This window comes from Lactuca serriola, chromosome 6, assembly GCF_051521515.1.
Source record: "Lactuca serriola cultivar US96UC23 chromosome 6, Lser_US96UC23_V15, whole genome shotgun sequence".
NCBI classification, from domain to species: domain Eukaryota; kingdom Viridiplantae; phylum Streptophyta; class Magnoliopsida; order Asterales; family Asteraceae; genus Lactuca; species Lactuca serriola.
In genome coordinates this window covers 17,073,359-17,145,447 of record NC_136413.1, presented here as the reverse complement: position 1 = coordinate 17,145,447, position 72,089 = coordinate 17,073,359, and the positions used below count along the sequence as shown (strand labels likewise).

General features: G+C 37.4%; 3 protein-coding genes and 1 long non-coding RNA gene across 8 annotated transcripts; 3 read left to right on the top strand and 1 right to left on the bottom strand.

Moving 5' to 3' along the window:
* Nucleotides 1–45,983: 45,983 nt before the first annotated feature.
* On the top strand, nucleotides 45,984–52,745 carry LOC145060605 (SPOC domain / Transcription elongation factor S-II protein). 2 transcript variants are annotated; one of them, XM_079008251.1, is made up of 6 exons: nucleotides 45,987–46,141; nucleotides 47,219–47,709; nucleotides 48,460–50,155; nucleotides 50,862–50,982; nucleotides 51,553–51,612; nucleotides 51,698–52,745. In XM_079008251.1, exons 3-6 carry the CDS (start codon nucleotides 48,486–48,488, stop codon nucleotides 52,607–52,609), a joined length of 2,763 nt encoding a protein of 920 aa, XP_078864377.1. In that variant the 5' UTR covers nucleotides 45,987–46,141; nucleotides 47,219–47,709; nucleotides 48,460–48,485; the 3' UTR covers nucleotides 52,610–52,745. The 2 variants fall into 2 exon arrangements, with proteins under 2 accessions (XP_078864378.1, XP_078864377.1); XM_079008252.1 differs by lacking the exon at nucleotides 47,219–47,709 and having other exon boundaries at nucleotides 45,984–46,141.
* A 1,760-nt stretch (nucleotides 52,746–54,505) lies between these two features.
* Nucleotides 54,506–57,212, top strand: PPD5 (PsbP domain protein (Mog1/PsbP/DUF1795-like photosystem II reaction center PsbP family protein)). The gene is made up of 11 exons (XM_079008257.1): nucleotides 54,506–54,661; nucleotides 54,768–54,937; nucleotides 55,088–55,196; nucleotides 55,487–55,536; nucleotides 55,652–55,719; nucleotides 55,816–55,914; nucleotides 56,120–56,179; nucleotides 56,249–56,308; nucleotides 56,415–56,469; nucleotides 56,681–56,730; nucleotides 56,893–57,212. The coding sequence occupies exons 1-11, from the start codon at nucleotides 54,594–54,596 to the stop codon at nucleotides 56,989–56,991; spliced, it is 888 nt and encodes a 295-aa protein (XP_078864383.1). The 5' UTR covers nucleotides 54,506–54,593; the 3' UTR covers nucleotides 56,992–57,212.
* LOC145060606 (branched-chain amino acid aminotransferase 2, chloroplastic-like) lies at nucleotides 57,180–59,800 on the bottom strand. Of its 4 annotated transcripts, none has more exons than XM_079008253.1 (10): nucleotides 59,535–59,800; nucleotides 59,226–59,332; nucleotides 58,955–59,132; nucleotides 58,683–58,859; nucleotides 58,443–58,574; nucleotides 58,258–58,356; nucleotides 57,884–58,000; nucleotides 57,706–57,801; nucleotides 57,524–57,636; nucleotides 57,180–57,404 (listed from the first exon to the last, which is right to left on the bottom strand). In XM_079008253.1, the coding sequence occupies exons 1-10, from the start codon at nucleotides 59,667–59,669 to the stop codon at nucleotides 57,287–57,289; spliced, it is 1,272 nt and encodes a 423-aa protein (XP_078864379.1). In that variant the 5' UTR covers nucleotides 59,670–59,800; the 3' UTR covers nucleotides 57,180–57,286. The 4 variants fall into 4 exon arrangements, with proteins under 4 accessions (XP_078864379.1, XP_078864381.1, XP_078864380.1 ...); XM_079008255.1 differs by having other exon boundaries at nucleotides 59,226–59,329; nucleotides 59,535–59,799; XM_079008254.1 differs by having other exon boundaries at nucleotides 58,955–59,129; nucleotides 59,535–59,797.
* A 619-nt stretch (nucleotides 59,801–60,419) lies between these two features.
* On the top strand, nucleotides 60,420–62,043 carry LOC145058499 (uncharacterized). The gene is made up of 4 exons (XR_013686409.1): nucleotides 60,420–60,994; nucleotides 61,086–61,131; nucleotides 61,222–61,315; nucleotides 61,411–62,043. It is a non-coding gene; the product is annotated as an uncharacterized LOC145058499 (long non-coding RNA).
* Nucleotides 62,044–72,089: the final 10,046 nt, after the last annotated feature.

Below are 72,089 nucleotides of genomic sequence, written 5' to 3'. Positions count from 1 at the left end.
ACCCCATTTATTTACTTATTTGTGACTTTTAATAATTGAACTATGCCTAAACCAAGATATGACCATTATGCCCTTATCAAATATATTTAATATTTTTCATTTTTTTGGGACTTATAATAATTAATTTATTTAGTTATTTGGGACTTTTAATAATTGAACTATGCCTAAACCATGATATGACTATTATACCCTTATCAAATTATATATTTCATATTTTATTTATTTGTTTATGACTTCAATTAATTAAATTATTTAGTTATTTGGGACTTTTAATAATTGAATTATGCCTAAACCATGACATGACTATTATGACCTTATCAAATTATATATTACATATTACTGAAATGTAACTTCAATACTCCATATCCCAATCTAGACTTATGCATTTTAGTGGAACTCCCACCAAATCCCAATTTCTAATTATTGTGAACACCCTACAAAAACGGAAAAAGAAAAATAAACATGAAAACATAAAAAATCATATAAGGTATCAAAATATGAACTAAAAGGGAAAAGAATGTGAGGAACAACTACATGTGGTAAGGAAAGCTGGAAGCACAAAGAAAAATCTGAAATGTAACTCCAATTCAGAAAACGCTCGTCAAATTTCAAGAATCAGACTGATGAGGATAATACGCAAACTTCGACAATCAACAAAAAACATAGACTGATGATATACAGACTATGCAAAAATCAGAAGAAATTGCCCCTTCAATTTCACAACTGACCATGTAAAAATTAGAAAGACTGATGATGTACATGTTGGATTAGTGTCTAAGTCCATAACTATTTTGGTATGTACTTGACCCGATGGTGCATGGTCCTTTTGGGTTGCCTTCACCAAAGCAACTTGATAGGATGAATTATGGAGAGAAAGGATTAAATATGATTTATTAATATAGTGTGAGAATAATATATTAAAGGAGAAATCATATTGTTTAATTAATATTAGTCAAGAATTAATTGGTAATTAGTTTTGTGACTAAAAGAGATTAATTAAACTCAAGGGACTGGAATTGTAATTATAAGATAGTTGCAATTTGGGCCATGGATTGCCTTGTATTAAGGAGTGGACGAATTCTATAGGGAAACCCATAAGGAAATCGTCCAAGGCCTTAAGGAAAGGAATCTATGGGTTGCTTAGGGCTTAAGCATCCAAATTAGGGTTTCCTTGTTAGATAACCCTAATAGCCTCCTATATATATGACCCTTATGACCCAAAAACGTGGACAAGACTTCTTCTAGGGTTTCACACGTTTCAGGGCAGCCTCCTTCACCTTTCCTCTTCATCCTCTTGCTCTTGGTGTTTGTGAACCATTAGAGGAGTGGCATTTGTGACTCTAAGCTTTCTAAAGTCAATACAAGGAGGAATTGGGATTGTTATTGCTACATAACAATCAAGGTAATATCTTAAACCTATTCTCATGTTAATATGATTACTTGAATGCTAGAATTAGGGTTTATATTCATGGATAACTTGCATGTACAATAGAGAAACCTAGATCCAAGCATTAGGGTTTGTATGAGCACATAGGATGTTCTTATGGCCAAAACCCATCAGTACAAACCAATCAAAATTCAGAAGTGAGGATTCGAAGTATTTCTTCAGATGAGGAAGAGAGAGCATTGATAAACTGGAGGGTTTGATCAACCTTTTTTCCAACCAATACCCTTTTCTAACACATTGACCAAATTGCAGAAACTGTTGGCAGATCTTGATTAGAAATGTTGTACGATCAAAGAAAATTAGGTCAAGACTGTTACCTTGAACATGAGTAACAGATCTCCATCAATCCTACATAAGAAAGATTGTGTGATAACACTAATTATCAGTGTTGTAAAAATCGGTCTAGGCGGCCGATTAATCGGGGATTAATCGCTAGGCGGTCTTCAACTGAATAGGATTAAGGCTAATCGGTCGGCCTAATCGGTTTTGGTTAAAGGGGGGTCAAAGTTGGAGATAGACGGTTCTAATCGGTCCTAGGCGGTCCTAATCGGTCCTAGGCGGCCTAATCGGCCAAATTTTCAAATTTTCAATAATTTAAATATTAAACCAAATTTTTCAAAATTTCAAAATCTCATAGTATCTCAATGTTCAACTAATATATAAAAAAAATCAAAAATTAAATTTTAAAGTTTTTCTCCAAAATTTTCAAAATTTATATGTTTTGAAATATATAATATCCAAATTTACTTCTTTTCTTAAAATATATTAAAATTTGAATAACTTTTCTTATTAATTGGATGATAAATTGTTGTGTTTGTTAAACTTATTATTAAACTTTTATGCTTATTTATTTATATTCTTACGATTAAAGTTATATTTATTAATTTTCGAATAATTTTCTTAATAATTAATGGTCCCCGATTAATCCCCCGGTTAATCCTCGCCTAGCCGATTAATCCCTAGACTCCAGTCCACCGTCTAGCTAACGTCTAACGTTTTCTGCAACCTTGCTAATTATAAATAGAAACTAATCATCTATAAAAAAAACTTAAGCTATACTTTAATAAAAAGGTCAGCCAAACATCAATAGTAGTTTGAATACAATCCAAATTTTGAGCAACATAATAGAAGAAAGAGATACACATACCTTATATATTCCAAAACCTGATCCTTCTTATTCATATCTTGTTAAGCTTCATCTTGACTTCCCCATATTCACTAATTTTAACATTTTGAAAGTAAAAGAAATGACTTTTGTAAACATGTATGCTCATATATTATCAAAAAACAGTAAAACTTTAAGCCCTAATGAAATATGAACCTCTATTATTAATTTTATAAACTGGCGAAGAATAAACAAAGGGAAAACAAAGGTACGTGGAACCTGCAAAGTTTGTAGACCATGTAACAGAGCCAGACACCACCAACAATTGGGTCTCTATCACCAATAAAAAATGAAAATCAGTTAAATAAACCATAAAAAAAGAACAAAAAAAGTTGATGATAACCAAATCAAATAAATTACAATCGGAATATCTATGAAAACGTTTTGAAATATCGAAGAGCATATGACAAAAATAATTTAAGATCAGGATATTTTGGAACTTGCCTTCAATTTTTCTTGCAGTAGATTCAAGTCATGAAATAAGGAAGTAGTACATTAAATTTCATTCATTGGGGGCTTTTATCAAACACGTAGCATACACATATAAAAAGGAGTTATGCGCGTGGAGATAAGGTGTGTTGTACTTACCTTGTTAATTTGAGAACCCGATATTCCCTCTTGCTTCTCTGCAAGTACACTGTGGTCGAATTTTGGAGAGAAATCGATCGTCTCGCACTGTTGTTGCCCAGAAAGAGTACTGAAGAGCATAAGCTAGATGTCATGGCTGATGATGGTAGATAGGTAACTGGGAATTCAAACGAAAAAGGGTTAAGATGAAGTGAGGAGAGAACATTAAGCATCACTAACTCTCCCATCACATAACCTTCATGACCATAGAAAAAGCCACATAATAAGAGAGGTGAAGTGAATGGTGGTGAGATGAAGTGCGGCGGTGGCTTTTTCTATGGTCAGGAAGGTTATGTGATGGGAGAGTTAGTGATGCTTGTTGGTGATGTTTGAAAGTAGGGTTCTAAAGGACAGAAGCGAAAAGTGGTGGTGTTTAGCCGCGTCGGTGATGGATGCTCAGTGCTCAGGACATGGTGGCATCGGAAATGGGAGGAGTTTTGAGGCTGAAGGTTGGCTTAAAGGGTTTGGGGAGGCTTTAGGGATGTCAAAAGTCCCATGGGACCCCGATCCCGTGGGGGCCCCGTCCTGTATGGGGGCATTTGTTGAAAAAAAAACGGGACGGGGGCGGGGGCCGGGGCAAGGTTAACCCCCGTTTTGATTTCGGGGGCGGGGGCGGGGGTTGGTAGTCCCGTCCCGAAACCCCCGTGGGGGCCCCGTTAATAAATTATATAAATTGACATATATCAATTATATAAATATAATAAACAATAAAATGATTTTTACGTACAAAAATTCAACAAAAAACATGTTTTTAAGTTGTTTGTAACATGTAAAATTATGTTATAAATATCTATTTGTGAATCTAAACTGTAAATATGATTGATCAGTTCAGATTCGCATTGTGAATCTGTAACAAACCGTTATTTCAAACTTATGTAATAGTGTAGGTCAAATTGTACTTCTTTTTAATTAAATAAAGAGAAATTTTGGCATACTATGTATATTTACATAATTGACCCTCAAAAATAAATTATTAAATAATCTCAATTGGGTTGAACCAAGTGATAGAGATTGTAACAAGGTTTCCAAAAATATAAAGAACACTAAAATCTGAGTTATAACGAAGAAGTTATGACCAATCAAAAATCCGCGACAAAACCTGCAAAACACTGTTCATTGTAAAAATTGAATTTTTGATAAAAGGCTTCCTAGCCTTAACAATCTAAATGAAAGTTATAGTTTATGTTAAACCGAGAACTTTCATAAAAAGAACGTCAAAAATCTGACTTCGTATGAGGAAGTTATGATTTTTCTAAGTTTCAGTATAGCAGTGTACAGCTAAAAACTCGAAATAAAGATCGAGTGGTTTTTAGCCGACACAACCTAAACGAGAATTGAAGGTCACGTCATTAGTACTACAACGGTAAAAAGACAGACAAAAACAGACGTTGTATGAAGAAGTTATGAATTTATAACGGATTCACGTCCCGGTCTGTTTAAAATAATAATATTAAAAATAAAGTCAAAATTAGCCGACAAAGTCTAAACGAAAGCCGTACAGTATAATTTTACCTACGCGTGCATATAAAGAACGTCAAAAACGGAGTTCGTATGCAAAAGTTATGAATTTTACAAGTTTTGGCAAAAAAAAATAAATAAAGAAAAATACCAAAAATCGGAATATTCGCATGAACAGTGACTGCCACGTCACCCTTGCATGCGAGGCCTCCACGTGTCGGCTGCTGAGTGGACCGATGTCTCGCGTGTCACTTCCTGATTCGACCAAGTCCGAGGTCCAGTAAGAACCGGACAGCCTCGCATGAGACACACCGGACCTCACCCTCGCATGCTCCTCGCACACCCCTCGCACGCCTCGGACCAGCCCCCTTCGCACGTGTCGTCTTTCCATTGGAGCGAGGGTTAGACCAATCCGAGCCATCCAGCAGCGAGCCTTCGGTCCGAAGAACTTCCTTCGCCTCGCCACCCGTCAGACGCGTGTCACCCTCGCGCAGCCTCGGGTCCGAACCTTCGGACTATATATAGTATGCGAGGTTTCCGAATTATTTCACTTTTTCACCCTAAATTTCACACTCTTTCACATTTTCCACTCCCTTAAGCTCATATACAACCCCTAAAGCCCCAGTATCAAGACTCGAGCCCGAAGTAAGCCGTGAAGCCCCGAAATTCTCGAGAATTCATCCTCTCTCCTGTCAAAACTCTGCCCGATTTGAGCCGGTTTCTCGACAAATAAACTCCTTTTCGTGAAACGAAACTCTGTCCGAATTACCACCTATCAAGTGAGTTCATACCCCTGTATTTTTCATAATTTCTACTGTTTTAAGGGGGGAAATACAAGTATAACACAACAACTTTGTGTTATAAATAAATGATTTCAAATCACGATAAAATAATTTTAAAGCATCAAAAATACTTCAAATATTGAACTCTTTTATAAACTTATATTTTTCCCAAATATACATATTTGTATATATAATTTAATATAAATAAGATTTAAAAGGCTTAGGACTAATAATTCATTCTAGGTCCTTTTCCTTGTTTGGATGCTGACTTATAGTACCGGTTATTTGTCCGAAGGTCGTTTAAATTTTACATATATATAAAATTGTATATGTATATAAATATAAAAGTTATTTCATCAGTTTAATTACCCTTTGTAATATGTTAAGCAAAGGATTACATGCAAAAATAGTTATTTACCAGTTCCTAAAGTTCGTATAAATTATAATAGGTATAATTTATGATACATAGAGCAATAATTCATATGAATACACTGTTTTACATGCAACAAGGGTTTTAATTCAAAACAAATCAAGGGTTTACACTTATCAAATACATGTTCGGGATACTAAGTCAAGAACATACTGTCAATCATTTATTTCAGAATGATTGGGTTTTCATAACTAATATACATGTAACGTTTATATGCTTTTTATGAGACATTCAATTCAGGTTGTTTAATTCATTTTAGACAACCAAAGTAAAGCCCTGACATTATAACCAGAATCTTCAGTCCGGGGATCGAAACAAGTTGTGTGTAGATCTATATCGGGATTGACAACCCCGCACTCAGGCTGCTAGCTACAGTCAGGCATACACGCCAATGAGTGGCAATTGTTATCAACAGTTTAAGCGCTCATCAGGCGTTTGTTTCAGGCGTTCATGTCTTATTATGGTTATAATAACTCATTAAAAAGATATTAACAACACGTTAGTGTATAAACAATTAAACGTAAGTACATCTTCAAAGTACCAGTTTACAAAATGCAAAGTACAATGGTATACTATAGTTTTCAATAACAGCTGGTGAAGCCAGGCACACTCTCAAATACAAGTTTTACAAATACATTGGTTTACAAATAAGACGGTTTTAATTATGGGAATAAAACTACTTTTCACATACACAGAAAATATGGGATTTTCTAGAAGTGTTTTCATATTCAAAATACAAAGACACCCATTCAAACATAAAGACTTATGTACTCACTCAACTTATTGTTGATACTCTCTTTTCAAATTACTTGTATTATCAGGGAAATAATAACAGGTACTCCCCGAGCTTTTAGAGAAGATGGAGCCATTAGGAGTCTTATCTTCTTCTTTTGTATAACTATTTTGGTTTCAATATACAATGAATGAACACATGTAAATATTATACTTTTAAATACAATGGTTGTTTGTGCTTTGATTACTATAATACATGTGTTGTGATACTACAAATGAAGTCCTCCACCCCCGGACGTTTCCGCCGTCTGGTTTGGGGTGTGACAGAATCTGACTTACTATTATGCACACTGTGAATCTAAGAAAGTTCATAATGTGAATCTGAACTGAAATATCGATTTTTTTAACATCAATATGAATCTATGTTTAAAGAGTACCAAAAAGTAAGAATTTTGATATATTTATTAATTTTTTTCAATAAAAAATAGACCTACTTTTTAACAAACAAATAAAATGAAGTGAGATTTTTGAAAAAAAGAATCATTTTTATATATTAATATGGATCTTTATGGAAAGAGAATGAAAAATCAAGAACAACGGTAAATTCGTTTTTTTTTTTTTTGATAAAAAACATGGCCTAAAAAAATTAAACTAAAAAAAGTAAGTGAATTTTGTTATAATCTAGTGCACGTGCATCCATTGTAAAAGTCTACAACCATTTCTTTCGCCATTCGCTTTAAATTTTGATGCTTCGGATTGGTTCTTTGATTCCATTATTAATAATGGTTCTGTGTTGAACTTTTTCATATATATATATATATATATATATATATATATATATATATATATATATATATATATATATAACAAATTGAGAGTTGTTAGCCATTCTATGATATTAATCTTGATAATAACATAAAAATAAAAGGACAAAATGGTTATCTTAGAAATCTTATCAGAACATATTCTAGGACCGGTATCATAATAAAATAAAATCACAAAACAAACCATGTAATCAAATTAAAATTTGGACTAAACCAATGATTTTTATTATTGCATAAGGATTATTCTTGTAATTTACTCTTGTATAAATTAGGCTTGAAAGAGTTCCCAAGCTCCACCTTACCTTAGTTTCCACCTAGGATGGTAATCTTACCATGGAGAGAGAGAGAGAGAGAGAGAGAGAGAGAGAGAGAAAGAACCTAACGTGATGTGAATTCAAATCTGAATTCGGATTTCAATTTAAACATGATGTGAATTGAATTGACATATCATAAGAAATTAACAATATGATGGGTTTTAACCATACGAACATTCCTATGTGCACATGCAAACCCTAATGCTTGGATCTAGGTTTCTCTAATTAAACATGCATTGAATCCAAGACTTCTAATGACTAATAGAGCATAATAACATAAGAATTCAGAATTAGAAGTTTACCTTGAATCACTTGCTTGATCTTCTTGTCCTTGGAGCTTTAGAGTCACAATTGTCACTCCTCTAATGGCTTACAAACACCAACTAGCAAGAGGATGATTTGAGAGAGTGGAGAGGGAAGAGAAAATCGGCTAGGGTTTCTTTTCTAGCAAGAGTACCGATTTCCCTTGACCCCTATGGTCTATTTATACTAGTGAGGCTCCTAGGGTTTCACCCTTAAACCCTAATTGGATAACTTAGGCCCTAAGCAATCCAATACACTAATTGATAAGCCTTTGGACGAATTCTAAGCCTATCCTAAGCCCTAGAAATCGTCCACCATTATCCATAAGGGATTTATAGCCCAAAGTACAACTATCATACAATTGACAATTTATACCCCTTTATTCAATTAAACTCTTTAAGTCACCAAATTAATTCCTAATTAATTTATGACTTATATTAATCAAATAATAATATTATTATTCCTTATATTATTCTCATAATATATTAATAATATTTCTTCTCTCATAATAAATCATCCTGTCAAGTTGCTATGGTGAAGGCAACCCAAAAGGACCATGCACAACCGGGTCAAATACTTGTCTAATATAGTTGCAACCTTAGACACTTTTCCAACAGTCTCCCACTTGGATAAGTCTAGTAACTATATACACAAGTATAATCCGATTAGCAATCGTAGCTCTCAAAGACGCTGTCAAACTCTGATCTAATCAATCTTGTCCTTTAGATAAGGGATCGTACAGTCCTCTGTTTAGATATCATGCTGACAATTCTATGGAACTAATTTGTCTAGCATTTTGGTTTCTCGATCTCCGCTTTATTTGACATAGAACTTAATCGAACACATCAATTCAGTTCTGACCGGGCCCGACACATAAGTCAAATCAAATCAGCGAGCGGCCGAGATATCGCTTTTACCCTCTTAGGATAAAAGTAACAGATAAACTTCGACTTATGTGCATTTACTTATTCATTAATCAACTATACACAACAATGCGTTTTATAACATCAAGTTACTGATGTGGTTTCGCATTATCAATGCACAGCCAATTAACAAATAACAAACCATATATCTTGGTTTTAAGACCATATGATATTATCGTCTTGTGATCATCCTTTTTATCACATTCCATAAGGTGATTCCAGCAAGTGCGGGTTTGTTCCAATGCTCAAAACTAGTTCATAAGCACTCATGAACGTTGCAACAAACTTTTGCTATGTCTAATACCATTTAGACAATCTACACACCAATTCATGACAATCTTCATTCATACCTACTTCCAACATATGAACGATTGTGGACAATTTTGAATAATTCGATTATTCTTAATAAACACAATTATTCTGGAAGTCAAAACATGCAAAGAAAAACAATAGTTAAACAATTAACATAGGACAATAACATTACTCATAAATAATACTCTTTTATTTAATCATCAAATGTTAATTACATTTATCTATTACACGTTTCTAATACTATCTAATCTATACTAATATCATCCTTCAGCCCAATACTCCTAGCATGCTGCAAGTGTTTAACCCTACTCAGTCCCTTCGTAAGCGGATCTGCTGGGTTATCTTCTGAGGATATCCTCTTCACTACGAGTTGTCCTTCTTCTACATGATGTCTAATAAAGTGATATTTTCTGTCGATATGTCGAGATCTACCATGATCCCTCGGTTCCTTGGTCAAGGAAACCGCTCCTTAATTATCACAAAAAATCTCCATGGGCTCCTTTATGGCAGGTACAACTCCAAGATCACCGATGAAGTTCTTCAACCATATTGTCTCCTTCGACGCTTCGCTCGTTGCAATGTACTCTGATTCACACGTTGAATTAGCTACGGTTTCCTGCTTGGAACTTTTCCAAGTTACTGCTCCTCCATTCAGGGTAAAGACCCAGCCCGACTGCGAACGGTAGTTGTGCCTGTCGGTCTGAAAGCTGGCGTCACTATACCCTCGCACCTTCAAGTCATCACTCCCTCCAAGGACTAAGAACCATTCCTTCGTCCTCCGAAGGTACTTAAGGATATTCTTGACCGCAATCCAATGGGCTCTGCCAGGGTTCCCTTGATATCTACTAACCATGCTCAAAGCAAAGGCTACATCAGGGCGAGTACAAGTCATAGCATACATGATTGAGCCAACTGCGGAAGCGTATGGTACTCGGCTCATTTCTGCTATTTCAGCTTCGGTACTCGGGCTTTGAGTCTTACTCAACTTGGCATTACTTTGTATCGGTAATTCTCCCTTCTTCGAGTTTTCCATACTAAAACGTTTTAGTACTTTATCTAAGTAAGTGTTCTGACTAAGTCCAATTAGTCTCTTACTTCGTTCTCTCATTATCCTTATTCCCAAAATATAGGAAGCCTCTCCGAGGTCCTTCATAGCGAAGCACTTCCCGATCCAGGACTTAACTTCCTGCAGAGTCGGGACGTCGTTTCCTATGAGTAGTATGTCATCGACATACAGAACGAGGAAGCTTACTATACTCCCACTGGCTTTGACATATACACATGATTCATCTTCGCTTCGTACAAATCCAAACTCTTTGACTTTCTCATCGAAGCAAAGATTCCATCTGCGAGATGCTTGCTTAAGTCCATAAATGGAGTTCTCAAGCTTACACAATCTATTTAGATGCTTCGGATTGACAAAACCCTCTGGCTGAGCCATGTAAACATCCTCAGCCAACTTCCCATTAAGGAAAGCGGTTTTGACATCCATTTGCCAAATCTCATAATCATGAAATGCGGCAATAGCTAGCATCACTCTAATAGATTTTATCTTCGCAACTGGTGAGAAGGTCTCATCATAGTCAACTCCGGGAGTTTGAGTAAAGCCCTTCGCAACCAATCGTTCCTTATATGTGTGTACGTTTCCATCCACGTCGGTCTTCTTCTTGAAGATCCATTTGCACCCCACGGTCTTTCGTCCGGGCACATTATCAACCAAATTCCAAACTTGGTTGTCATACATGGACTGGATCTCGCTGTCCATTGCCTCTTTCCATTTCGCAGAATCCGGTCCTGTCATGGCTTCCTTATAGCTATTAGGTCCATCTAGATTTATTAGTGTACCATCACTAATATACGTGTCCCCTTCGGTAGTAATATGAAAACCATAAAACTAGGGTTGAACTCTAGCTCTGTCGGAACGTCTAAGAGGTAAGGACTCGTCAATCGGTTCAACCGGAGTTTCCTCCTCGGGTTGAGTGCCAGCGGTAGAGGTTCCTTCATCTATCGACTGTTGAATCTCTTCAAGCTCGATTTGCCTCCCACTGTCTCCTTGGCTTATGAGTTCTCGCTCTCGGAAAACTCCTCTCCTCGCAACAAAGACAACATTGTCCTTCGGTCTATAGAAGAGATATCCAAAGGATTTCTGCGAGTGGCCGATGAAAATACATCGCTCACTACGAGGTTCGAGCTTGTCGTGAGTATCTCGTCTTACGAAAGCCTCGCAACCCCAAACCTTGATATGTGCTAACGAGGGATCTTTCCCTGTCCACATCTCGTGAGGTGTTTTGGCAACCTTTTTAGTAGGGACTCAGTTAAGGATATGGGCGGTAGTCTCTAAGGCATACCCCCAAAAAGAGATAGGTAGTGAAGTATAACTCATCATAGAGCGGACCATGTCTAACAAGGTTCGATTACGCCTTTCTGCCACACCATTCAACTGCGTTGTCCTAGGTGGCGTCAATTGTGAAACTATTCCACACTCCTTGAGATAGTCGTGGAATTCAAGACTTAGGTACTCTCCTCCTCGATCGGATCGAAGCATCTTGATTTTCCTGCCCAATTGATTCTCCACTTCATTCTTGAACTCTTTGAACTTTTCAAACGTTTCTGACTTTTGCTTGATTAAGTAGATATACCCATATCTACTATAGTCATCGGTAAAAGTCACATAGAAGCGGTTCTCATCCTTTGTGGTTGATCTAAACGGTCCACATACATCGGTATGTATGAGGTCCAATAGACCCTCACCCCTTTCACATGTACTAGTGAAGGGTGACTTAGTCATCTTCCCAAGAAAACAAGACTCGCATGTGTCATCTTCCCTAAGGTCGAATGACTCCAACACTCCATCCTTTTGGAGTTGGGCTATGCGCTTCTTGTTGACATGTCCAAGACGACAATGCCACAAGGATGCTCTATCCATACTATTGGAAGAATCCATGCATAAAACATCATTTCCTAAGTTATCTACAATCATAACAGTTTCATAAATTCCAATACACGGTATTGCTTCAAAATATAAGACACCATTTAGATAAGCAAGAATAGAACCATTCTCATTATTAAAAGAAAATCTAAAACCTTGTCTAAACAAACCATGAAATGAAATGATGTTTCTTGCCATTTCTGGCGAATAGAAACAATTGTTCAAATATAAACATAAACCATTCCTAAGCACTAAAGAATACACTCCAATCTTGGTCACAGACGACGATCTTCTGTTCCCCATGATTAGATTTATTCTTCCATGCTCCACATCCCTATTTCTTCTTAGTCCCTGCAATTCAGAACAAATGTGGTAACCACAACCGGTATCAAGGACCCAAGAAATAACATGAGATGAATCGTTAGATTTAATTGTATATATACCTGCGAAAGACGGTTTGATCTTTCCTTCCCTTATGGCTTGCAGGTAGTCTGGGCAGCTTCTCTTCCAATGCCCTATTTTATGGCAATGATGGCACTCTGCCTCCTTTGGGTTAGGGTTAGGCTTAGCGGGATCAACTTTGGTTCCACTAGAGGAGGAACCATCTTGGGACTTTCCCTTGCGGTGGCTCTTAGACGGAGCCTTCCTCTTCTTGCCTCTTCCTTGCCCAATGGCCAAAACAGGAGCAGCAGGCGGATTGGGAGTGGGTGCAACAGACTTGTCCTTGAGGTTACTTTCAGCAACCCTAAGGAGACCTTGGAGCTTACTTAGAGTGACATCATCTTTGTTCATGTGGTAGGTCATCCTAAATTGATTGTAACACGGAGGCAAAGAGTGAAGCACCATGTCGATCGCCAAGTCTTCCCCAAAGTCAACATTCAACTTGCGAAGACGATCGACATACCTTTGTATCTTTTGCAGGTGCACGGTTAGAGATTCTCCATGACCCATTTTGGCGGAAATCATGTTAGTGAAAATCTCGTAACACTCCTGCCTCGCGTTTTGGTGGTATCTCTCCAACAAGTCTTGGTGCATTTCGTACGGATACATGTCCTCATAGGACTTTTGGAATTCGGCGTTCATTGTGGCTATCATGATGCAATGAACCTTCGTTGCATCACGTTCATGAGTCTCAAAAGCAGTCATTTCAGCCGGAGTAGCGATTTCTGGGTTGATTTTCTCGAGCTTCTCATCGAGGACATACTCCTTGTACTCGTAGCGAGCAATTGTGCGAATGTATCTTATCCATTCGCTAAAGTTCGTCCCATCGAAAGTCACCTTTTGACAAAGGCTCATCAATGTGAATGAACTAGCAGCAGCGTTGTTCGCGTTCGACATCTACAAATAGAAAGGACAAAGATAGATTAGAATTTTGAATCCCTAATTATCACCCAATAAGAAAAATTAGGGCTAGGATCCAACAACAAAATTTACATATTAGAAAAGGGATGCCGTAATCTAACATGCAAACAATTTGAAGGTAAGTGAATGACGATTCACTAATTCTCCACCATGAAAACATAACTTTTAGTTCTAAATGTACTGAGAATTCCTAGGTTTGGATGAGAGTCATTGAAACTTTTCAATGGCATGTTTAAATCTCGATATGCCCCTCTCGTTTGTGACTGGGATACCGAGGATCACAAAGTGGGTGTGAATTACCATGCAAATTCACATGGTGCCTTCATTGTAACAATCACCTATTCGATGTGCCGGTAAACCACACACGCTCCATCGAACTATGATAAACAATGAATCACCCTTTGCCACCTTTACTTAGAACCAATTAGTGTGTTGGTAAACCACACACGCTCCACTAACTTCTTAGCAAGGGTGCAAAGTGTAATTTCATGGGATTGCATCAATTCACTTTTCCTAAAGTAACTAGGATTGGGAAATTTTTGAAAAACATGTAGTTACTTTGTATTTCATATTATACTTTTAATGAAGAGATGAGGTTGCCATATCCTACCTGTTCGGCTAACGACCCTCCACCGATCAAGCAAGCGGTGGGTGTGAGTGTACACCCATTAAGCGCCATTTTATAGGCAGCAACCTTATACCCACCTTATAGACCGGCTTCGTGAATGAGGCCTACTATAGATAAGACTAGCATTTTAATTATACATATATATATATATATATATATATATATATATTAATCTTGTAATATTATATTAGTATAGGGTTGAATTTTAAACTTGTAAAATTCTAGGGTTTGAAATTTAAATTGTCTAAATTAAACTTTTAATCACAAAACATAAATTTCAAAACTTGAGGGCAAGTTTTAAACTTTTCAAAACATGGGGGATCAAATAACAAATAATCTAAATTAACATTTAACTACATAATCATTCATATTTGATTTATTTAATAATTTCTTGCAAAACAGTTTACCAATTTAATTAAAATAATTAATCAATTATCACATAAGGAAATAAATATTTTATTAATTGATAAATATCTTCAATTAGAACAAGAATATACTCATATATATCATAAAATCGGGTTTATATTGATCTAATATGATAAAGGCAAGTATCCCAAAGATAAACAGCAAGAAATCCCGATATTTGCTCTTTCTGACGCTTGGACTCGCCGAGTCGAGCCTACTCGCCGAGTCCATCAGACAGAAACATAAAATTCGAATTTAGCAAGCATCAAACAAGCAATCAATGCATAAATTCAATAGAAACCAATCTAGGCTCTGATACCACTGATGGGTTTTAGCCATATGAACATTCCTATGTGCACATGAAAACCCTAATGCTTGGATCTAGGTTTCTCTAATTAAACATGCATTGAATCCAAGACTTCTAATGACTAATAGAGCATAATAACATAAGAATTCAGAATTAGAAGTTTACCTTGAATCACTTGCTTGATCTTCTTGTCCTTGGAGCTTTAGAGTCACAATTGTCACTTCTCTAATGGCTTACAAACACCAACTAGCAAGAGGATGATTTGAGAGAGTGGAGAGGGAAGAGAAAATCGGCCAGGGTTTCTTTTCTAGCAAGAGTACCGATTTCCCTTGACCCCTAGGGTCTATTTATACTAGTGAGGCTCCTAGGGTTTCACCCTTAAACCCTAATTGGATAACTTAGGCCCTAAGCAATCCAATACTCTAATTGATAAGCCTTTGGACGAATTCTAAGCCTATCCTAAGCCCTAGAAATCGTCCACCATTATCCATAAGGGATTTATAGCCCAAAGTACAACTATCATACAATTGACAGTTTATACCCCTTTATTCAATTAAACTCTTTAAGTCACCTAATTAATTTATGACTTATATTAATCAAATAATAATATTATTATTCCTTATATTATTCTCATAATATATTAATAATATTTCTTCTCTCATAATAAATCATCCTGTCAAGTTGCTATGGTGAAGGCAACCCAAAAGGACCATGCACAACCGGGTCAAATACTTGTCTAATATAGTTGCAGCCTTAGACACTATTCCAACACAATAGACGTGGAAAAATTAACAAGAGACGTGTGAATTGACATATCATAATAAATTAGGTGAATCTTCCAAGCACTAGTTTTGGGGAAGAATATAAGAATTTTACACTTTGGTCCCCCAGAGTTTCTAAAATGTGGCAGTTTTGGTTATGTAATTTAAACCATATCCGGTAAAGAGCAACTGCAAAAGAAATTTAAAATATAAGGGTCATTTGTGTAATTTAGAAAACTAGTTAATAGATGAATGGTTAAAAATTAATGAAAATGACCTAATTGACATGCACAGTAACACTTAAATGACCTATTGTAAAATATAAAATTAAAAAAAAATAAAATTGATCAAGTCGGACAAAACACATATGTTAATTGTGCTACAATGATAATTTTTTCTCTAGAAAATAATTATTTTGTTCTTTTTAGTTCACAACCCATGCAAGCTTCGGTCTATAGCATTTCAAATAAAAGTTTTATATCTTACTATCAATCGTCAATTTTAACACTGAAAAAACAACAGAATAAATCATGTGTACTCTTAAATCTAGTTTATATACTATAATATAATGAACCCGATTATAAAAACATAGCAAGAAATAAAAGGGTAGTAGTGTTGAAAGTAATATATTCATGGTCGGATCGTGTAGTTGGTATTGAGTGACTTAGTTATAAGTAGAATGTTGTTAGTGCTAATATTTACGTATATATATATAACTATTTTACAATCAATTAATAACACTCTATTTTACACAACTTCATCAAAAGAAAAGAAAATAACACGTGTTTGGGCTTGGTTGACCAACTGTCAACAGACACCATGAGCAATATATTGTTGTATGTATGTATGTATGTATGTGCAAAACATGGTTTCTATTAGTAGAAAGTATGGTTGATGTAGGTGGCAGTGTCATGGCAGAGCATTGACCTCACAGCAACAATGGATCGTGGCGGTTCAACATCCTTTTCTTGAAGTGTGTTTCAGAGTAATTGTCGCATGTGTGATGCAAATGTTTCATCCAAAATCTGCATATTTATTTATTATGATACAAGTTGTTAAAAGTCGGCAATTCAATCCTTCACAAATTTCAATTATTAGACAAATTGACGGGTGTTTTGTATTTGCATTTTATTGTTTCTATCATTTTGAGTGTTTGACAAATAGAAATTAATTTAGACAAATTGACGAGTGTTTTGACAAGGAGAGCCACTTACGAGAATGACAACTTTTGAAGCTTTATATAACAAAGGATTCTCTTTTCCATCCCCAAGAAGACTCCAAGCATCCTGGAAGAACACACATGTTTGTAGCATGAATGAAGAAGAAGAAGAAGAAGAAGAAGAAGAAGAAGAAGAAAAGATTGTTGATTTTGTTAAGATGGTGTTAATATAACGACTCACTTGTCCCAAACGATCCCAATATCATCGACACGTTGCAATGAAAACATGGGTCTCAAAGACACTGTGGAGATGATTTATGGTATCCGTAAGTTGTTCTATTAGCGGTTGCATTCTAGAACCAATCTCAGATTCTGCCACGTTTCTGTTTCCCCCCTTGCAATATTGAATTAATTCCTTCAGTTTTGTGTTGTTGTGTAATCTTGTCTGCACATGAAAAAAGACGTGAATACCCTCGTCATGAATAAATATACATGCCTAGTAAATAAATAAAGGCGCGCTCACTCACGTTCTCTACAAGCTTCTCAACGACTGCTTGAATGTAGGCCCGGAGTTTGGATCTTAGCATTGAGGTGACTTCACTAAATTGTTCTCCAGCTCCTATGTTTCCCCATGACTTTAGTTGGAGTTCAATCTTAGGGCGCAAAACATCCAACATTCTCCTTATTGAGTTTAATAAAACACCAAGCTGAATAATTCACTCACAAAACTTTAGAATTTAAATCAAAAAATCATTTGTTTATTCATTGTAACATTGCACTTTCATAAACCTACCCAAACAATGTCACTCGAATACAAAACAATTAAGTAAATTTTTAGCTTTAGCATGGTTATGTTATATATTTTATTGGTGACGGGTAAAAAAGTAAAATTATGTGTTACAAACCTCGGGAGAAGGCCTATAAAGATTTGGGGTGAGTTGTGTGAGCTTTTGGACATACTTGACCCCAATGTTCTCTTTCAAAGGTGCTACTACGTTTGCATATCAGTTGTTTAGGGTTTTCATCATCGCCTTCTCAATGCAAACAATGGCCTATTTCATTCAAAACAAATCATAGTATTACAAGACATATATATATATATATATATATATATATATATATATATATATCAAATCATATTTTACCATTTCGTGCAATTTCTCATTATTATAATCATCATACAAGTGCAAAAGAAATAACATACCTTCTCCAAAGCAAAGGTATACTCAGGCCAACGGCTCATAATGACCCCATAATCATTCAAACTCTCTTCAAGATGATTATACATTTCACTTACAAACTCTTGTGTCCTCATTCCCGCCAATTTCACCTGCAAAAAAGCATCACCAATATTATGAATTTATGATTGATATATATATATATATATATATATATATATATATATATATATATATATTTAATTGAATTTTTCGTAAAGGGAAACAATATAAAAAGCAAATACTAGTACCTTATCCAGCTGATTACATGTCTTGAGGAGTGATGAACTTTTATCTTGAATCCAGTTGATGATATGCAAATGAAACAATTCTTTTGCATCCAACCGATCATTCACATTGACAGGACTAACAAAGAAAAGAATTGAATAATTAATATGTACATTGCAAATTCAACTAGGGAATTTGTTACTTTTATGCATTTATAGAATAAGGTTTTGTTGTATCTTATGTTACTTTTATGTATTTCCTGTTTTGGTATTCACTTTGTATATAAATTGAGGGTTACTATCAAATACAAGATATAATTTCCATAAATCTGATTTAATCAATAAAATTACTTGATATTCCAGGAAGCATGATCCTTTTGGAAGTCTGCAGTTGCAATTACAAGCTCTGTAACATGAGGGCAAGGAACGGTTGGAGGGAAGGCAACAAGAAAGGCTCGAAATCTTCTCGACACTTCTGCAATGTATATTTCTACTGAAAGATTTGGTAGGTCTACAAAACTGCAAAACAAAGTCATAAATATTTCACTACCTGTTTTTTTTTTCTTTTCCAAGTTTAATATATATCTGGAGAAATGGGAAAATTTGGAATGCAAAACAAAGACACAACAATTGATTTGATAATGATATTGTTGACAATGGACTCAGTCCAATGATGAGATGAAAATCTTATTTGTACATTAAATTGCTAGAGAGGCTAAACTTGATGGAAAAAAAACAGTGCGAAAAACTACTCATTTCAGCCCCTGTTCTTCCGGAAAGTGCAATTTAGCCCCTGTTTTCAGAAAAATTGCAATTTTTGTCCTGTTTTTCAAAAAAAGTTTGTTTTAGCCCCTTTTTACTTTTGTAAAAGTTCTGTTTTCCCCCTGAAATTCTGAAAAGTTCTTATTGGTCCCCGTAGTTAAAAAAAGATTCAAGGTCGTGTATGCCAAAGTATATGCCAAGAATGACCACACCAACCTTGTCATCTTCTCAACCCGAAGTTGAAAGTATTCAAAGGACTGAGAAAGACGGTAGTGTTAAGTTACACGGTGTGGGCCATAAAAATGCGAGTGAATTTACATGCTAAAAGAGTATGGGATGTAATTAAAAATGCAGAAACGGACTAACGTAAATATCAGATGGCTCTTGCAGCTATTTATCAAGCAATTCCAGAGGACGTGCTTTTGATGTTAGCTAAGAAGGACACAACTAAAGAAGTGTGGGAAACGCTTAAGATGATGCACATGGGAGCCGATCGGGTCAAAGAGGCTAAAGCTCAAACCTTGGGAAGTGACTTCAAGGTGATCCGGATGAAAGATAGTGAATCGGTAGATGATTTTTTCATGAGATTGAATATTATCGTAACTGGTATTCGATCTCTAGGTGAAAAGATTGAAGAAATTACGGTTGTGAAGAAGTTTTTGCGAGCCGTACTGATATGATTTATAAAAATCGTAACATCTATCGTGCAATTCAGAAATTTGAAGAATATGACGGTGGAAGAAGTTTTGGGTCGTCTTAAGACCCATAAAGTGAGACTTCGAAGCTATGGAGAAAAAGAAAGAGGACCTTCTCTATTGCTTACACATGCCGAGTGGGCATCTCGTTCGCAGGAAAATGGCGAGAGAAACTTGTCAAACACTTCAAGAGGACGAGGAGGACACGGTAACCGAGGCTGGGGATGAGGCCGAGGTCATGGAAGTGGCCAAGGAGGTGGTCGCAAGTACAATACAAATCGGAATGACTATAATCCTTCTCAAAAGGATAAAAGTAAAATCAAATGTTTTACTTGTAAACAATTTGGTCATTATGTTTCGAAGTGTCCAAAAAAGAATTGAGGTGGGGAGGAGAACCTCACTCAAGCCAACGAAGAAGAGCCTATTTTGATGATGGTAGCCTCACAAGAATATGAACACAAAAAGGTGTCTCTAAGAGAGAAGATTTGTGTTAATCTTCTTGTATCGGGAGAAAGTCGAGTCCGAGGTATGGTATCTCGACAACGGTGATAGCAATCATATGATCGGAGACCGCTCAAAGTTTCGCGAACTAGATGAGCACGTTACGGGTCACGTACAATTTTGGGGATGGTTTAACCGTCGCTATTTTGGGAAAAGGTTCGATTTTATTCTATAGCAAAAATGGCGACCAAAGACTCCATAATGAGGTATATTTCATTCCAAGTCTAAAAAACAATATTATTAGTCTTGGACAAATGACGGATGATGGGAGTCGGGTCATAATGGATGGGTCGGATATGACATTGTTTGACAGAAACAAAACTCTACTTTTGAGAGTTAAACGATCCCCAAACCGGTTATATAAAACTCATTTAAGGACCGTTAGACTGACTTGTCTTTTAGCAACAAAGACGAACCATCTTGGATATGGAATTCTAGGCTCGGTCATCTTAACTTCCCCGCCTTAAAGAAGTTGTCCGAAAAGAATATGGCAATCGGAGTCCCAAAGATTAAGCACCCAAACCAAGTATGTGAAGGGTGCGTTCTTTCCAAACAAACCCGAATTCCTTTCCCGGATCACGCGGTTTTTCGAGATCAAAAACCTCTACAACTTATTCATGCAGACTTATGTGGTCCGATCACACCTACGTCTATTGGAGGGAGTAAATATTTTCTCCTTTTAGTAGACGATTTTAGCCGGTGGATGTGGGTTTATATGCTATCGGAGAAGTATCAAGCCTTGAGCGCTTTCAAATTGTTTAGGTTGATGGTTGAAAAGAATTTGGGCTATCAAATGAAGACACTTCGAACTGATTGAGGGGGAGAGTTCAATTCAAAAGAATTCTCATTATTTTGTGAAGAAAATAGTATTCAAAGGTATCTTACAACACCATATTCGCCTCAACAGAACGGAGTTGTAGAAAGGCGAGATCGGACCGTTATGGACATGGAAAGAAGTTTGCTCAAAGGAAGAAATGTACCGGGAGAATTTTGGGGAGAAGCGGTTAGACATGCAGTTTATCTTCTTAACCACCTGCCAAAAAAAGCACTTCCCAACAAGACGCCTTATGAAGCATGGTTTGGAAAAAAGCCCAACCTTGAATATCTAAAAGTTTTTGGTTGTGTTGCTTTTGCTAAATTTGTAGGTGGTCACCTGAAGAAGCTTGACGATCGAAGTAAGAAGTTGGTGTATTTAGGTGTGGAAGATGGAACTAAAAGCAACCGTTTATTTGATTTGTGATGTGTGTGAAACTAACTAGTTTTATCCTACTTTTTTAATATAAATTAGACACACAATAGGCAGTGTACCTATCAGTTGGTGGTATAGTTTAAGCAGGAAGGATATCGAACACAGGGAATGGTAATTATAAGACTAACTACTAGGATTATCTAAATAAAAACAAGTAATAAAAATGGGGTTTCTCTAATTTTGCAAGACTAGAAACTTAAATGCTCAACTAACACTTAAAGAAAACAGTTAACAGCTAAGCAAATAAAATGCAACTAAATTCAATGATAAAGAGGACTTCTGTTTAGTTTCGAATCATTTGATATGTCCGAGATTTGTCCCTTGTTAGCTTATTTTGTGTTATAAAGCCATAAAAATATAATATTGGTCAATAAGAGCTGACCATGCATGAGTTATGAGTCTCTTAAGGAAGAAAGTGGTGTGATTTGGGTATTGGTGACCTTTACAGTCATGTAAAGGCTTAAAGTCACCGACTTTATGGCTTAAGAGACAGTAGAGTGCCTGGATCTGAGATATGAGCTTATGTCTCAATCTATTCAGACCAAAAATCATGAAAGTATGAAACTGGGACTTACGCTGGGCGTAATCCCAGTACGCGCCGCGTAGGGGGTTGAGTTCCCCGATTCTGGATGACCAGGGAGTACGCCCCGTGTATAGAGTTGGTACGCGCAGCGTACCTACCTATAGTTGACTTTTAAGGTTTGGTCAACATGTGGACTTTTGGACCATTAGAGGGGTAAAATGGTCTTTTAGCCTTATGAGAGAACATGGTGATGGATTAGTCTAGCCTTGAGTGCCGTTATTGATTTAAGATAATTACTTTATGTGATTAGGCTGAGGCTAGATCGGTATTTTGATTTCGAGACTTTTCGAGATTTCCCGAGGTGAGTCTTCTCACTATACATTACCTAGAGTGGTATCTATGTGCAGACCGGAGGGTCTTACGTGTTATGTTCTTGCTCGAGATTATGTGCCTTGTGATTTATGTATGCTATGTGATATTAGATCGGACCGGAGGGTCCAACGACTTACGAGGCCAGAGGGTCCTCAACCAGACCGAACCGGAGGGTCCAACGATTTAGACCGGGCCAGAGGGTCCAATGAGCTATTGGACTGAAGGGTCCCGCTGAGACACATATACCAGAGGGTCTTACCAAGTTATAGCCTCGAGTGGCTTATGTGTTGTATGTGGTATTTTGGGGAACTCACTAAGCATTTATGCTTACCGTGTTGTGTGATATGTGTTTCAGGTACCAGCGAGGATCGCGGGAAGGCGTGAGCATGATCTGTACACACTGATAGAGTATCATGCATTATGTATTTGAGATTTTCAGATATGTTTCTACTGAGATAACTTTTGATACATTTGATGTTTTGAGTTTACTATATGAGATATGTTATGTTTTAAAAAATGAAAAATGTTTTGAAAATTCACGACGTTACAAGTTCGTATCAGAGTCTTGGTTTGAGGGATTCGGATGCACCTTCGGGCGTATTTGGACTCAAACTGAGGATTTGAGAAAAAAATTTATAAAAGAAACAATTTTTCTAAAAGAGTAAAAGATTTTGAGAGAAGTGGAACGGAGCAGTGTGTAGGATCAGTCAGCGCCCGAACGGTGATTTCCTAAAATACCCTTACATTATGTGTTATGAGATATTATGTGATATGTTATGCTATGCATGCTAGAGTAGGCTAGGTATTCATATCTAGGACTAGAGCGGCCTGATTGTGATGCCTTAGCCTAGGAGATTACTACTACTATGAGTTACTTCGAGAGTGAGTAGGTAGCAGCGAGGAGCTTATGAGTGGTCTACTGGAGGGTAGCTTGTCTTCAGTGATATATAGTGTACTTGTGATCTGGGATACTAGGAGGAGGACTTGGGATGAATACTAATGCGGTGTGGAAGGTAGTATAGGGCCCGTACTACTGGAAACACCGGATCAGGGAGCAGTCCAAGTAAGAATCCTTAGGGTACTAGGGAACAAGTAGCGTTGAGTATCGAGTGCGAGTATACTCGAGCGAGTCTCTGATTTCTTTTATGTTGTGTTTTCAGAGACATCATGGTTGGGACACACCATACACCAAGGAGCAGCGACATTAGCGACAAGGAGATTCGTCGGATGATTCATGACGAGGTGGCCATCCCGGAGATGTTTGGGTCTATCAAGACCATACTAATTGAGACGTTTGACGAGAGATATGCTGCAGTTACTGAGGCGGCTGCTGCTGCAGCCACCGCAGCTGTCGCTGCTGCGAGGCCACAGGGGGGGTGACTCGTTACTATACCGAGAGTTCAGGAACATGAAGCCACCATAGTTTGACGGGACTCAGGATCCGATAGCTGTGATGAGGTGGATCTCTGACATTGAGGGATGCTTCTACACCTGCTCTTGTCCGGAGCATCTGAGGGTACGGTTCGCTCTGAACCAGCTTCGCTTGGGAGCGAAGGACTGGTGGAAGTTTGTGACGACTAATTTTACTCCTGCAGAGATTACAGCGGTGAACTGGGAGAGGTTAACCACCATGTTCAGAGATGATTATGTTCCCCCGGTGGAGAGGGAACGGTTGGCGCAAGAGTTCTTGTCCCTCAAGCAGGGGACGGGGTCTGTGACTGTGATTACACGGATGTTTCATGAGAGGGCGTTGTTTTGCCTTGAGCACGTGTCTACTGAGCAGGCACGTATGAGCCGATATCTGAGCATACTGAGGAGGGACATTCATGAGTTCGTGGTGAACTCGACATACCAGACATTTGCCGAGCTCCAGGAAAATGCTCGTAAGAGGGAGATTACGCTAGAGACTCAGGCTAGGGAGAAAGCCGAGTCTCAGAAGAGGGACAGGCGGTCGGTGCAGTCGCAGCTGGCAGCCAAGCGGGCAAAGACAACTGATTCGAGATATGGGGATAGAAGTGCCGCACTTGTGGGAAGTGTGGCAAGAGCCATGAGGGAGTATGTAGAGCATGGGTGTGCTACAAGTGTGACAAGGAGGGGCATTTCGCGAGGGATTGCCCCAAGGGGTTTGCAGTTTATTTTCACTGCAACCAGACTGGCCATCGGAAGGCCGAGTGCCCACAGCTACTTCAGGGATCTGCACCTGCTGCTAGAGCTACCGAGGTCCGGCCAGCGAAGGCTGAGGCACCGAAGGCTCGAGGGAGAGCCTTCCGGTTGACAGCGGAGGAGGTCCGCGCAGCGCCCGATGTCGTGGCTGGTATGTATTCTTTTATCTTCTATTACTGAGTTTGAGATATTGTGCTTATATTGTGGTATGCTTAGGTACTTTTCTTGTGAATTTTGTACCTGCTTTGGTGTTATTTGACTCGGGTGTGAGTCGATATTTCGTGTCATTAGCATTTAGTCAGTACATCAGTATCCAACGAGAGGCGTTGAGTCGACCTCTGCGAGTTTCTATAGCTGACAAGCGAGCGGTTTTTGCTACTGATGTGATTTGAGGATGTGTACTTGAGATTTTTGGTTTTGATTTCCCGATAGATTTGGTACCGATTGTGATGGGGGATGTCTGTGTCATTGTGGGCATGGACTGGTTGAGCCGATTTGGAGCTGTTATCGACTGCGAGCGTCAGTTGGTGACCATACGAGACCCTAGTGGGGGAGTACTTACGGTGTATAGCGAGGATACCCGATCTGGGTCAGCATTTTGCTCGGCAGCCAGGGCGAGACAGAGCCTATAGCATGTATGTAGAGGGTTTGTAGCCTATGTGCTGGATACACGAGTTGTCGCAGAGAGGACGAGTTCTGTCGATGAGGTTCCGATAGTGCGTGAGTTCCCGGATGTTTTTCCCGAAGAGTTGTCGGGTGTGCCTATGGAGAGGCAGATGGAGTTCCATACTCATTTGGTTCCATGAGCGGCGCCTATTGCCAAGGCACCCTATCGCCTTGCGCCACCAGAGATGTAGGAATTATCCTTGCAGCTTCAGGAGCTGCTCGGGAAGGGATTCATTTGACCGAGTAGTTCGCCGTGGGGAGCACCGATCCTTTTGTCAAGAAAAAGGATGGTTCACACCGGATGCGCATTGATTACCGGGAGTAGAACAAGTTGATGGTCAAGAACCGTTATCTACTACCGAGGATCGACGATGTGTTCGATCAGTTGCAGGGAGCTTCTTGGTTCTCCAAGATAGACTTGAGGTATGGATATCACCAGATGAGGGTGCGGGATAAGGATATCTAGAAGACGACATTTAGGACTCGTTATGGGAATTACGAGTTCGTGGTGATGCCTTTTGGTCTCACCAATGCACCAACAGCATTCATGGATCTCATGAACCGAGTGTGCAGGCCGATGTTGGATCGATCTGTGATTGTGTTCATTGACGATATTCTAGGGTATTCGAGATCTAGAGAGCAGCATGTAGAGCATCTGAGAGAGATCCTTGGAGTATTGATATCGGAGAGGCTTTCTGCCAAATTATCCAAGTGTGATTTTTGGTTATGAGAGGTCCAGTTTTTAGGGCACCTCGTTAATCAGAATGGGATATTGGTCGATACGACCAAGATTGAGGTTGTTATGAGTTGGGAGGTGTCGAGATCCCCACCAAGATTAGGAGTTTTCTAGGGTTGGCCGGATACTATCGGAGATTTATCAGGGATTTCTCCAAGATTGTCATTCCCCTCACCAGATTGACCCGAAAGGGCGTTGCTTTTACTTGGGGTCCCGAGCAGCAGACCTCGTTTGAGACTCTTCGCCAGAGATCATGCGAAGCTCCGGTGTTAGCCCTTCCGAAGGGAATGGAGGATTTCGTGGTGTATTGTGATGCTTCTATATCGGGGTTGGGTGCGGTGCTTATGCAGAGAGGTCGTGTGATAGCATACGCATCTAGGTAGCTGAAGCCTCATGAAACGAGGTATCCCACTCACGATTTGGAGTTGGGGGCAGTGGTGTTCGTCCTCAAGATATGGCGTCATTATCTGTATGGGGTTCAGTGTACCATATACACGGACCACAAGAGTTTGAAGTATCTGATGGATCATCCCAACCTGAACATGTGTTAGAGGAGATGGTTGGATGTGGTAAAGGATTATAACTGTGAGATCCTGTACCACCCGGGCAAGGCTAACGTAGTAGCTGATGCTCTGAGCCGCAGGGCGGAGAGTCCCCCGATTCAAGATATATGCATGAGGATGATGGTAATGACTCCGGTGATGGATACCATCCGAGAGGCCCATGCATAGGCTGTGAGACCGGAGAACTGCAAGAGAGAGAGGGTGATTAGGAAGGTTTCCGATTTTGTTACCGATAGCCGAGGGCTTATGACCTTTCACGCTCGGATTTGGGTGCCATTTACGGGCGGGGCACGTAGCATATTGATGGAGGAGGCGCACAGATCAAGATTCTTCATCCATCCCGGGGCCTAAGATGTATTTGGACCTGAAGAGAGATTACTGGTGGCCCTGTATAAAGAGGGATGTTGCGTGGGTAGTAGAGAGGTGCTTGACCTGTCGCCGGGTTACGGCCCAGTACCAGCATCCGCATGGCAAGTTGCAGCAACTAGAGGTTCCCCAGTGGAAGTGGGAACAAATTTCTATGGACTTCATCACCAAATTGCCAAGGACCGCGATGGGTGTCGATGCAATTTGGGTGATTGTGGATCGGCTGACGAAGAGCGCGTATTTCCTTGTTACCAGTGATAACTCTTCTGCTGAGAGACTGGCAGAGATATATGTTAGAGAGGTGGTATCGCGGCATGGAGTGCCGATCTTGATTGTATCAGATCGAGATGTAGGTTTCACTTCCAGGTTCTGGAAGAAGTTCCATGAGGAGTTGGGTACGAGATTGCACTTCAGTACTGCTTACCACCCACAAACGGATGGCCAAAGTGAGCGGATGATACAGACGCTTGAGGACATGCTTCGAGCATGCGTCATGGACTTCGGTGGAAGTTGGGATACATACCTAACTTTGGCTGAGTTTTCTTACAACAACAGCCACCATTCGAGTATTGGTATGCCTCCCTTTAAGCTTTTATATGGGAGGAGGTGTCGGACCCCCATCTGTTGGGGAGAGGTAGGGCAATGAGTGATGGGTAGCACTAAGATAGTGCTTAAGACGACTGAGCAGATTAAGCAGGTCAGAAAGATGTTACTGACAGTCCAGAGTCGCCAGAAGAGTTACGCAGATAGGTGACGATCCGAGCTCGAGTTCCGGGTTGGAGACTTTGTACTCCTAAAGGTATCTCCTTGGAAATGAGTGATCCGAGTCAGGAAGAGGGGCAAGCTGGAGCCCAAATACATTGGTCCTTTCAGGTTGATCGCTAGAGTGGGCAAGGTAGCATACCGTTTAGAGCTACCCGAGGAGTTGAGTCAGATCCATGATACCTTCCACGTATCCCAGTTGAGGAAGTGTATAGCCGATGAGACGGCGGTAGTGCCATTAGAGGATATTAAGGTAGACGCGAGCCTGAATTACATCGAGAGGCCGATTGCGATACTGGATAGGAAGATTAAAGTTTTGAGGAACACGGAGGTACCTCTAGTTCATGTCCGGTGGAAACATCGGAGAGGGTCCAAGATGACTTGGGAATCGGAGTCTGTGATGCGGGAGCATCATCTAGAGTTGTTTGCGGAGCATGACTTTGGGGGCAAAGTCTAATTCTATTGGAGGAGAATTGTAACATCCAAAAACTCAGGTATACCTTATGAACCCTAATCATTGAGCAATTGTTGATATTGGTCCTTGTTAAAGATAAGAGTGGTAGACGGGTACGCATGGCGTACTAAAGTGTACGCTCAGCGTACTCGTGCGCATGTTTGATCGCGGAGGGCCGCCTAGTACGCCGGGCATACCAAGGTGTACGCGGGGCGTACCAGGCCCAATATGAAAACCTAATTTTAAGTGAGCCCCCTATTTAAAGAACGTTATGGCCTCCTTGTTGGCCACCATTTCCAGAGACTTATCCTTCTCAAAACCCTAAACCTTGTTCTTATAGCAATAGAGTGCCTTTGAGAGCTTTTTGGTGTGTTCTTGAGCATTAGAAGTGGGAAGGAAGCTTTGGAGAAGAGGAGTGAGAGCCCAAGCACATGGATCTGAGCTTAGCAGTGAGAGAAGCTCCATTTGGAGGTAAAAAGCTTCAAGGTTTCCTACTCTTTTGTTTGTGTTTATGTGTGGGGTGTTTTAGGGTTTTTGTCCCCAAATTTGATGGCTTTATGAGTTGATAAGCCCCTAGAATCCGAGAGCCATAAAAACCTGATCTTGGTCAATAAGAGCTGACCATGCATGAGTTATGAGTCTCTTAAGGAAGAAAGTGGTGTGATTTGGGTGTTGGTGACCTTTACAGCCATGCAAAGGCTTAGAGTCACCAACTTTGTGGCTTAAGAGATAGTACAGTGCCTGGATCTGAGATATGAGCTTATGTCTTAATCTATTCAGAACAAAAATCATGAAAGTATGAAACTGGGACTTACGTTGGGCGTAATCCCAGTACGCGCCACATAAGGGGTCGAGTTCCCCGATTCTGGATGACCATAGAGTACGCCCCACGTACAGAGCTGGTATGCGTAGCGTACCTGTAACATCCCAAGAATACAGGCCAAAATTTTCATTTTTAATTACGTCATTTTAAAACCAACAGTGTAATAAAACATTTGTAATATTATGTCATGTCAAAACCAAAGTATAAATAATCAAACATGTTATCATAAAACAATATCAGAGTGTAATCCCAAAGATCTCTTGTGCGGAAAACCATAGTGTGATGCGCTGCGATCAAGCCGGCTCCTTTCCTTTGAAAACGAAGTACCTGAAACCAAAATTGAAAATCGTAAGCACAAAGCTTAGTGAGTTCCCCCATCATACCACATACCATACAATCACATAACATACATATATTGTCAGGTATATCTGGGTGCCCGACCTACCCCTTCGATCCTCTCGACCGGATACAGACTAGTTTATCTGGGAGCTGGCCTCCCCTTCGGTCTTCTCGACCGGATACAGACTAGTCTATCTGGGAGTTGGCCTCCCCTTCGGTCCTCTCAACCGGATACTGACTAGCATATCTGGGTGTTGGTCTCCCCTTCGGTCCTCTCGACCGGATACTGACTAGCATATCTGGGAGCTAGCCTCCCCTTCGGTCCTCTCGACCGGATACTGGGGACTATTTCACCCCCTACTACTACCACATAACACATATATCACATAATCTATCTAGCATGGCTGGGCATGACCGCCCCTTCGGCCCTATCAACCAGTATTCTGGGGGACTATCTCCCCCCTACTGTCACTAGCACATAGCATCATATCATACTAGCACAATAACATATCACAGGTAGTAGCAAACATAGACAATTATCACAAAGACAATCATCTAACAACAACTCCTACTGGTGGTCCGACATTGTGGCCGTAGACCCACTGCTACTGGAAGGTAACTCACCTCACACTGCTGAAGTCCTATAGACACAATCCCACACTGCTGAAGTCCCGCAGACTCAACCCCAGCTGCTGGATGACAGATTTTCGATCTGTCAATATCAAAACATCACCCAATTAATAATTGGGTCCCAACACATAACCATAAACACTTACTTTGGATAATTACAATACCCCAAGCTTGGCTTATTCAAGCCCAAGGCCCAATCAGTAGGCCCAAAGTCAACTAGGAATCAAAGCCCAACACATGACCCAATTTTCTAAATTGGGCCTAGGCCTATACATGGTCTCATTCTAAGGTCCAACATCATACACTCATTAAGGCCCAAACCTTGGCCCATCAATGGCCCAATTTTCCAAATTAGGCTCAAGCCTCTTACATGGGCCTTACCCTAGGCCCATTAAATTACTCTAGACCATTTCCTTGATCTTGGATAGTCCATTTAATAACCCAAATCATCAAGGCCCAATAGAAAGGCCCAACAATAAACCCAAGTGAAATTAGGGTTTCACATAAAATGATGATTAGGGTTAAGTTTCCTACTTAACCCATTAAGGACTTAATCCATTAAGTCCATTATCGCTTAGATTGATCTTTGCCAAAGTTTATTATTTAATATCTCAAGTTATTAAATAATTCTTGTGTGTGACCCGAATAATTCTTAAAGTTAGTGTTTTATTGGCATTAGGGTTTTCCAATCCAAATATTAGCCCATTTATCAATTTGTTGGCCTTTTATGTCAATTAGGGCTTTATTGGGCCTACTAAGCCCGCTAAAAATATCATTAAGCCCGTTAGGGTTTTATTGGGTCCATTAGAGTCCATTAAGCTTCATTGGGCCCATTACAACTTCTTTGAGCCCATTAGGGTTTCTAGCACCCCAAACGAATCAATCTCACAAGGCAAGCACACCGCCACCCGACACGGCGGCCGGTGGAGGCAGCCACCACCCTATGGTGGTGGTTTTCAGTTTTCTTTTTATTATTCCAGTTTGTAATTACACTTTACAATGCTAAATCTCGAATAAACACACACACAAAAACACGGTGGTCCATGGTGGCAGCCACCACCTCACGGTAGTGGTGGTGGCTATACTCGATTTTCAGCCAAACTAACACCATACACACACATCCACCGAGGAAACAGAAGCACACCCATCCATACTTCTGGTTGAATCACCCAGCCACCCTCTTGGTAACAAACGACGACAGCAGTGGCCATTTCACGGTGACAGCCACCATGGCCGGCTGCCATGGTGGTTCTCGCGACCCTAACACGACATATCTCCCCCACAGCGCGTTCACGTCGCAAACACAAGACCTGAACCATGCCCTTATTCTCCGGTGATAGCAAGAACGCCACGAGCTCCCCCACCCACGAGGCGGCAGACGACGGGGTAAATAGAAAAGAACAAGATGAATAGCGGTCTGGATGGCTACAACAGCCGTGGTGGTCGATTTGAGTCCTCATCCACAGTGGCAACACCGGCTGGACAAGATTGCGACCTCGCCGATCTTCACAGCCACCAGCGGCGGTAGCTTGGCAGGGCTCGCAATTCCGACTATGGCTCGGAGGCGATTTGATGGGTCTTCCGCAAGTCACAGGTTCGTCGGCACTCGTCGGGGAAGCATCTTCAGTGATAGCAGCGGCGTCACGACGGCTAGAAGGTGGCAGTCGAAGATTGAAGGTGGAGAGGGTGACGGCCGACCATAGAGAGAACGAAAAGTGACGGCTGCTCCAATATTTAGGGTTAGGGTTGATTCTCGGTGACGTTGTGGGTATATACCCGGATTTACAAACTTTCTCCCATAACGACATATATAGTCCCTCCTTTCAGAAATATTTTTGAAATAAACCCCATATTTACCTTTTTAGCCCTCAGCTTTAAAATTCCTTACAATTTGAGTATAATACTTACCAAACAGCCCCCTTCTCTTCAAGATCTTTTAAAATAAGGTCCATATGTTACTCTTTTAACCCCCACTCTCTTAAAGCGTGTCAATTAGCTCCTCGAGACCAACCTTTGACATATAATTATTTATTTTAGGGCTTCAATTCGTTCATTAATTTATTTATTTATTAAATAATAAACGGAGTGTTACAACTCTCCCCCACTTAAATTAGATTTCGTCCTCGAAATCATTCCTTACCATCTCTCGTGGCCAAACACTCTAGTAACATGGTCACCAACCTGGCCACGCCCTAGCCTTCCCAGGGTAGCTATGACCAATCCTCATAAAGCCCTAAAATCCGCAGGTGAACGAATTCCTCACAACAAGTTCACATCTACTTCGTCTGAATCTACTATCTCGAGATGGTATAATTCCCTGACAGGCTACTCATATTGATTCATCATCAACGAATCCAATCCGTTTATCCCTCGACCTACTACTCAACTTTCGATAACTCGAGGCTCCTACTATAAAACAGGTTCACAGACCTAATCACCCCTGCAAATCACTTATTATTGGTCGAGGCTCAGCTAATCCCGTTGGGAGTGACTTGTTACTTCCCAATCAACCAGCTATTATGTTCGTACTTGCAACCTGAAACACAAAGGCTAGTACTGCCCAAACACTGAAACTACCTGAACACTGAACTGCCTGAAGCAGTATGCTGCTACATAGATGCTTTCCAAAATCTAATGATACCTCCTTGGCCTCTACTTGTTCGCCAATCATCTGAAATGTCGGGTTCCTCCCCGGCTGTGGAGCCAAAGGACTCACTACTTAGTCGCCTCACATTACTTCTGAACGAAATCCTTCTTTGGATCTAGTTGCCACTAGTTTATCATGACACTGTGACTCTACTACTTTCTGATATAACTGATCGGGTCCATACGTCGAATCCTGTCATCTTCAAATCCAAGGCTGAAAGTGATTGCTACCTGACCAATGGTAGCCTTATCTCACATGTCCTGAAGCATTCCGTTGCTTCCCTGGTCTCATAACTGCAGTGACGCTCCTGCAGTCCTATCACTGGCTCAACCAGATCCAATCCATCTGGGTAATTCCGAAATCCAATCTGTGGATTTCCTTATCCTTACTGCTACACCCGAACTGGTGGGTACTACCATTCCTTCCGCGTCCTAACAACGCGCTCACACTATCTACTAACCTAGTGAATGTTGCGGCTACACCCGTAGTCTCACAACACTCTATCATTATCTGACCGCTAGTGAATGCTATGGCTACCCCCGCAGTCTTACAACACTTTCCATACTATCTGACTACTAGTGAATGCTACGGCTACCCCCGTAGTCTTACAACACTTTCCATACCATCTGACTACTAGTGAATGCTACGGCTGTCCTTGTAGTCTTACAACACCTTCCATACTATCTGACTACTAGTGAATGCTACGGCTACCCTGTAGTCTTACAACACTTTCCATACCATTTGACTACTAGTGAATGCTACGGCTACCCCCGTAGTCTTACAACACTTTCCATATCGGGTCGGACACGCACTCAACCTAACACATCACTGAACTAGAGTCCTAACTGGAACTCTGACATGGTTCTCGAAACCTGCTATCATGTGACCCCACTGTATCAGTACCGTACCCTTGCCCATGATCAACGCGTCACAATAAACCATGAAATCATCTACGCCCTCTTGCAGGGTGAGAATCAGTGCCTGACACAACTACCGTCTGGGAGTCTCGAAGGCTATCTATTGCTCAGGCCCCCAACAAAAGGTCACCGACTTCTTGGTCAGTCGGGTCAAAGGAACCTCAATCTCAGAGAAGTCCCGTATAAATCTCTGGTAATAACCCACTATACCCAGGGAATTCTGAATCTCAGATGGAGACCTCGGAATCTCCCACTGCATCACGGCCTCAATCTTGTTCGGATCAACTAGAATATCCTTCTGGTTGACAAGGTGCCCAAGAGATTGCACCCCACGCAACCAGAACCCACATTTGGAGAACTTTATAAAAAGTCTCTCCCCCACTTAGATTCGACTAAGTCTTCACTGCACGCAAGAATTGAAGGATTTCCAACCCTTCTCGCTTCCTAATATCCCCTTGATGTCAACCTGTACTTACCAGGGATAGCGATTCATCACCAATCAACCCTTAAGATCGCCCATCCTCTGAAATCTAGAGGAGTACTCTTGAAATCTGGTCCAATCTAACGCCTCAATCCATCTCCCATGCTGTCAAGTGAAGACCTTAATCTTCACTCTGGCTGACGAATCCTTATTCCCACTTCCAATCTCACAGCACCACTAAACTCTAATCGAAAATAGCCCACGCGAGAGTACAATTCTCTTGGTCATGCGAAGACCAACCACTTATGTATCTAATACTCGCAACTGACACTACCCTTTTTATGTCACCTGCTCTGTCCTAGCAACGGTAGTGCCTTGAACTCCAAGGTTCATCCATAGACAATTACCGACCATACCTGGACAATGATAGAATCCCTAAACGCTGACTTCATTGGAGAACAATCACTCCAACCATGATCGAGTATCCTTAAAATAATAATCCTGCATAGATCCTGACAAAGATCCGAAATGATAACGGTGTGCGCGAAACCCACTCCGCAAGATGCGTCCCTCTTTGGGTTCATTAAGGACCTTTCGGCATGCAGGATGTCATATATGATCCTTGGTAACCCAAACACTAGCAGAAAACCGACCCGAGATCTGACTTATCCAAACTCACTCACAACTCCAAAGCGATATGTGTTCCGAACATCCACCTAATAGCAATACCCGCAACATCTGGAGGAATACTGATCCCCTTCTGCTGACATGACCAACCCCACTACCCTGTAGCAGCCTAAACCCTTGGAGTGACAAACTCCCTCGTGCACTTTCTCGTACCCGTTGCACCGTCTCCGGCCCTGCTGGCCTTTCACCTGATGATCAGAAGTCATGGGTCTCTTCCCGGGACCCTCTACTATACACACCTGGCATAATGCTCTCTTTCCAGGGTGCTCCGAATCGGCCTCACATCTGCAACTCTTGGAAATCATATCCTTCAGGGTTTGACACCCTGTCACGCTCACTAGCTCGCTTTGCCAATGGCTAAGCTGCAACAATAGAAAGGCACAATAATAGAAAGGCCCAACAATAAACCCAAGTGAAATTAGGGTTTCACATAAAATGATGATTAGGGTTAAGTTTCCTACTTAACCCATTAAGGACTTAATCCATTAAGTCCATTATCGCTTAGATTGATCTTTGCCAAAGTTTATTATTTAATATCTCAAGTTATTAAATAATTCTTGTGTGTGACATGAATAATTCTTAAAGTTAGGGTTTTATTGGCATTAGGGTTTTCCAATCCAAATATTAGCCCATTTATCAATTTGTTGGCCTTTTATGTCAATTAGGGCTTTATTGGGCCTACTAAGCCCGTTAAAATATCATTAAGCCCATTAAGGTTTTATTGGGTCCATTATAGTCCATTAAGCTTCATTGGGCCCATTACAACTCCTTTGAGCCCATTAGGGTTTCTAGCACCCCAAATGAATCAATCTCACAAGGCAAGCACACCGCCACCCGACACGGCGGCCGGTGGCGGCAGGATGCGACAGCTACCACCCTACGGTGGTGGTTTTCAATTTTCTTTTTATTATTCCAGTTTGTAATTACACTTTACAATGCTAAATCTCGAATAAACACACACACACACCTACTAACACACACACAAAAACACGGTGGTCCATGGTGGCAGCCACCACCTCACGGTAGTGGTGGTGGCTATACTCGATTTTTCGGCCAAACTAACACCATACACACACATCCACCGAGGAAACAGAAGCACACCCATCCATACTTCTGGTCGAATCACCCAGCCACCCTCTTGGTAACAAACGACGACAGCAGCGGCCATTTCACGGTGACAGCCACCATGGCCGGCTGCCATGGTGGTTCTCGCGACCCTAACACGACATATCTCCCCCACAGCGCGTTCACGTCGCAAACACAAGACCTGAACCATGCCCTTATTCTCCGGTGATAGCAAGAACGCCACGAGCTCCCCCACCCACGAGGTGGCAGACGACGGGGTAAATAGAAAAGAGCAAGATGAATAGCGATCCGGATGGCTACAATAGCCGTGGTGGTCGATTTGAGTCCTCATCCACAGTGGCGGCACCGGCTGGACAAGATTGCGACCTCGTCGATCTTCACAGCACCAGCGGCGGTAGCTTGGCAGGGCTCGCGATTCCGACTATGGATTGGAGGCGATTTGATGGGTCTTCCGCAAGTCACAGGTTCGTCGACACTCGTCGGGGAAGCATCTTCGGTGATAGCAGCGGCGTCACGACGGCTAGAAGGTGGCAGCTGAAGATTGAAGGTGGAGAGGGTGACGGCCGACCATAGAGAGAACGAAAAGTGACGGTTGCTCTAATAATTAGGGTTAGGGTTGATTCTCGGTGACGTTGGGGGTATATACCCGAATTTACAAACTTTCTCCCATAACGACATATATAGTCCCTCCTTTCAGAAATATTTTTGAAATAAACCCCATATTTACCTTTTTAGCCCTCAGCTTTAAAATTCCTTACAATTTGAGTATAATACTTACCAAACAACCCCCTTCTCTTCAAGATCTTTTAAAATAAGGTCCATATGTTACTCTTTTAACCCCCACTCTCTTAAAGTGTGTCAATTAGCTCCTCGAGACCAACCTTTGACATATAATTATTTATTTTAGGGCTTCAATTCGTTCATTAATTTATTTATTTATTAAATAATAAACGGAGTGTTATAGTACCTCCCTACAATTGACTTTTAAGGTTTGGTCAACATGTGGACTTTTGGACCATTAGAGGGGTAAAATGGTATTTTTAGCCTTCTGAGAGAACATGGGGAGGGATTAGTCTAGCCTTGAGAGCTGTTATTGATTTGAGATAATTACTTTATGTGATTAGGAGGAGGCTAGATCAGTATTTATATTTCGAGACTTTTCGAGATTTCCCGAGGTGAGTCTTTTCACTATACATTACCTAGAGTGGTATCTATGTGCAGACCGGAGGGTCTTACGTGTTATGTGCTTGCTTGAGATTATGTGCCTTGTGATTTATGTATGCTATGTGAAATTAGATCGGACCGGAGGGTCCAACGAATTACGAGGCTAGAGGGTCCTCAACTAGACCGGACCCGAGGGTCCAACGATTTAGATCGGGCCAGAGGGTCCAACGAGCTATAGGACTGAAGGGTCCCGCTGAGACACATAGACTGGAAGGTCTTACCAAGTTATAGCCTCGAGTGGCTTATGTGTTGTATGTGGTATTTTGGGGAACTCACTAAGCATTTATGCTTACCGTGTTGTGTGATATGTGTTTCAGGAACCAATGAGGATCGTGGGAAGGTGCCAACATGATTTGTACACACTGATAGAGTATCATGCATTATGTATTTGAGATTCTGGGATATGTTTCTACTGAGATAACTATTGATACATTTGATGTTTTGAGTTTGCTATATGAGATATGTTATGTTTTAAAAAATGAAAAATTGTTTTGAAAATTCACGACGTTACAAAATTAACAATTAAGAGATGTTCATGCAACTTAATATGTTGGTTAATTAACTGAAAATAGTTGTAATTAACACATAAGGTTCTTTAACAAGCTTAACAAAACAATATCACCAAATTAAATTAATCCTAATCATAAAATTAATCCATATTCACAAAATCATCTACCCTAAACAGAAGACAAGGGTTTTAGTTCATAATTTCAGTAAAAACAAACTCAAAAACGAAATCCATTGGTTTAAACATGATTCAATCAAAGGTTAAAGTAAGAATACACTTGAATTGCCTTCAATCTTCCCAAAATCGGATGCTTAGTCTTGATCTTCAAGCTCCTAGGGTTCCAGCAGCAACTTCAATCGCAACTTAACCTCCAAGGGTTTCCAAAGAGAGCCTCAATTCGGGAGTTGACTTCTATTGATAGATTTCAGAAAACAGGGTCTACTCGTCGAGTAGATAATTGACTCGCCGAGTCCCCTTTGTAGAGTCCGTGTACAACAAGGACTTTATGTTTTACTTCGCGAAAATTCATAGGTACTCGTCGAGTAGTCGTTCAGACTCGCTGAGTCCTTTAGGATTTGGCTCTTTTTCTTCTTTCTTCAGTTCCCGAGCTTCCGATCGCATCTCCTGCTTCCTTTTGCTTCCGAGCACATCTTTTGGACTGGAAATACAATTTAAACACAATTAAGTACCTTTTTTCCCATAATTTGCAATAAATTAGCCAATAAATAATAAAAATATATACTAAATACATGGCTAAATATGCACATATCTATCCGTAAGACCAAAAGTTGCGAGTTAGTCATGATGTTGTTTTTGACGAAAAAGAAGAATGGAATTGGTACCAAAACAAAGAAGAAGAGATGACGACTCCTAAGACCTTTACATTGGAAGAAACTGGAAGGTACTAGACTTATCTAGGTCGATGTATAACATTCTAGAAGCTTGTAATAGATATATATATTACATTAGAAGATTATAGAATAAACATGAATGTATGTAGATTTTAGTAATATCTAGAACCTTCATTAAAGTAAGTGGAAACACCTATAAATAGGTGTGAAACTTATGTTCTCCAAACCATTGAAGAAATAATTCAACAAATAAAATTGTAGTACTCTCTCAAAATGTAAGTTATTTTTCAAGTAGTCTTAATAAAACTATTGATGTTTTCAACAAAAATAATTGTGTTCAACACATCAACAATGAATCGTGGCAGTTTAACATCCTTTTATTAAAGTGTATTTATGAGCAATTTTCGCATTTGAGGTGGAAATATATGATCCAAAATTTGCATATTTTTAAGCTGTTAAAAGTAAGCAATCAATATTCACAAATTTCAAAAAAAAGATTAATGATCTATATAGAACCGTACTTTCATTTCTTCTTGGTTACAATATTGTAGTTTGAAAAGGATATTACACAATTAAGGCAATATCATCCAAATACAAAGTAAACTTGAGTATATTTTTCAAAGTATAACGTCTTAATATAGAATCTACTTAAAGCATGACATCTATAATTGGGTGGATTTTTCAAAGAATGAAATGTTGTAATACACAAACAAATAAAAGTATGTTGTTATTTTTTGAATTTTGCCATAAACAGAAAAAACTAAGAAGGTTTGGCATTCCCAAGATTACAATTAGTTCATGGTAAAACCTTGTAAAGGTATTACGGGGTGGGGCCCAAACCAAAACATAACGACAAACATGATAAATAAATTAAGTTGATAGGAATGAAATGTACAACAAATACAATTAACAACAGAATGTCAATCATAGTATGTAAAAGTTTTATAAATCCCCAAAATTTGGGATTTATTATTTAAGGGGCATATTATAAAAATTAACTATATATGGGATGTTTGTATTTGCAATATTTAGGGAGTTATATCTACACTTTTATGAGGTAAAACATTATTAAGGTCTTATGGGATGGGGCCTAAACCAAAACATAACGAAAAAACATAATAAATAAATAAAGTCGATGGGAAGGAAATGTACAACAAATACAATCAACAACATAATGTCAATCATAGTATGTAAAAAGTTGTATAAATCCCTAAACTTTGGGAGTATACAAATTAATGGTCGTATTTGACAAGTTGACTATATATGGGGTATTTATATTTTCATATTGAGTGCTTATTTTGACTTTCATTTTTGGTATTTAACAAATAGAAAGTGATATTGGATTCCTGAATTTGCAATAACCATTTTAATAATATCAATGTGTTGGCAAATTTGATGAGAGGGATAGCCACTTACAAAAACGAAAACTATTTAAGCTTTGTACAATAAATGATTCTCTTTTCCATCTCTAAGAAGACTCCAAACATCCTAAAAGAAAACATGTTTTTAGCATGAAGAATAATAAAAAGAAGAAAAACAAAAGATTGATGATTTTGTTAAGGTGGTGTTACTATAAAGATTGACTTATCTTAAGTTGTCTCAATACCATTGACACATTGGAATGAAAATACGGGTTTCCAAGATTGTAGAAATGATATGGTATTTGTAATACGCTCTGTTAGCGGTTACATTTTACAACCAATCTTATATATTGACATGTTTCTCCTTTTCCTTATTGAACAATTTTCTTCAGTTTTCTACTATTGTGTAATCTTGTCTACATAAGATTGATTAATGAAAAAACATTAATACCATAGTTAAAAATAAATATAATGCCTTAGTAAATAAACGTGAACTCACTTATGTTCTCTAGAAGCTTCTCAACAACGTTTTGAATGTAACCCCGAAATTTGGATCTTAACATTAATGTGACTTCACGAAAACCCTCTACAGGGGCTATGTTTCCACATGAATTCAATTAGAGATAAATCTAACACAAAACATCCAACATTTTCTTTACCGAGTTCAACATAATACCAATCTAAGCTATTTTTCAAATTGATTTGGTTATGTTATATACACAATTGATTACGCTCAAAACACGCCTCCAATATTGAAAACCCCACTTGTAGTTTCTTGTGCCACAAGTAGTTTTCATTCATTGCGTTCATCATATTTAAAGTATTCCAAGTCGACCTGGTTATTACAATGGAGTGTTGACTATCCTGTCTTCACATAATAAAAGGTTTCGCATGTCCTGGAACAAAAACATTTTTTTGATTTTATCATCCGAAGACAAAGGAATAACTTTGTTTTTAATGCAACTTATGTGGAAACCGCGTTTACACAGTTCACATCATAATATGTCGTTTTCACAAAAAAGTACACGAGCAAGATGGGCATATCCAATGTTATGATTCAATATCGTCATCTTAACGAATCCAATGTGAATGCTAAGCGATTTTGCATTTTTCACACAATACTAATTCACATTTTGATCTGCAAACACAACAGTTCTTGTATTCCTTGGAAGGTTTTTTATCATTCTCATTGCTTTTCTCTGAAGAATCTTCATCACTTTCGGAACCAACACAACTTTTTACCTGGAGAATCATAAGCGACATTGCTTTTTCATGTAGAACCGAAATTACCATTGTTTTTTTTCCTAAAGAATCAGAATCCCAATTGTTTTTACTTGGATTCATGGCGTCAAGATTCAAAAATGAAATCAGGTTGTAAATTAAGAAGCAATAACTTACTTGACTTGGATTCATGGCTATGAGATTCACAAACAACAACGACACGACTCGAATAAAAACTCTCCTATGGCTTTATGGTTTTGATAGTTTCTTTTGTAGATTTTTGTGGGCATGGATGCATATATATAATAGTAATATGTGGAGATGTAGGTTATAGCTCAAAAAACTTATTATGGTAACGTTTATCTAATTAGGTTTGGATATCATATTTTAATGCAACTTGGAGTTAAGGTACATACAAAAGGATAAATACACTGTATTTAAGGTATGGAAATTAGGAGATAAAAAATGACTTGTAACTTGTTCGGGATCGTGTTTAGTTATTTATGCTTACAACATGAATAAGATTGCAATATTTTTGGTACAAGCTATATACTTAATGTATAGGTCCATTATGAAAAAAAAGTACTTTATGACATAAATCAAAATTAAAGATCCTATGAATTAAGGAGAATTCTAAATTACGTACCCCTCTAAAAGTCAAACCCCTAATTAATTAACTATATATCATTTAGCAATGTCGATTGTAACTTTACTTATCATTTGTAGACTCTCTCTCTCTCTCTCTCTATATATATATATATATATATATATATATATATATATATATATATATATCCTTTTTTTGCCCTATGCTACTTGACGTATACTCATATCACCTTTTACTCTTCACAGTCCAAACCTAAGTCATTCTCACCGCTTCTACATAACATCGCTTCTCTGGTAACTACTCTTGCATTCCTACTTTGCCTTTTCCGTTGACGATCGGAGTATGTTGTCTATCTCATTTGGAGTAATCCATGTTTTCTTTATTTTGTATCACATGCAATTTTGACTATTATTTCAGGAGTATTCCGAAAAGAATCTCTAGTCGATGACGTCTTCCTTTACAGTTTTCTATTTAATTGATTACCTTCCATGACAAGTCCGATTGTTGTAACTGCTTCAACTAGGTTTACGTTATATGGATCGAATGTATAGTTACTATTACTCTTGGTCCTAAGTAAATGCAATATTCTTTTTCGCTTTTTGTTTGTAATTTCAATTCATGTGGTATTTTACATTGTAACCAACAAATTTTTTAAAAACAACATAAAATTAGTCGTGAGAATAAACCATAAACCCTCAAACTCAAACATGTTAACCCCTAATCGGCTAATCTTCATCTCCGAACACTTAATTCCCATACTTTGTCATCAATTCAATAGAGCATAAATCACACATTTTGAAAGAGTATACAACTTAGAAGCGTTATCCAATTACACTGAGACGTACTGCGTCCGTCAAACACTAGAAGTAAGGGAGACAATCATGAAAGCAAACAGAATGTGTCGATGATGATTTGGAAGTACTTCGAGAAATCAGTAGTTAAGAGTTATGTTATGTTTCTTAAACATGTCAGATATTCCAATTCCTTCGAAAAACATGTGTAATTATGATTCGTTAACATTATATACAAGTTGATAGCGATCTTGATTTGGGTGCTTCCAAGAATGAAAAATGGAACATAAAATCTTGGCAAACTAAAGTAACATTCGGGTGTTGGGAAAATAGTGATGGTAATCGGCCACGAAAAAATCTCAACAAGCAAAAGAAAATCAGACGTTGAGAAAAGTAATGTTGTTAATTGGCAATGATAAAATCTTTGAAAACTAAAGAAAAGGCGGGTGTAAAGTAAATATGAAATGAGAAATATTATGCACGGAAAAGTAATGTTTTTGGTGAAAAGTTCTTGATAAACTTAGAAAAACATTCAATATATATTTAAAAGACAAAGCTGATTTTTCAATGTATATAAAGTTTTCTCCTTTTGCTACATAATATGTGAGTTATTGTTATATGCATATTTGCATCTTGCACATCAATTTATTATCCACATTGCATTTGGAGTGTGTTTGAGATTGCATTTAAAAACAACTAATTGATTTATTGGCCTTTTGAAAAGTTAATAAATTAAAAGAATGTTTGACAATGTGAAAATGACTTCTAAAAGAACTTTTCATGAACCCTTTAAAAATGAGATTTCAATAAGTTAAGATTTTTATCTTTTCAAGATTATTTATAACTTTTAGGTTGTAAAAGCTAAAATCACCAAATACTTCATACTGTCTAATAACTTTATTCTATATCACGATGGTTAAATATGATAATTAAAGACTTAAAAGACTATGATATCAAATTTCATAAGTCATAACAACTTAGCAAAACATTATGTGTTTTTTTTGTTTGCAATATCTATGCCTTTTAACTGGTATGCAATATAATTAATAAAATTTGAAAGTGTTTAGATGTAATTAATAACAACCAAAGTTATAAATTGAAACAAATTATCAAACCGCATAAACCGCCCAAACCACCCGCATGAAACCGCACCACATAATGCGGTTTAGAGCCTTTGTGGTGCAGTTTGCGGTTTCCATAAAACTCAAACCGCATGTGCGGTGCGGTTTGCGGTTTCAACTCTAAACCGAACCAAACCGCATCGCGAACACCCTTATTAGAAGGTTAGGGTAGTCGATCTTGGTCAATATCGGTTAAAGTTGGTCCAAATTGGACCAACTCGGACTCCAAATCGGACCAAGTTAGCTCGTCCGTTTCTAAAAACCCACCAACTCAAAGGAGCCAGGTAGACTAATGCTTAACTCTAAAAGGCTTGCCGGCTCAAAGGAGCCATCTAGCCCAAAGCTTAGTTGTGTTTAATTTTCAAAGGAGTCAACTCCCTTTTTATATAACATGCTTGCCTTCATCTATTATCTAACCAACGACGTGGGAATTTTTTTATCTCTTTAGTTCTTCAGATATGGTGGTTTTGTAACTTATTAAAACATTCATCACTACTACCATCGCCGAGAGAGCGCCATCTCCTTCACAAGAACATAAACTACCTCCTTCACCGGAACGAAGACTACCTCATTCTTTAGCCAAATTGCAACTTGTCACAGCTCCCTCGAACACCCTCTACACTACCTGTTAACACAAAAATACAAACACCCGCATAAACCACTATAATAATCACCTCTACCTAACCTTACAACAACCGAGAACCATCATATAACCTCTTCTCTATCGCCGTTACCCGCCTTAATTTTCATCTATGTCCACCATCACCAAATCTCCTCCTTATACCACCCTTGTTCACCATCGAAATTACCACCGAGAATCACCATCATTATCACATCTTAAACCACCACTCTTTACACACCCTTGAACCAAAAAGAAATAAGACAAAAAAGAGAGGAGAAGGCATGTTTGTAGCCGATTATATATATATATATATATATATATATATATATATATATATATATATATATAATATATGGTCTCCGATTAATCATTGTCTAGCCGACTAGCTTACGTTGAACGTTTTTACAACCTTGATATATATATATATATATATATATATATATATATATATATATATATATAAGTTAAGACTATTGCTTTTTAAAAAATAACTTATTGTCTTATTGATTTTTCCCAACACAAAAACTGATCCAAACACTTTTAAAAAATTATATTTTCCTACAACCATAAGTAAATAAGTCATTTTACCTAAAAGTTCTTTTGAGTTTCAAAACGAAATCTCAAACACCTTTTGATGTGATAATGTTATTAAATTACACAGTTGCGTTCACACTTCATATAATGCTTTTGATGTGATAATGTTATTAAATTACGACAGTTGCGTTCACACTTCATATAGTGCAAATGACGTTTAACCTAAAATTGCATATTAAGACCATTTCCAACTCATTTTCATTTTCATCAAAAAATGGAGTAAAAAATAAAGTTAATAGTGTTTAATCTCCAACCATACTTTATTTTTTTACCCTAAAAAAATATATTCATAGTATATTTCATTATTTCAACTTACGTAGATTATTAAACACATCCATCCTACTAATTTGGTTTTAACAAATATAATGTATGTTTTTTCATACAATACTATTATACATACGTTTATATAAATATTAAACATACACACTTTTAAATAAATATTATACATATATTTAAATAAATATTATACATGTATTTATAACATATTTATCACATGGACAATATTTTAATAACCTAGGGGATCTGAATCTTGTTTACCTTATTTTTAGGCTAATAATATCGTCATTTGTAGATTTTTATTAAATTATTATTGTAATATATAGGTTCATTGCATGGTTAATAACATATATTATTGTGTTTGTAATATATATTTTAATTATAAATTTTTGTAAAATATGTAATCGTATTTTAAAATTTTAATATGTATTTAACTTTTTATATGAATGTGATGCATAAAAAAACAAACTTTATATTTATAATTAACTAATATAATCTAATATATAACAAAATATTATAAATATAAAATGTAAATTTAAATTATAATTAGTAGATAAAAATAAACTTAAAATATATAAAAAAAAAACTAAAACTGACAACTCAAAGTTTATCGACATTTTGAGAGATATGAATAATATCACAACAAATATAATGTAATAATATTCATATACCCAAAAGGAAGTAAAATTGGAAAAAAAAATGAAGAAAAAATAGAAGGAAATATGAAAAATAAGAATAGGCTGGAGACCCTTATCATAAGAACAAAAAAAAAACAAATTAGCCGATAAGTTTATAAATGTCTTTTTTATTGTTATCAACTCGAGGATATAAAAATGATTGTTTTTCTTCTCTATTTTATTTTACCTTTCTTTCTTCCTATTTTGTTATTTAACAAAAACTTAAAAACGGTTTAATTTTTATTTTAACATAATTTGAATTTTTATTTATTTATAAATCTATATCACCGCAGGACTTCAAAGTTTAAATTATAATACTAAAAATATTTTTATTCATGAATTAAAAAAATTAAATTAATTGTAATAAGCCCAAGTGTTTGAAAAGTTGCAAGATAAGATGATAACAGTGGGCTCACCGCCAAATTCGGCCCCAAATCTGTTCTATAAATGCAATGCATACACGTCTCATCTCTCGGAAGTTTTTGCTCTTGTGTATGTTAACGTTTTTTTCTAGGGTTAACGTTTCACTGTAATCTTTCTCTATCTTCTCCATCTATGGATTAGGGCACGTCTCGCTCATAAATTTCAACTCAATCCGCGTATTTTCATTTCAGGTGAGCGTCTCTTGTTTATTATGGTCTAATATCTATGTGGATTTATTTGTTTTGTGATTGTTTGATTGATGATTGTATGCGAATTTTCTTAAACTTACTTGTTTTTTCGTCGACGGTTGTTTTAGCGTAGAAAGATTTGGGTCTTGTTTCTGAATTCGTCGTTGATAGGAGTTTGTATTAGGGCTGTAAGTGAATTAATATCTGTTCCGTTGGAAAGTTGTATTTTGATGTATGAAATTTGGGACCTTTTGTTAAGGCTTTTACGGTGGTTTTTATTATATTTGCTTGAGTTCACATTAAAGCTTTTATTGGTTGCTAGCGTCAAGGGGATTTGGGAATGGAATCCAGGAGATGCAAGTTTTTAATTTCGATTTCAAGATCAGTTTGGTTTCTTATTAGTAACGCTAATTTTATTGAGGGGATAATTCATAAACTGTTTTCTTGTTTAGTAAATTGTAACCTGTTAGTGTTGCATATCCATGTAGATTTTGACGTTCATTAGAGTTTCGATACTTCTATATCCTCACCCAAAATAAATAAATAAATACATAAACAATCAACAACTGAAAGATTCATCTATATTATTATTGTTAGATAAGTTTCTTGTAACTACTTTTTTCTTATGAAAAAGTTATTATTTATGAAGAAATGTTCGTACACGTGTATGAGGTACTCGCTGGTCACATTGATGTGAGGTCTTTGTATTGGTTTGCTTGTGCATTGATTTTATATCTTAATCATCCATGTCTCTCTCTCTCTCTCCATTTTTCCTTGGGTTACCTTACACCTGCTCTTCATATCTGTTTCTCTGTTGATCTATATTAATGTTATCAAGCACTGATTGGCATGGAGCTGGCAAGCTTATGATCCGGAAATGGGATGTATCAACTAATTTAAAACAGGATATGAGAAGTTTTATCTTTTTACAATTGATAGTGATTAATATGACTTGTTTTTCTAGTGGAAAAAAGTTAGTTTGGACTAATTAAAAACAAGATATGAGAGGTTCATATGTTTTATTTGGGCAAAAATGATCCAGTGCTGTGCCCTAACCTCCTGAAATTGTTAATGTTTCAGTTGCTTTGCTGTATAATTAGCATAACTGGATGATTTCTCTCTTGCCATTGGTCAAGGCATTTCTCATGAGCTTCGCAGTATCTGGTGTTCAATTGGTTTAAAAATCACTTCATCTGAAGTCGGAGGGTCATATCAGCTACAACTGATATTATGAACTTGTTATGCCCAAAGTTCTTACTTTTTGTTGTAGTTTAGGATGCTGTTTATGTAATTTTGATGTAAATTTTCTTGAATAGAGCTTTAGTGTTCCAACTTCAAGAATCTGATCTTCATGGTGCTTTTTGATCATTTTACACCACTAAATTGATGGGGATGTGAACCAAATGGCATAGCAAGAAAATCTTTTGTGCATATCCAGTCTTTAGGCCAAGGGATGATGTGGCATTAATAAAACATAGCAGCAGATGCTGGAGTATCTGTCAAGGGGTTCTGGAAAGCTGTTGGAAGTTCTGACTATTAACATTTGTGGATATATTTAGGATCCAGTCAAGGTCATTATTCATAATAACACCATTAGCACTCTCCAAAACCCCCTCCCTCAACTCGTAACAAATAGAAAATTAGAGAAAAATTACATTTACTCCTTTTGGACAAGGGTATCTTTGTCTTTTAACCTTTTTGACAAATCTGCTTTCTGTAATGTCTAAGAAGGAAAATCTGAAATGAACACATTTTTTACAACATAGAGATCCATAAATGTTGTACAAACATGCATAATTTAAATTTGACACAAGAATTTGAAAACTACAAGATTATTCTTTCCAAGATTGTTTTCCACAATATTTTGAAACCAGTTTTTTGTCAAGTTCAACTGATAACTGGATCAAGTAAGAACATCAAAATCAAGCTGTTCCAGCAGTATTGCTACTGACAATGAAAATGAGATGGGAAAGAACTGATATAACTATTATTCATATATGGAGTAGCTTGTAACATACATGAGGTTGATAGTTGACTTAACAGTGATTTCTCCTTAAGGGTTTTCCAGCAACTAATCAAATTATCAATGCAGAAGCAGAATCATATGTTGATATTATTATACAATGTTTTCGGCATTCTTGAACTTACTTGCTATATGTGTCTTATGTATATAGTCTAGGTGCTAAATATATGTGGGGTACTGGGGTTCATTAAGTTGTCTAGTCATCTTGTATTTGCACTATTTTGAGTTTTATATCATATGATAAACATTACCTGAGTGAAGTTTCTCATATCCCAGAATTCTTTTTTTTTTATTGTAGACTATAATCCTGGAAGTTAATGGGGTATGCTGGATAAGCTTCTATCATCAGGTCCAGTAGACATGAGCAGCATTGCATCTCAGCCATTATCAACACCTCTTCAAATGGAACCTGTTTCCAATCAAGACTCATCACTTAGTGTAGGCCAACAGAAGCCATTATTACCTTCAAAGAGGAAAGCTACAGCAGAATCCTTCTCCAATAATCCCTTACCTCTTCATTCATCAATTCCAAACAAACGTGTAGTTCAAATAGATGCTCATGTAAATTCAAGCTCACCTCGTGTGTCACCACTCTCTGCCAACAAGAAACAAACGCAAGTACAAACCATGCCTAATGGTCAACCGAATAAAAGAATGATGAGAAATGAGTCAATGTCAAATAAAACCGTGTCTCCAAGGGTACAAATGTCAAAGAGCAAGACTGCACCACTAGAAGTGTCCCCAAAAGCTCAAAGTGAGTCATATGTACGTGCGAAAATGAGGGAAACTTTAGCTGCTGCTTTGTCTGTTGGCATTCAGAACAAAGAGGAACTTTCAAATGAAGATAAGAATGTGGGCCCTCAGTCTACACCTACTGCTGACGTGGACATCAAGGAGACAAGTGAGGGACAAAAGCCTCAGTATAACTATGTAATGCCTGACACTGAAGGTTCATTTGGGGACACTTTTTTTGTGAAAGATGAGCTTTTGCAGGGAAATGGGCTATCATGGGCATGGGATATGGAAGTAGATGAAAAGTCAACTTCAGTGCCAATAGGTCAACAGGGTCAAGGTGTTGAGAACGGAAATGGGAATGGTAATGGTGTTGAAGAGGTGATTTTTTCTCCTCAAGAATTGGGTTTGAAGATTGAAGGTGAACTGTTTAAGCTGTTTGGAGGTGTGAATAAGAAGTATAAAGAAAAGGGTAGGTCTTTGATGTTCAATTTAAAAGACCGAAGTAACCCTGAGCTAAGAGAGAAAGTTTTATCCGGTAAGATCTCTCCTGAAAGATTGTGTTCAATGACACCAGAGGAACTTGCTTCTAAGGAGCTTTCGGAATGGCGAATGGCAAAAGCTGAGGAATTGGATAAAATGATAGTATTACCTGATTCCGATGTTGATATGAGGCGTCTGGTTAAAAAAACACATAAAGGTGAGTATCAGGTGGTTGACTTTGAACAAGATGATGGTATTTCTGTTGAGGTGGCTGTAGGGTCAACCTCTATGGCTAGTCAGTTTAGACCAAAGAAGAAGAAAGTGGAGTCTGATGGTCAACAAGTCAAAGGTGAAGAAGTGAAAGAAGGAGAGGAGACAGGCAATCGGGTTACTGTTTCTACAGAGGGGACTGATTTCATGCAAGAGTTGATTGTGGAAGAGTTTAAAGATGAGGGATTCTTGCCACCAATTGTTTCTTTGGATGAGTTTATGGAATCTCTTGATACTGAGCCTCCATTTGAGAACCTGACTGTAGATGGTAAGGAAACGAAGGGTGCTGGTGTCTCGGACAAAAAAGAAACTGGTAATGAGAAGCCGTCTTTGGGGCCCACTTCTGCTGAGGTGGAAGCACGTGTGGAGTTGTCAAGTGTGAAAAGTGGGGAGACTTCTGCAGAGAGAAAAGTTTTGGCTCCTAGTGTAGCCATTGGTGAATGTTTATGGGAAGGTGACCTCCAGCTCAGCATCTCTTCTTCGGTGTCTGTTATGGGACTGTTCAGAAGGTATGTCTGCCAAGCTGTTTGTTTTAAATTCTTAATGATGAGAAATTTGTCAGGATTTATACGGGTCTGTTTGGTTGGATGGAATGGAATGATTACATTGTATTGTCATGGTATTTTTATATTTGGATATAGTATTTATTCACAGTTTAAAAAAAATAAATAATAGTATTGAGTTTATTTCCACTTTAGATATTAATGAATGAGATTTTTTGAATTTATTATTTATAATAGTAAAAGAATAACATAACAAAATCTCATTAAAGCTTTGAATATTTTAGTAAATATAGATATTTTATTTTATTTTCTTAAATAAATCAAAGCTGTAAATTTTTTTGAAAGATGTATGTTATTAAGCGTTACACTATAATGGGAAAAATAAGTACTGTGTGATTGATAGTCAAATGTAAACCTTAAGAATGGTCCATTCCATTCCATTACACTAAACAAATGGCTTTTTTTTTCTTCATTCCAATGGAGCGAACCATTCCATTCCATTCCTTCCCTGATTCCATCACTAGAATGATATGATTGACTGCGTGGGTTTCAACCTCAGTTTGAAATGCTTGTGAATGACTATACTATATATATGACATTCTGTTTAGTCTGTGTGAATGTCTAAATTGCTGGATGGATTTTGATGTATTAGCTTATGTTTATAAAGCGAATGGTGTGCATTGATCTGATATTTTATTTGTTATTTGTATAGTGGTGAAAAAACATCAACAAAAGAGTGGCCTGGATCTATTGAGATCAAGGGCAGAGTGAGACTGGAGGCATTTGAGAAATTCCTTCAACAACTTCCCATGTCAAGAAGCCGTGCTGTCATGGTATACTTATGCTACCAACTACCAAGTCATCTTGTTGCTTTTCATTGCAACTACATAGCTGATGATATCTCTCAATTATCCATGCAACAATTTGTACAACATATTATTATTATTATTATTATTTTTGTTATTACACCATTTTGGAATAATAAACCCTTAAATTTAAATTTGACACTACAACATTTTTCAACTTTGTGGATCTTTGTTTCCCCTTTGATGGTGTTGTGTGGTATATACGTTTACTTTTTCCATGGTATGAGACCAAAACAAGTTGAAAAAAAATATTTTTTATTTTGTTAATTTTTGAAATTGTGTCGTACAAAGAAGGATGTGGTTGACAAGAAATCCTAAAATCTTTTCACTACATAAAAATGTCAAACTACAATGAGATGAGACTATTTATTAATTTGGGTGTTTAAAGTACCACCAAAAGAACCCATAAATTTTTTATTATCCGTGTATCTGGGAATAATATTTTTAAAGCAAATGGCATTGATCAACTAAAGAAACCAATTATTGAACTTGCTTGTAGCCTTGAAATCATTCTAATGAAACTACACTGTTTTGCAGGTTGTACACTTCAACCTGAAGGATAATTCTCCAGAGTTCCACAGAGCCAGTCTTTCTGAGGTGAGTTGAGTTTGTCAAAGAGGGTATTTTGGTCCTTTAACAGTGTGGCGTCTTTTTAATTTTTTGTATACATTGATTGTTGCAGTCTATGGATTCATATGTAGCAGAAGAAAGAGTAGGATTTGGAGAACCAAATCCAGGAACCGAAGTCTATTTCTGTCCACCACATAAAAGAATCACAGAAATGCTCAGCAGACTGCTCTCCAAAGACCAGACTGATATACAAAAGTCAACAGACAACGGGCTCATCGGTGTGGTGGTCTGGCGCAGACCTCAGCCTGCTGCCGCCACGTTGCCGCCTCACCATAAACACCATAGAAAAAACACTGTCTCATCTAGAAGACAAGAAACTATCAGCACCAATACGAATTCAAAACAGTTGCATCCACCACCACCTCCACCACCAGATCATGATGGTGGTGGTGATGATGATGATGATATTCCACCGGGATTTGGTCCCGGAGTTGTTGCCCGGGATGAGGATGACCTGCCCGAGTTTAGTTTTTCCGGCAGCGGGTCAAATTCAAATTCTGCCCAAGTCGGGCAGCTTTCAAGAATGGTTCAGTCTAATAATACTCCTAGACCTGTAGCTCATATGAGACATCTTGTTCATGAATATGGTCAAACCGGAAATAATAATAACAATAATAATAATAATAATAATAGCAATAATAATAATGGTAATACTAATAATAATAATATACATTGGAATGGAAATAGACCTTGGAATCGTGATGAGGACGATGATATACCGGAATGGCAACCGCAACAGCAACACCAAATCCATCATCAGGGCGAATTGCCTAACCATATGGTCAACCAAGTTAGACCCATGATGGGACCACCTGTTATGCATGTACGACCACCACCTAATTTAATGCAAAATGTATGGGTGCAACTGCCTGGACCTCATGCTCTTCTGCCTAATGCTGCCATGCCAGGCCGGCTTTATGGTGGGCAGTGGCGGCCGGAGGAGCCGAGGAGTAGAGGTTTTTGATTGTTGTAGATAGTTAGCTTAGGTTTAGCTTTGTCTTTTCTGTTTTGTGGTAGTTAAGTTTTGTAACATGTTACTTTGTGTACTTGAAATAATGTTTAGTATATTATGCTAATCATTTAGGATCTATTGTTTTGTATTTTGGGCTTTCGCTGGATGGTTGAGATTTTTTTCTTCGTTTTCAACTCTTGTGTTGCAAATCAACCCGACACTTACTTTTCATCTTAAATAAAATGGATTGTTTTATGATCCAGAAGTTGATACAAGATTATGGTCATTGCTTATATACGAACCAAGATAAAGCCTAGTGGTATTTAGTGTTGACATGGTGTCTCTTAGCCCAAGTTGGTGATGGCTCAAGTCTTGATGCAGTTGGGAGTATATTAGAGGGTGCATGACTCATCACAAGTCAACACCAATGATATGATATAACTCGAAATTCACCCTTTTATCAAAGGGGTATTCATATTAATTTTCCATTTTGCAATTTCTAAGGTCTACATGATATTTTGCAAAGTATAGTAAACAAGGTTCGACTATTTTGTGTTCTTAATCATTACGTTATGCCAAAAATCAATCCCTTCATACCCAAATATGGGAATCCATAGCTTTCACCCTCAATTTACATCAAATGAAAACCATTGAACATCATGAGAAAAACTAGCATCTAGTGGGTTTTTGATAGTCTCTAAGTTCCAATTATCAATAGAGAACTTCTATTGGTTTCTCCCTAATTAACATAACAAAAATCGTCGGTGGCCTCTCCGTCCATATTTGTGAAAATCACAAAGAAACCCTAACACCTTGTTCCTTGAATTTAAAATTGAGGGGAAGGAAAGGAAGGAAAAGTAAGTAAAGGAAATGAAGGGGAACTTTCCTTCCATTTCCTTTCCTTTCTCTCACAAAGAACCCCTAACATATATGTATCGTTATTTACCATGCTTATGTGGTGTAACGTAACGCCATTTTTCTTAATTTCCTAATTTATTAACAATATTCACATTCAAAAACTAATCAACTTTATAAGATATTAAAACTAGTAGTATCTTGGCTAGTGGTAGATGCATTTTATGTATCATTTAGTGTGTTCATTACATGGATTTGCATTGCATTTAAGTGTTATGATTCATGCATTTTGATATTTTTGGGACATTTATTCATATTGGTAGAATCTTGTTATTTGCATATTTTTTGGATGATTTCCAAAGTGTTTGAAGGTTTGACTATGCTTGGGATGATGCTAGGGGGTTGCAGTCCAAATTTCAGGAAGATCGGACCAGAAACGAGAAAGTTGGAAATTTTGAAGACACAAGTCATTCTACAGAGTTACTAGAGTTATTTGGCCTTTCCTATACGAGTTGACCAAGTTGAGAAGCTAGACATGGGAGGCTTGACTTGGTCGTGTCACTCTTTTACTTTGAGTTGACTGGATCAGTTGGGACAACTCACAATTTTTTGGTCTTTAAATACCACTTTTCATCAGATCTGCTATCCATCTCGATTTTGGTCGCAATCAAGACAAATTTTAAAGAAGAACTTTGAAGATCTCATCCACAAACCAACTCTTTGGTATTTTATTAGTTTGATTAACCCTTTAAACTTGTTGAATTAAACTTTTGATTATCTAAAAACTTTTGATTCCTTGATTTTCTAAAAAACTAGTATTTTTTTAATGCTATTACTTTTAGTCTTTTGAATAACAAAAGACCTCCATTTGTTACTTTTTATATTTTATTTATAATGCGAAGATTTTATATCTTACAACAAAGAGGTATTTAACAATTTATTTGTCTTAATCCACCATGATTTAACCCTATATGGATTCAACCCTGCATTCACTTACTATACGTATCCCTGATTTAATTTCTTTATTATAAGGAGTATGAGATGTATAGATGGCAAACTACAAGGACCAGAAAGGCTATATTCTTCTTCTATTCATTAGATCACCCTCTTTTCACAATCTACAAAGCGAAGTGGATGAGCTATGGAAACTGTCCTCTCTCCCTCACATTCTCGCGCCATATCCAATCATCCCAAGCTTTCACTCTTCAGGTTCTCTCATTTTATTTCTCTGTCTATAAATAAAGCTATGTATGTATCCCATAGATATTATGTCAATGGGCCTTGTGTAACGAGTGCGTGCTTGTGTATTCTTCAGGGACCAAGCTAAGATAAGTTCATCAAACCAAAAGATATGTAATTCTAACAAAAAATTCGTAGCTTGTTGCTGTGAATCTTCAGAACCCACCTCCCAAAATGGATTTTGTAGGAGGGATATTGTTCTATTCGGGTTTGCTGCTTCGGTTGCTACAGTTTTCCCAGTAGAAGGTAAACAACCATTAAAATTTCCTTGTTTCATCGTCTGCATTAGTTGGCGTTTGATTTTCTGTTTGTATAAATTTTGTAGTCTAATGCGACAGAGTGAGTATTTTGTGTATGTTATAAGATCATCTTCCCTAATTTCCTTGTAATTGTCAGGATCTGTTGCTGATGAAGAGATTAAAATGGCTCCAATAGTTGATGACCTAAATGCATATTCATATTTGATTCCATTGGAAATGCCTTCCAAGAACTTTTCCTTCAAATGGTTTGTATCTTATCTTCAAACCATGTTTAAGTTATTAATTTGCCCATTACCACCACTACACATAGATTCATGGTATTGATTTGGGTACACAAGATTCCTTTATATTTTGTAATAAATGATGTTTAAAAAATATCTAATGGAAGGAAAAAATAAATGAGGGAAGTCTCCTTTCTTTTGACTTTTTTCTATTAAGTCATTCTTTGCATTAAGAGAGAAAAACATTCATAACAAGTGTGTATTATGAGTGTGGTTATCTATCTAATACTTTTTCATATTTTTTTCTTTTGAAGGGTGGAATCAAGAAAACCTGAACGCTACTCATCTGCAGCACCTCTTTCCCGTATGTTTGTAGCTTGCTTTCTTCCATAATTGAACCTTCATACTTGTGTGTGTGTGTGTGTTTACATACATACATACATACATACTGATGAAGAAAACTCTCCATTATGATACAGCTAATGCACGACTACGGATTGTGGCTGAACGTGTTGATTTTTTTGACAATCTCATTCTTTCTGTAACGGTATTGACAACAAACTTTACTCTTAAAAAGTCAAAAAGTCAACTTAATTGATGAATTCTTGTACTGAATCTCCTTCCTATTTGCATTATTTTTCAGATAGGTCCCCCGAATCCAATATTCTTGAAATCAAATGATAAGAGTACATGGGAGGCAAAGGATGTTGCTGATTCTGTTTTATCTGACAAGTCTGCTTTGGTAATTTACTATTTACTTCATAAAGTTTAATGCAGGATATAGCAATGTACTTTCATTGACTTGTTTATTATACAAAAGAAATTTCACTGTTATCAAAGTATGGCGTCTTAATAAGAAAAAAATGAAAGTACAATACTATATTTGGATTGATAACAACCATTTTAAATACTTTAATGAAATCTTGATTTAATTTTTGTGCATACAGCGTGTTACTTCGAGTCAACGCATGGCAGAAAGTTCGGTTCTTGATGCTCACACTTCAGAAGTAAGTTCTCAAAGCTTTGCATTTTGTTTTAATTTTGTTTTTAATATTCATTCTTGTTTTGTATTATAGATTGATGGTGAGCCATATTGGTACTATGAATACCTAGTTCGCAAATCCCCTACAAAAACTGTATGTCTCTCTCCCTCTTTTTTTTTGTGCTGTAATTAATATGGTTGTTCTTGCTCTAGCTTAAAAATATATGCTAAAGGGTGTTTATTAATGTTAAAAAATACAGGTGACAGATTCAAGTATCTTTCGGCATTATGTAGCTGCATCTGTTGAACGCGATGGTGTGATAATATTTCTTCCTCTCTCTCTCTCTCTCTCTCTCTCTCTCTCTCTCTCTTTCTTTGGGTTAAGTGCAAGAAATAGCAACTACTTTCATTCATATACGGCCTTAATTTGAAAAACAGTTAAAAGTACAATGTTGTAATAGAAAGAAACGAACAAGAATCCCAATGACATTACAGTTTGTTAACACACTTGAGTGCTTTTGTGTAGGATTTTTATACACTTTGAATGCTTCAACACTCAACAAGCAATGGGACATGGTAATTCTCTCTTCCTCCATCTTTTCTTATTACGACTTGTCTATTTCCATGTTTAGATTGATGCGAATAATAGAAAATAGTAAATGTCTTGTTAGGAGCTTATTTCCAATTTATATACTTGTTAGAGATCTTAATCAATTTTGTTATTTTTTTTCAAAACAGATGGGGCCCGTACTGGAGAAAACCGTGGCTTCGTTTAGACTTCTCCCTCCCACTGAAAACTATGTTCCACCATACAAGGATCCATGGAGATTTTGGTGATTAATTTGTAATCATTTTTTTGTAAAATTTTGGTGGGTTAATTAACCCTTGCAATGTTGCATTAGATTAGGGTTTTGAAACTGCAATCCCATAGCGAGTATGGCGTTTAGCTTCTTGTATTTAGTTCGATTTGTCAAATGATAATGTAGCAACCGTTTCGGTGATTTGTTACACAAGACTAGACAAACTTTTCAAGGCTATTTTCAATTCTGTTTCATTGATATCAGTCTCAAAATCAGTCCAATGCTCAACATAAATGCTACCCACATAGTCAAATTACAAATGATGAAAGAAGCTACTTGAGTTTGACAATCCAACCCATTTTATCGTCCACAAGGCCCATTTGTAGCCTTGTCAATGAAGAATAAAGTTGTTGCGATACAAGTCCTACACCATGGCTTCCATAAGTCACACTGCACACACAAACACACACATGATGATAATTGATATTAATGAAACACCCGAAACCAAACAGTGATTGGTGGCCCATAACTTAAAAAGGCTTATAATGGGCCCATTCTTCTCTTTTTACCTTTTGCCAAGATAAGTTATGCTACCCACCGGGGATACAACCACGGCTGTTCCTGTGCAAAAAACTTCATCAGCATCAAGCAACTCATCTACTGTTACTTCTCGCTCCTCAACCTGGGTAAAGTCGAAATATTCCATTATTTTTTTGGATTATTGGAGGGGTATTTTAGACATTTGAAGTACCTGGAATCCTTCATCACGAGCCACATCAATAATACTCTTTCGTGTGATACCTGGGAGGATAGTCCCTTTTATATCTGGAGTAGATATAGAGTTTCCCTTTACCACATTATACGATAACAATATTAGTTTATTTACAAAAAATAAAAAAAATAAAATGATTAGAACAATTTTTATATACCTTTACAATAAAAATATTACATGAGGAGACCTCTTCCAAATACTTCTTGTGCACACTGTCGAGATACAACACATCTGAATAACCTTTTGCTTTTGCTGCACCTTGCGCCTTTAAAACCTACACACATTATTTTATATAAAAACATTAGAAAGCTTTTTATATACGATTTTTAGGGGTTGTTTCTTTTTACTTTCCGAGCTTAATGTGTTAAACACTCAATCTGTACATCTGTGTCAAACATTTAGTCTTATTCAGACCGTTTACTCAGTTTAAAAAGGAAATAGTGTTTATGTATACATGTCTTTATCCATTCAGACATCATCACTCATTCAGCCACTTTACTAGAAACTAGCAGTGATAGTAGACATGCTTACCGCAGCATAGTTTCCAATAGTCTTTACACTTCCAGTTCCACCAGGGGTTGCACGATGCATTTCAGTTTCAATTATCAAGTTTATAGGCGATAAACCTTCCTGCATCAGAAAACTCATAGAAACTGACATAAATAACAAAAATCTTATGAAAAAATTAGACTCATTTGTAAACAACATGAACATACCTTGAAGTAATTACCAACAGGAGAAACATAGATCAGAAAAGTATACTCTGGAGCTGGTGCAAGACCAAGTACACTTCCACTCCCTATGAGCAGTGGCCTTATATATAGTGAGCCTTTTCCAGGAGGGGGTATCTAAAACAAGACACAAGATGCTATTATCAATTTATCATATAGCATATCAGAATCCATGTGAAGTTATGTACAAATTTTATATATTCCAAAAGTAAACATATGTGTTACCCATCTTTCATTTGCTAATACAGTGTCCTTAACAGCTTGAATGAATTGATCAACAGAAGGAGAAGGCATACACATACGCTCTGCCCCCATTATCATCCTTTTAGCATTTTCTTCAGGACGAAAGAGTAAAATGTTATCATCTTCTGTACGATATGCTTTTAGGCCTTCAAACAATCCCTATGCAATTACAAAAGGGAAAATCTTGATTTAGTTACAGCTTACAACAATAGTAGAGTAAATTAAAAGATTCTGTAAGGGTTTTAAGAACTTACTTGGCCATAATTGAGGACTCCAGCACATGGGCTGAGCTCGATGTTCCCAAAAGGCACGAGCTCCCCTTTAGAGAAGCTCCCTCCTAGAGAACATTTCATGGTGTACATATGATCAGTATGCACAAGCCCAAATCCAATGGTGTCCCAATTAATGTCAACTGTATCACTTGGTACACTGCTGAGTTGAAGAAGAGTAGTTATTGTACAATCTCACAAAAATCTACAGAAACTCAGAGAAAACTGAACTTCGAACAACAGTTAGAAGAGGCACCTGACGGGAGAATTCACTCCAACAGCCAGTGCAATGTTAATGCCGCAAGTGGTGGTGGTGGTGGTGGTGGTATTCGGCAAATTAAAACGCGACTGATGTTGAAGCTGCTGCCATAGCCATAAATTCAGAAGAAAATCCAAATCTCAGTTACAATAGAATGTGACATCAAATTCGAAATTCAAAAACTGGACGTGCTAGTTTCAATTTTGTAAAACATGATAATTATGACTACAATCGATAATGAGAAAAGCTACAAATCGGAAAATTTAGATGATAAATCGCCAAAAATCAAAACAACCATAAACCTACCTTGTTAGGAGGAAGAAAGGAAAAAGGAGTCGTCAGGTAGGGATTGCGGGAGAGAAGACTAGCAGTAGTCGTGTGTCTATGAAAACCGCCGCCGATGGTGGTGGTGGCGTTTAAGAATACAGCGGAGGTCTCCATCTATCTCTCGAATTTGCCTCTTTTCGTTCGGTTACTCTCTGTATTCAAGCTTGGAGGAGTCTGACTCATGCACCATTAATCGCAATTTATAAATGTATGTTACGCACACGACGATAGGAGAAAGAAGACATGATTTTGTCCGTGTTTTCTAGCCGTTGATCTTTATTATATCAAATCTGAACCCTTGTTTTGTTGTCCTAAATCGTCATAGCACATTCAATAGGGACGATAACAGAATAAAAATAAAAATAATGGATAAATGGCTAAAATGGCTAAATTGGTAACGTAAGGTTATAATCGATACCTGGGCTTAATGTCAGAAATGGAAAAGACCGAATGCAAAGTAAAGAGGAGATGTTGTTGTCTGGTTGGATGTACTCTTGGGCATTCAATAGAGAATTTGGCAATAGTCTCATAGGAATAGTCACGAAATGATCATCCCTCTTAGTCATATTTAATTTGGGTTAATTACATGACGGGACTAACTGTTTTAAAAATAGGTTTACAAAATTGCAAAAATGGTTCCTGGTATGCAATTTTTGAGGTTTTAGTCAAAATCATGATTTTTTTGGATTGGTGGTGATTTTGAGGCGGTTTGTTTATGATTTTGATCCTTCGGTAAACTGAAAAAACAATTTATTTTCCATTTTCCTTTTTTTCATATAAGTATTTATATAAAAAAAATAAAAATAGGGTCCACATTCTCTCTCTCTCTCTCTCTCTCTCTCTCTCTCTCTCTCCTGATAAACTGAATCCCACAAGCCTCGTCATCTCTCTCTACAACTGATCTCCTCTTTATCCCAGCGATTTTCCGATGGAACCAAACGACAAGAACATCGGAGCAGTGTCACTGACACCGTCGAAGTCGAAGCATTCCAGCAAGTCAAAGCTACCAGAGAATGTAAACCTTAACGTTACTAGCCCTAATCTGAAAGCCTTGAATTCCCCATCAGTCAAATCAGCGACTAAAGTCCAGAAATCGGCGACGAAGAAACCTAATCAGATCTCTTCGCCTTCTCCAGAGAACAAGATTCGAGAGAGGAAGTTTGTGGTGGAGAAGAAGAATTTAAAGAAAGACAAGGATAAAACCCCGATTTCAGTCGATTGTAAGTGTAAGGCTAGTGGTAATTCGGACAAATGTTTGTGTGTTGCTTATGAGACTCTTAGGGCTTCTCGGGAAGGGTTTTTAAATCAAGTGAAGTTGCTGTTCAAACAAACAACAATCATGAGAGACGATTCTCTTCTACTTCATTCAACCCATCTGATCTCTTACTCACTGCAGAAAATCTAGGGTTGTGTTCTTCACTTGATGGCAACCATGGGAGGTTGGTTGGTCATCATCTAAAAACTCTGCCATGAAATTTCTGTTAAACATGCTTAATTTCGATTCTGAATGGGTTTATTTCTACGTTTTAGCACTTCAAACAGGATTTCAGGAGGTGGTCGTTAAAGCAGAAGAAACGTAAGTCATCATTCATCATTGTTTTTCTAAAATCGAGATCGTTGCTTCTTGTTTATGCTGATTTATTAACTTTTATTCTACTATGTAAAGTTATGATTCATCATCTTCAAGTTTTGGAGGCAGCAGATGGAGAAGACGGACACTCAAGGCTACCTCCCAGCGACCTTTCAAGCTTTGAACAGAGGTTGGCATTTACATTTTAGAGTTCACTTATACTTTACAACACTTGTACCTTTTATAAATCTCTTGAATTGAGCACATTAAATCATGAATCTGCAGCAAAGAGGAAGAACAAAACAAGAAGACTTCATGAAGAAAGTCTAGGTTATGATAATTCAACAACAAAAGCAACAAATTCCCATCCGAGAGAGAGAGAGAGAGAGAGAGATGGGCCCAATTTAATTATTTATTTTCTTTTTCATTTAAATTAAATAGAAAAAAATATCAGAAGGGCATTATATGTACAAACATGGCCAAATGGACCACGAAGCCAAAAAAGTCGGGGTTTGGACTAAAACTCCAAAAAAAATGCATACCACAGGGACCATTTTTGCAGTTTTGTCAAATAGGAAATTGAGTAATCTAATATTTTTTTGAGTTTTTTTAATATAACATTTTTTTTACAAAGTAACCATATATTCCGAAATGGGTCGTTCCTGAACGAATTTCAGATTATTTTCCGGGTGGCCCAACCCATTGTATTGGATCCAGAATGCCTATTATAGATCAACCGTATATGTTCCGGATCGGGATTTTGAATTTCAAAATCCGGAATATAATTTTAGGTGACGGTTTCATTATGGAAAGGCGTATTTTGATTTCGACGTTCCGACTCGATCCCGACACGCAACTCCCTTCTCCGACACACATTGACATCCATCTCCTACATGGAAGACGAGCACTACGACCCTGTTATTTTACGGGTACGTTCTTCGTTTTCTCTTTACATACTTTCCTTGTTTGTTTAAGGTTCCCAATTTTTTACTGTTGTTCTGAAATTTGTAGATCACATTCGGAACGAACTGAAAATTTTCCAGAGTTTAAATTAACGATGTCATTGTTGTAGGACCAATTGAAAAATAGTTTAGATGTTTAGGTATTGTTGATTTACATCGAAATGTCGTGTTTCGAATCTTAAAATTTCATGTTGGAAGCCTCTGGAACACGAGGAACGGTTCCGAAACATGATGAACTCGTTAAGAACATGAGGAATAGGTTTGGAACTTGTAACATTTGAGATTTGCCATGTTTCGCTTTTAACCCCTTTAATGCAAAATCTTTATCATTTTGGTCCATAGCTAGTATACGGGGCATACTCTATGAGTACGCTTAGTGTGCTAGCTCGATTCATGAATATGGGTTCGCCCACGTACGTTGGGCGTATGCTAAGTAGGGGAAAACCCTAATTTTTAGGGTTTGTGCCCTATTTAAGCAACTTATGTTGCCTTAGTTGTATCCTTTGGTCAACCTCCACTCCCCAATACCCTAAGCTCGAAACCCTAGCCTCCCATAGTGTGTTTTTGAGCTTTGGAAGTAACCTTGTGTTGTTTTGTGTGCATTGAAGAAGGCGGTGCTTGGTGACCAAGCTTTGGTTGGACTTGAGGTTGTAGATCCAGAATCTTCATCAAGTTTGCTAGCTCCAGAAGGTATTCGAACCTCTTTGTGTTAGATTGAGATTAGGGCTTGTTTTTTGAGCTTATTATGGTCTTTTGTGTTCTCTTAAGGTGTTTGAGTCCCTCAATGAGCTAGGATGCTAGATCTTAATCCCTATGATGTTCCTTGTGTAAAAAGGTGCCATCTTGATGAATCATATTGGTCCATGCATGAGTTAGAGCCCTTATTATGAGTCTTAATGGACAAAATTGGGTTTTAGGGCCCTATTAAGACTTGCAAGATGATAAAGTTGTCAGGTTAATGCATTAATGCCTTGAAATGAAGTAGATCTGAGGTTTTGATGTTAAAAGCTTAAGTGGTTAAGACAAAGTTGGCCAAAAGGGACTCTGGCTGGTACGCCGGGCGTAATCCCAGGTACGTTGCACATATTGGTTCAGCCACCCACTTTCGAGTCAACACTCGTACACCGCACGTACGAGAAGTATGTCGAGTGCACTCAGTGTAGTGGGTTTTCTTTGTTTGGGTCTTTTGGACTCAGAGTTATTTTGGGATTTTAGGGTCTGGGCCTTGTTGGGCCATTAAACTTTTGACCTTGTGCCATGGATGGATTATGGGCCATATTGGGTGTAACATACCGACTCCCATGTATAAATTTAAAGTGTTTTATATTCATTTTGACAGAGAAACTCGACGAGTTAGAGGCCCCAACTCGTTGAGTAAAGATTAAGATGGCCGCATTGACTTCGGAATCAACTTAACGAGTTGGAGGACCCAACTCGTCGAGTTGGAGATAAGTGTGAAAACTTTAATTTTCAAGGTTTGAACCTTATTTAAAGGAACTTAAGTCCTTTACCCTGCCTCCCTCATCACCTTATCACCCTGAGACAAACCCTAATCGACCTATCTTCCATTTTAAGAGTGTGTGTTTTGGTGCATTCCTTGAAGAAACTTGAAGAGTAAAAGGGCTTGGAACAAGAAGGAGTCTTTGGATCCGGCATCCATTCAGTTGTAGAAGCTATTTGGAGGTAAAAGCCATAACCTTGAACACTTTTTTGTTAGATCTCTCCATTAGAGAGTTTATGGTCATTTCTAGCTTCTTCTTGAGTCATTATTTGTTTTGAGCATGCTTTAAAGCTTAGACTTCAGATCCGGACACTATTAGGCCCTTTAGGCCTAAAGACTCAAGCTTTATCAATATTTGGCCAATCTTCATGTGCTTATATTGAGTCATGTGATATCATGCCTTCTGACTTTGTGATTTGTGTTGTATATTATTCTGTACATTTATTGACATAGGACCAGAGGGTCCAACTGAGTTGTGAGACCGAAGGGTCTTCACTAAGACACATGACCGGAGGGTCCTTATCGAGATATAGCCATGAGAGGCTAATTATTTGTGTGAGGTATTTTGGGGAACTCACTAAGCTTTGTGCTTACAATGTTGTGTGAAATGTGTTTCATGTACATCCTAGGATCGCAGGAAGGCGCCGACTTGATTGCACGCACCAGATAGCTGATTTGTGTTTTGAGGATTCTGGGATATATGAAAAACAATCTTATGTCTTGTGTTTGAAACAATTTTATAAATTGAGTATGAGAAGTGTTAAACTATGTTTTGTGTGGATTTAAAATTCAAAATTTTATTTGAAAATTTAGAGTGTTAAAAGTTGGTATTAGAGCCTTGGTTTGAGGGATTCAGATGTACCCTCGGGTATGTCTGGACTCAAACCAAGGATTTGAGAAAAAAATTTAAAAAAGAAATGATTTTCTAAACGATCAAAAGATTTTAAGAGAAAATGAGATGAAGTAGTGTGTACAATCAGCCAGAGCCCGAAGGGTGGTTTCCCAAAATACCCTTACTTTTTATATTATGAGATAAGATACTTATGAGATATTAGAGCTACATGCTAGATGATAGGCTAGGTATTTCAGGAATTTAGAGCTACAGTTGTCTGATTCACGATGCCTTAGCGTAGGAGGTGTTGGATTAGTGTCTAAGTCCATAACTATTTTGGTATGTACTTGACCCGATGGTGCATGGTCCTTTTGGGTTGCCTTCACCAAAGCAACTTGACTGGAGAAATAATAGAGAAAGAGGTTATTATGATTTATTAATATGTTATAAGAATAATATATTAAAGGAGAAATCATATTTGTTTAATTAATATTGGTCAATAATTAATTAAGAATTAATTTTGTGATCAAATGTAATTAATTAAACTAGAGGGGCTGAATTGTAATTATGTGATAGTTGCAAAATAGGGCAATGGTTATCCTTGTTAAAGGATGGACGAATTCAAGGATAAGGATATCCTTGAAATCGTCCAAGGTCCAAGAGATAAAGGTTTTTAAGGCTTATCTTGTGGTTGCTTGGTGGGCAAGTAACTGGATAAGGATAAGGACTGAAACCCTAATCCCAACCCTATATAAAGACCCCTAAGGCCTTAGGAATTCGTGCACTTGATCCCTAGAGCATCTAGGGACGAATTCTTATACCTCTCCTATCTCTTTATACCTTCTCCATTTGCTCTTGGTGTTTGTGAGCCATTAGAGGCACTACACTTGTGGTGCTTGCTTTCAAGACTTAGTGTTTGAAGATTTAAGTTGTTATTACAATATAACGACAAGAGGTATGTAATCTAACCTTCTTGGTTAATTTTGAAAATAGCAATCATGATTAGGGTTTTATTATGTGTTCATAATGTTGTGTATCTAATAGTGAAAACATAGATCCAATGCTAGGGTTACATGTACACATAGGATTGTTTGTATAAAACCCATCAGTGGTATCAGAGCCTTTGGTTAACTTGTTTTCAGTTAGTTTATTCAATTGTATGAACTTGACATATTAGGGTTTATTGCCAATAAACCCTAGGAGGCTAGGGCTTTTCGAGATTAGGGTTTGCAAACCCTAATTTGCAAGAGTTTGAATAAGATCTTCAAATCCTTTCCTTAAACCCTTAAATTTCGAAATATATGGTTTGTTTTAATCCCTTGATTTTCGAAATTAGCCTCCTCCCCAAGATAAGATCCTAAATTTTAGGGATTTAGATTATCCCATATCTTGTAATTATCCTCTAATTGTTATATATGGTAATTATAGATTTTGCATTATCCTATCCTTATTTTCGAGATCTAGGGAGATAATTAAGGGATTAGGATATCTTAAATGTATAAATGGTAATTATCCTCATGGTTTAGATAATCCCTTATGATTTAATAATTAAATTAATAGTCTAATTCAAGATAATTATTAAATCAAGGTTTTTAATATTTAAAATTTTAATTTATATGTCATAAATTCGAAAAAAAATTTAAGAGAAATTAAAACTAAATTGTTTTGAAAAGTTTCAAAACTTGCCCTCAAGTTTTGGAATTTAAAAGTTGATTAAGAGTTTAATTTAGGAATGTTAAATTCTAAAACTCTAGTATAGTTTTGAAAAAGTTCAAATCACACCCTTATGGTTTTATTAATTAATTAAGGTGTATAATTAATAGAGATTTAATAAATCCATAAAAGTTTAGGTTTACAATTTAATTGAATTAAAAAGTATAATTGTTAAATTAAACCACCTAGTATTTTGAAAGTATAAAATACACCCTATACTATATATAACATTAAAAGTCTAACATTATATATATGTATGAGTAAAAGTCAGTCTTACCGTTAGTAGGCCTCATTCACGAAGCTGGTCTATAAGGGGTGTTTAAAGAAATTGCCTATAAAATGGCGATTGAATGGGTATCCACTCTTACCCACCGCACTCTTGACTAGTGGAGGGTTGTTAGCCGAACGGGTAGGATAGGACGAAACCTTCCATTATAAGTATAATGAATTATTAAAGTAACTGAATGTTTTCATAAAATTCCCAATCTTAGTTACTTAGGCAAAAGTGAATTGATGTAATTCCATGAAATTACACTTCGTGCCCTTGCGAAGACGTTAGTGGAGCGTGTGTGGTTTACCGGCAGACTAAATGGTTCTAAGAAAAGGTAGCAAAGGGTGACTCAATGTTTGTCATAGTTCGGTGGAGCGTGTGTGGTTTACCGGCACATCGAATAGGTGACTGTAGCATGTGAGGGCACCATGTAAGTTTGCATGGTTATTCACAACCGCTTTGTGATCCTCGGCATCCCAGTCACAAACTAGAGGGGCATATCGAGATTTAAACATGCCATTGAAAGTTTAATGAATCTCAAAGGATCTAGGATTTTTCATAGATTTAAAGCTTAAATTTCTTTTTTCGTTTTTCATGGTGGAAATTAGTGAATCGTCATTCACTTACCTTCAAATGTTCTGCCATTTGGGTTACGGCATCCCTCTCCCGAGCTATAGAATATTCTGTTGGGTCGTAGCCTTAGTATCTCATTTGGGTGATTTACTAAGGACTCAATCAATCAACTAACTTGAATTCGTTTTTCTCCCGTATTGTAGATGTCAAAGTTTGACAACTATGGTCTTCCCAAATCCCGTGGAACAAGCATTCCACATGAAGATGATATTCCACGATTCGATCGAGGAACAAGAGATCATGCTTCTCTTCCTCCACCTCCTCCAATTATTCTCCCTAACCCACAAGTTCAAAGGCTTGAAAAGTTCAAGATCACTCAAGCCCTCTTGGCAAGTAAACATAAAGAAGGAAAGCCGGTGTGTGCACACGTCCTAGGGATGAAGTCACACATTGATAGGTTAAGAATGTTGGGATCCGTTGTCTGTGAGGAAATGGCTGTTGATTGGGTTCTTCAGTCACTTCCTAACTCATATAGTGAGTTCGTAAGAGAGTACTATATGATGAACTACGACGTGACCCTTATAGATCTCACCTATATGCTTATTGCTGCTGAATCAACAATGATTTGGCGCAATAGAAAAGCAAAGTTGATTGGTGAATCTGCCTTCGAGACCTCTGTGGATATAGACAATGGCAACGAAAGACATGCTATGATCGAAAAGTTTGATCACAAGAGAAAGGCAATGTTTGAAGTAGTTCCATGTCATGTTCCAAAAGAGTCAATTTGCTTTTATTGCCAAGAGAAAGGGCATTGGAGACGAAGCTGCCCTATTTACCTAAGAGATCTAAGAGATGGGAGAGTCAAAACGTATGGCTTTGCTTTAGGTAAAATCCATTGACTAACTCTTTTAAGCTTCTATTCTAGATTCTTAATACATAATGTGATAAGATTACAATTGATGTTTTGTAGGATCGAAGAAAAGAAAGGAAGCTTAAGGGAAGAAGAGAGCAAAATCTAACCGTGAAAGAATGGATTTCGATCGCATTTCTCGAAGATTAGATTCTTGAGCTACTACTTAGAGTTAGAATTAGATTACTAAGAAAGATGTATTAGCATAGTTTTTCAATGAAATGCATTGTAAGGACAAAATTTTTCCGCAATAAAATAAATTTTGATTTTTATATTATTTATTTATCCTTGCAATGGCGTATATGAAAAATTGATGTTTGAATGTTTCTATTAGCAATAATGGAGTTGATTCTTAATTATGTTGTTTATGGAAATGTCGAGAATTTACCAAATAGGGAGAGTTTCTCATCGCCCAAGTTTCAATTGGACAGAAATTTGGAATCATGCAACTTGGTTGCATGATGAATGAGAAATTTCATATTTGGAAATTAGACTAATTCATTAACAAAGTGTCAAGTAAAGGACATGGAAATCGAATACACAAAGTTGCGTGAGTAACAGAGATATCCGTCATGATTTACTAAAGGTTTAGTAAATATGATTATACTTACAAGATTAAGTGTAATTCTGAATTGATTAAAGGGTTTAAATCAATAGCAGAACGAATAAGAAGAATCAAGTAGGCAGAAAGATAAAAGTTTCTCCATTCTAAGAAGAAGGGAGAGTAGCTTTTATGCTTTATGATAGGTCTTAGTGATTAAGAACCATATCTCAGTTGATCCTCTAAGTGAGTCTTAGTACAATTGTATGTCTAAGAAGAGGAATCAAGGATTGAAGAAATGGTTAAATCAAGAAGTCAATCATACTTCGTCCCAATAACAAGTCTTAAAGTTAAGATTGTGACATTGAGTGAAAAGTATTAAGAAGGTTTGTAACATTCATCAAATGTGGAAAGTTGTGATGTCTTGGATAAGACAAAGACCAACTAGGACCAATTTATGAAGAGTTTTGATAAAAGCTATACTAACTCTTGAATATTTGTTTGTCAAGAAATGTTTTGACAAGAGAATCGTATATGTCAAGGAGTCAGTGGGAGTCTTAATAGTCTTGAAAGGTTTCAAGAACAAATCAAATAAACCTTATCGATCATCACTAGCACACGAGTTGAGGTTTACAACCTATCGTGTTGACATTATTTTGATTCTGTGCCAATCCAATCGAGTTAATTATGCATGTGAGTTCTATGAGTTCTCATTTTGAACGCATAAAAGGCAAAGCACCTTAATCAATGAAAGGTACATTGATAGGAAAAGGTGAGCTGCTTAACTACTTGGAAGACGTGGTGGGCAGCTGTGCTACCATAAGGCAAGAAATCAAGATTAAGAAAGTTCGATCCATATGAGTTTGAATTTGTCGTAAACTTTGGTTTTAACAAATTCGCATGGATAGGAACACATACACCATTTAAATTTAAGTGTCATAAGATTTCCTCCTTCATGAAAATGATTGTGAGGAAATGCTTTCACTAAGAAAGATTTTAAGAAGATAGTGATTGTAAAATTGCATTCTTGAATTCTATCATGGTTACGATATCCCTTTCCATGATTTGAATTGTGAGGTTTGACAATTAGTCTTAATTGTTTAGACACGCATATGAACTATCTAAGGCAAAGGTGTAGAAGTTCAAGAAGCCTTGATAAAAGATTATCAAAGCATTAAGTATTAGAAACATGAATTTAAGAAATTCAATAAGTATTGTTTTTCTGAAAGTTTAGCTGTTTCTGAATACATGTCGAAGCTAGTGGGAGCATAAATGTTATGTCTTATAATAATCATCATGATAGTGAGAGCATAAATGTTATGATTGTATGATTATTAAGGAAAGTATTGCAAGTTGGCAATATTAATTATAGAAAACAAGAGTCATTCTTTGCAAAGTTGTAAGGATGGAATAGTTGTTTTGCTATAATTAAGGGAGAGAATATTATGTTTCATTTCAAATCTAAAGGTTTAGGTTGAGAAATGTTAATAAATTTAGTCAAGGGTACATGGTGTGTTCTTAAAATTTCGATTATGATTACGACATTCCTCTTCACAATTCGAATTTTGAGAACATAGCAAATAAAACATTATGCATCGTGTCCCATACGCTTCGGGTATAGGATCGATTGCAAATGCTTTAATGTTTGACCATTCTAAAATTTTCCAAATTTCTAGCGCATTTAGAGGGAAAAAGGACTAGAATCGGTTTTGACTAAAATAATTAAACAACTATCAAAGGACAATCCAAAGCTCGACGAGGATTGGTCGCTTGTGAGTAGTTGGAAGTATAGTATTGGAAAATATGGAAATGTTTCCATATTGGATGGACCATATCGACATTATTATGAATAGACAAGATTCTATTAAGAATAAGTTGTCATATGGAAAATATGGAAATGTGTCCATATTGGGAATTGAATATTGAAAATCTATGACTAGATTAGAAACTTTTATGCAAAAGGATGTTCAAAGGAATGTACTTTGAGTGAGAGACATCATATCTAAGGAATTGTCTTGTAACAATCTCCGATAGAGGACTTTGTAATATCATTGACAATAGTCTTTGTGACTTTGGTGCAGTGACATTACGAAAGGATAGTTACATAGAATGTTAGAATCTAGCATATTCTATAAGTGGCAAGAATTTGATATTCTTTCACTTATGGAAAAGGATTTGGAGTTGTGAAATGAGAATGATTGGAAATGTGTTCAATATGATCTATTTCACAAAGTAAGAACCATAGGTAAACATTGTGTGCATGCTAGGAGCATGGGACAAGTGTTGTAATTCAAGTAAGAAGTTGATTACCCGAAACGACAAATAATGAGTAATCGATATGGTGATAAATAAAAGGTGTTTTATTTATACTCAAAGGTTTGAGGCCATATGGGATTAGTATTATTCTTGTGTTTCACATTTGCATGTTTTGACTTCCAGAATAATTTAATTGGTTAAGAACAGTCAAATTATTCGAACGGGCCACAGTCGTTCATATGTTGGAAGTAGGTATGAATGAAGACTGTCGTGAATTGGTGTGTGGATTGTCTAAAAGAGTATTAGACATAAGCAAATGTTTGTTGCAACGTTCATGAGTGCTTATGAATATGATTTGAGCATTGGATTAAACCCACACTCACTTGGATCACTCCATGAATTGTATCACGAGTGATTGGTGAGAGGATAACATCTTATATTCTTGAAACCGAGATGTGTGAGTTGTATCTTGCAAATCGGTTGCACATTGATAATATGTAAAAGCACTAGTAACTTGGTGTTATAAAACATATTGTTGTGTGTGATTCGGTGAGTGAGTGCAAGCAAGCATTGTATCGAAGTTTATCCGTTCCTTTTATCCAAAGTAGGATAAAAGCGATATCTTTGGGCCCCTCGATGATTTAGTGATGACAAACGTAAATGCTCGGCCGGGCTAGGGCTAATTTGATTTGTTCAATTAGTCAGTCTTCATAAATCGGGAATCGAGATATAGTACAAAGAGAATGATTTGAAATCATATCTCATATGATATCTAGAATGGAGGAATATATGATCCCTTATCTAAGGACACGCGTATCTGATAGGATCAGAGTTGACAGCGGCTTTGGAAAGCTACGATTGCAGATCAGGATCTGAAGTCAAACGCAGAATAATTGTTAGACTTATCCAAGTGGGAGACTGTTGGATTAGTGTCTAAGTCCATAACTATTTTGGTATGTACTTGACCCGATGGTGCATGGTCCTTTTGGGTTGCCTTCACCAAAGCAACTTGACTGGAGAAATAATAGAGAAAGAGGTTATTATGATTTATTAATATGTTATAAGAATAATATATTAAAGGAGAAATCATATTTGTTTAATTAATATTGGTCAATAATTAATTAAGAATTAATTTTGTGATCAAATGTAATTAATTAAACTAGAGGGGCTGAATTGTAATTATGTGATAGTTGCAAAATAGGGCAATGGTTATCCTTGTTAAAGGATGGACGAATTCAAGGATAAGGATATCCTTGAAATCGTCCAAGGTCCAAGAGATAAAGGTTTTTAAGGCTTATCTTGTGGTTGCTTGGTGGGCAAGTAACTGGATAAGGATAAGGACTGAAACCCTAATCCCAACCCTATATAAAGACCCCTAAGGCCTTAGGAATTCGTGCACTTGATC

Excerpts from the sequence above, each read along its gene's own strand:
- LOC145060606 (XM_079008253.1), bottom strand. The coding sequence starts at position 59,669 with ATGGAGACCTCCGCTGTATTCTTAAACGCCACCACCACCATCGGCGGC. Across the intron at positions 58,860-58,954 it reads GAGTCCTCAATTATGGCCAA|GGATTGTTTGAAGGCCTAAA; the intron begins GTAAGTTCTTAA and ends GTAATTGCATAG. Across the intron at positions 58,575-58,682 it reads TATTAGCAAATGAAAGATGG|ATACCCCCTCCTGGAAAAGG; the intron begins GTAACACATATG and ends GTCTTGTTTTAG.
- LOC145060605 (XM_079008252.1), top strand. The coding sequence starts at position 48,486 with ATGCTGGATAAGCTTCTATCATCAGGTCCAGTAGACATGAGCAGCATT. Across the intron at positions 50,983-51,552 it reads CAAGAAGCCGTGCTGTCATG|GTTGTACACTTCAACCTGAA; the intron begins GTATACTTATGC and ends ACTGTTTTGCAG. Across the intron at positions 51,613-51,697 it reads ACAGAGCCAGTCTTTCTGAG|TCTATGGATTCATATGTAGC; the intron begins GTGAGTTGAGTT and ends TGATTGTTGCAG.
- PPD5 (XM_079008257.1), top strand. The coding sequence starts at position 54,594 with ATGGAAACTGTCCTCTCTCCCTCACATTCTCGCGCCATATCCAATCAT. Across the intron at positions 55,720-55,815 it reads ATCTCATTCTTTCTGTAACG|ATAGGTCCCCCGAATCCAAT; the intron begins GTATTGACAACA and ends ATTATTTTTCAG. Across the intron at positions 56,470-56,680 it reads TGCATCTGTTGAACGCGATG|GATTTTTATACACTTTGAAT; the intron begins GTGTGATAATAT and ends GCTTTTGTGTAG.